The following is a 72,089-nucleotide window of genomic DNA, read 5'->3' on the forward strand; positions in this document are numbered from 1 at the left end:
CGCCGGCCTGGAGCTCCCAGGCTCCCGATGTTCGAGTCGGCGCCGCCCGCTCCGCTCCGCAGAGCCGCAGCCCGGAGGTGTCGAACACGGCGGTCTCAGCTCACCGGCGCTCCAGCGCGTCGATCCAGCGCGGCGACACAGGCAAGGCATCGCCCGCTCCGCTCCACAATAGCGCTCCAGTGCTGCGCCACCACCGAAGCCAAGGTGCTGGGCGGTCCCCGCCAGGAAACGGCGCTCCAAGCCCGCTGGTAGGCCGCGAGGACGGGTCGACGGGCAGCCCGGAGAAAAAGCTGCCTCACCGACCAGGTAGGGACCTAGTAGTAAAATTGCCCCCTACCCCCCACATTAAAAAGTCCATTTCTCCAACGGACGAAGCACAGGACTTACTCAAAACTTCAAAAAAAAGTGAATTAAACGGACGGCTGCTGGTTAGCAGCTGCTCCCCAAGATGGCTCCCTCCTCCCTGATGTACACATATATATACACGTAAAATGTCATAAATGGAAAGTAGTGTGTATATATCTATATCTATATATATATATATATAGAATTAAACGTGTATCCTGAATTAAACGTGTATCAGAAGAATTTACTCAATTACGGGCTAATAATGGGGAAAAAAGCTCATACTTAAATTCTGGGAAAAATGCGCCCACACCAACAATAAAAATGTGGACATCAAATATGTTTGAAACATTACATCTGGAAGAGATGAGATTCCTCTTAGCAGGTAAAGCAAACCAATTCCAAAAGACGTGGTCTACGTTTATGGACCTATTACAAGCATGAGGTGCAATAGTAATTTTAAAAATAAAGAAATAAATAAATGGTATCAGGACCTGGCATTGGGAGATAAAACAACAAAAACAGACTTGGTTGGTAGTCTTTCTGCGGAGTTTAATGTTATAATAGAGCGATTGTCCTTACTTTCTTTTTCTTTCTTTTCTAGGGTCTACTTTCTTACTTTACTTCCTTCTCTAACTTCTTTTCTAAGGGGCTTTCTTTTCCCAACACTCTCTTGCACTTCACAACTCTTGCGCACCTTCTTTACTTTCCTTACTTCTATCTTTTTCTTAAAGCTTTAAAAAAAAAAAAATGAAGCGGTACAAAAAATGTATTAAGATATATGTGTTGTGTGTTATTGTAATTTACCGTACTTCTAATAAAAATAATTTAAAAAAATAAATAAAAAATAAATAAATAAATATATATATATATATATATATGTGTGATTTATAATATATGTATAAATACATATGCACATATGTATTGCATGTGTATACACATACACACACACAATATATTTACTCTGTAAACAACATTAAAAAGTTCAGTATATTAGACTTAACTTTTTTATATGTAGCTGCTACAGGTAAGAATTTAATATTATTCTCTGGGAATATGACAATAAAACACTCTAGACTCTTGATTGCGTGGGTTTTCTCCAGCACTTTGTGTCCTTAATGGACCTGTCCCACTTAGGCGATTTCTAGGCGACTGCCAGCGACTGTCATGGTCGTAGCAGGACGCCGAAAAACCAGAGACGTTAGGCGATTTTTTAGGCGACTGCCGGCGAATACGACAATGGAATTCGCCGAAGTCAGCACCGGCGACAACCTACGTCACCTGGTGACAACCTGCGACCTACAACCCCGGTTTCATCCCACATTCACGGAGGTGCAGATTTGTAGGTTCATTGGCTTCTGCAAATGTCCCCTGGAGTGGAGGATGCAATAAATGGGCTAGCATAGAACTAGCGTGCGGGAGATCGTTGGTCGGCACGGACCCGATGGGCCGAAGTGCCTGTTTCCGCGGTGTATCTCTGAACTAAACGAACATTTAGACAAATTAACTTGCTATAGGTATAGGCGCAGTTTGATTCGATTGATATCCAAGCCTTTTCATCTAACAATTTCATTGAAGCCCGATATTCAGATTTCTATCATTCTGGAAGTCTGCCCGTGCAATCGTGTTGATGTCCATCTTAAATTTGACTTTCACAACGTTGAACCGAACCCTAACCCCAAGGCTGTGAAAGTTTTATTCCAAGTTATTTTATCCAAATGCTATTAAGCATCATTTTCCTAACAGCAGAATATACATAGAAATTGAAACTTTTGAGTTTTGCTTTCAAAAATCTTAAGGATAAGAATCAATGAGCTTGAGTTGAATAATGTGACAATATTCATTAGGGTGAATACATCCACACTATCGCTACAAAACACTATTCCCACATCATTAATTCATAAGACCATTAACAGACTGAAAAATCACCATCCAAAGACATCAAGAGAACAGATTAAAAACCGGAACAGAGATAAGTTTCAAGAATCAGCTTAATTGAAGATGATGTGACTTGAATAAAGGAACTGCACCAGATTAGGACTTGGGCAGTTGAGGGTGAAGTGGTCATGTCAAGTTGCGTTTATTGTCTAATGGGCCTGTCCCACTTACGTGATTTTTTTGGGCGACCGCAGGCTGTCACAAGATGGTCGCCACTGCTCGCCGTGGTGTCGCCTGTATGGCCGTGAATTGTCTCTTCAGTCGCGCAAGGATGTGGCGACTGTGGGTTTGACGCCAATGAGCGCATCTTGACGTAGGTGCTGCCGTAGATCGTCGCCAGGTTAACGTAGGTTACCGCCAGGATGTCGTAGGTGATGTAGGTTGTCGCCGGTACTGACTTTGCTGAATTCCATTGCCGTATTCGCCAGCAGTCGCCTAAAAAATCGGCTAACGTCTCCAGTTTTTCGGCGACCTGCTACGACTATGACAGTCGCCGGCAGTCGCCTAAATATCGCCTAAGTGGGACAGGCCCATTAAGGACACAAAGTGCTGGAGTTACTCAGCGGGTCAGGCAGTATCCCTGGAGAACATGAATAGGTGGTGTCCCTTGTCGGGATCCTTCCTCAGTTTGAAGAAGGGTCATAATCTTCATAATCATCATAATACTTTATTAGCCAAGTATGTTTTGCAACATACGAGGAACTTGATTTTCCACAAAGTCATACCAATAAAAAGCAACAAGACACACAAAATACATTTTAACTAAACATCCACCACAGTGACTCCTCCATATTCCTCACTGTGATGGAAGGCGGAAAAAAGTTCAGTCTCTTCCCTTCTTTGTCCTCCTGCGGTCGGGGACCTCGGGCCTTCCATTGACGAGACGCTCTTGGCGGTCGGGTGGTCTTCGTCAGGGCGTTAAAGCTCCCGCATCGGGGGGATGTTAGCTCCCCCGAGCCAGGCGATTGAGACTCGGTTCAGGGCTAGTCAAACCTCCTGCGAGTCTTGGCGCTTCCTTGGAGTGCCCCTCCCCCACCCCCCACATGTGACAAACCAGCGAACATTAACACACACTTTTATAAAACACACTCAAAATAACAAAAAAGACAAACAGACAGACAGACCGTTGGCGAGGCTGCTGTCGAGACCAGAAAACGTCACGTTCTCATAGGATGCTGCCTGACCCGCTGAATTACTCCTGCACTTTGTGTCCCAGTGTTTGCTTTAGCCTCTAGTTTTAGAGAGACTGCGCGGAAACAGGCCCACCGGATAGCCACCGACCAGCGATCCACGTACACTAGCACTCTCCTATACACCTGGACCATTCAATCACGGCTGATCTATCTCTCCCTCCAAACCCCATTTCTCCCGCCATCTCCCCAAAACCCCTGATCCGTACTAATCAGACATTTTATGTCCATCTTCAGTGTAAAGCAGCATCTGCAGTTCCTTCCCACACAAATAACAACCTAGCCTGCTCAGCCTCCACCTGTAACTCAAGCCCTTGATTTCATCATGACTCCATAAACCACGCTATCCCTTAACAATCTGTAAATCTGTAATCTTTGAAGAAGGTTAAACAAAGTCCCGCCATTTCCTGGGCCTGTTACAGGCATTTTAAAATATTTTGCGTAGGAGGGAACTGCAGATGCTGGTTTACACCGAAGATAGACACAAAATGCCGGAGTAACTCAGCGGGACAGTCGGCATCTCCGGAGAGAAGGAATGGGTGACGTTTCGGGTCGAGATCCTTCCTAGTGTGGCGGGTTCACTGGATCTGTAGGCCCAGGCCCTTGGATATGGATGTAGTAACTAAACCGGCCATGCTCCAGCAAGCTTTATGTCCCTTTATATCAAAACCAAATGTAATGGGACATCCTCATTTTCTGCACCGCCAGTTAAATTATCTTCATTCGTAAATCAGTACATGGAAAGACCAGAGCAGACGGCATCATTTCTGGCAAATCTTTAGCCTGATTTAAATCGAAACCTGGAGCCACAGCACAAACATCTCAATTCTCCACCAGACGCTAATCGACATAGATCCGAAGCGACATCTTAGTGCAACAAGTGCCTTAGGTAGAAGCAGAAGTCGCAAATGAATGCGGACAACATCCTTTCCCTCTGCCCAAAGTAACCGCTGAATTACAGCAGGATCATAGAAACATAGAAAATAGGTGCAGGAGTAGGCCATTGGGCCCTTCGAGCCTGCACCGCCATTCAATATGATCATGGCTGATCATCCAACTCAGTATCCTCTACCTGCCTTCTCTCCATACCCCCTGATCCCTTTAGCCACAAGGGCCACATCTAACTCCCTCTTAAATATAGCCAATGAACTGGCTTCAACTACCTTCTGTGGCAGAGAATTCCACAGATTCACCACTCACTGTGTGAAAAATGTTTTCCTCATCTCGGTCCTAAAAGATTTCCCCCTTATCCTCAATCTGTGACCCCTTGTTCTGGACTTCCCCAACATCTGGAACAATCTTCCTGCATCTAGCCTGTCCGACCCCTTAAGAATTTTGTAAGTTTCTATAAGATCCCCCCTCAATCTTCTGAGTTCTAGCGAGTACAAACCGAGTCTATCCAGTCTTTCTTCATATGAAAGTCCTGACATCCCAGGAATCAGTCTGGTGAACCTTCTCTGTACTCCCTCTATGGCAAGAATGTCTTTCCTCAGATTAGGAGACTGGCCATTGTGCTGGCTGCCTCCGTAACAATTTCTCATCTGACGGGAGAACGGCCATCAGTATTTTTTCAAAGAGCTGGAGTAGGTCGTTCGGGTCGGTCAATATCTCTGGAGGATAGGAACGGGTGACGTTTCGGGACGAGACCCTTCTTCAGACTGAGAGTCAGGTGAGAGGGATATAGACGGTGATGTGGAGAGATATAGAACAGGCGGATGAAAGATATGCAAAAAAGTAACGATGACAAGGGAGACAGGCCATTGTTCGGTGTATAGGGCTAGGTGAAAACGAGTTACATAGAAACATAGAAACATAGAAGATAGGTGCAGGAGTAGGCCATTCAGCCCTTCGAGCCTGCACTGCCATTCAATATGATCATGGCTGATCATCCAACTCAGTATCCCGTACCTGCCTTCTCTCCATACCCCCTGATCCCTTTAGCCACAAGGGCCACATCTAACTCCCTCTTAAATATAGCCAATGAACTGGCCTCAACCACCTTCTGTGGCAGAGAATTCTACAGATTCACCACTCTCTGTGTGAAAAATGTTTTCCTCATCTCGGTCCTAAAAGATTTCCCCCTTATCCTTAAACTGTGACCCCTTGTTCTGGACTTCCCCAACATCGGGAACATTACAGACAATGAGACTCAACAAGACGGCTTTGAAGTTAGAACAACGAATTGAGTGGGGGAGGGTCGGAAAGAGAGGGGATGCAGGGTTACTTGAAGTTAGAGAAATCAATATTCATACCACTGGGTTGTAAGCTGCCGAAGCGAAATACCGTTTAAGGTGCTGCTCCTCCAATATGTGTTTGTATTTTAATACATGTCAAGAGATGTGTCTCGTTAGATAGCCTGTACAAAGCTCACACCACAGAGCCAGCAACACAGAACAGGCATTTAAGTGAAGCATGTCTAGAACGAGCAAAACCAAAGGGTGGCACGCGGTGGGAAAATGGTAGAGTTGCTGCTTCACAGCGCCAGAGACGCGGGTTCAATCCAGACTACGGGTGTACGGAGTTTTTACGGTCTCCCCCTGACAGCGTGGGATTTCCCCGGGTGCTCCGGTTTCCTCCCACACTCCAAAGACGTGCAGGTTTGCAGGTTAATTGTCTTTGGTAAAGCTTGTAAAATTGTCCCTAGTGTGTGTCGGACAGTGCGAGTGCGCGGGGTGATCGCTGTTTGGTGCGGACTCGGTGGGCCGAGGGGCCTGTTTCCACGCTGTATCTCTAAACTAAATTGAACTAAACAAATGGAGGGGAATGTAATGCTGGGGCCACAGAGAAGACATACAATTACTCAAGGCCTTTCATGATCTCGGCAAGAGTTTCAGAAACAGAATAATGGAAAGAGAGAGGAAAATTGTATTGACAACATTGAAACATACTTTGTTAGCAATGTGATATCTTTGATGTTTGGATCCCGTTCGAATAAGAGTCCTAAGCATCGACTGCATCTGGTGTTCCCAATGTGGGCTCCTGCACATCGGCGGCCTCTAGCATGACCAAGCGTAGACTCGCTGACCGCTTTGCTGAACACGTGCACTCGATCCACCAAGGCCTACTGGATCTCCTGGTTGCCAACCATCGAAACTCCCCAACCGATTCTGATACTGACCTTTCTGTCCGAGGCCCCCTCCACTGCCAGAGTGAGGCCTTGCGCAAACTGGAGGGACACCACCTCATATACCACCTGGGTTACTTACAAACAGAGTAACTCGATGGGACACGCAGCATCTCTGGATAGAAGGAATGGGTGGTGTTTCACCTCCTCGCTAACGATGATGTATTCAACATTTTTCTTGATCTCCGTCCCCTTTGATCCCTCGTTTTCACACCATACCCTTCCATATCCCTGTGTCTCCCTCTCAATAGACAATAGGTGCAGGAGTGGGCCATTCAGCCCTTCGAGCCAGCACCGCCATTCAATGTGATCATGGCTGACCACCCCCAATCAGTACCCCGTTCCCGCCTTCTCCCCATATCCCCTGACTCCGCTGTCTTTAAGAGCCCCATCTAGCTCTCTCTTGAAAGTATCCAGAGAACCGGCCTCCACTGCCCTTGGGGCAGAGAATTCCACAGACTCACTATTCTTTGTGAGAAAAGCTGTTTCCTCGTCTCCGTTCTAAATGTCTTACCCCTTATTGTTAAATTGTGGCCCCTGGTTCTGGACTCCCCCAACATCAGGAACATGTTTCCTGCCTCTAGCATGTCCAAACCCTTAATAATCTTATATGTTTCAATAAGATCACCTCTCATCCTTCTAAACTCCAGAGTATACAAGCCCAGCCGTTCCATTCTCTCAGCATATGATAGTCCCGCCATCCCAGGAATTAACCTCGTGAACTTACGCTGCACTCTCTCAATAGCAAGAATGTCTTTCCGCAAATTAGGGGACCCAAATTGCACACAATACTCTAGGTGTGGTTTCTCCCTTGACTATCAGTCTGAAGAAGGGTCTTGACCCGAAACGTCACCCATTCCTTCTCTCCAGAGTTGCTGCCTGTGCCACAGAGTTGCTCCCGCATTTTGTGCCTAATACATTGAAAGATGCCATTATGATAGGAACACGATTCAGAAATAGAACTTCTGTGATCTGATTGATTCTTATTGCATCATATAAGATTGTTAAGGGTTTGGACACGCTAGAGGCAGGAAACATGTTCCCGATGCTGGGGGAGTCCAGAACCAGGGGCCACACAGTTTAAGAATAAGGAGTAAGCCATTTAGAACGGAGACGAGGAAACACTTTTTCTCACAGAGAGTTGTGAGTCTGTGGAATTCTCTGCCTCAGAGGGCGGTGGAGGCCGGTTCCCTGGATACTTTCAAGAGAGAGCTAGATAGGGTTCTTAAAAATAGCGGAGTCAGGGGATATGGGGAGAAGGCAGGAACGGGGTACTGATTGGGGATGATCAGCCATGATCACATTGAATGGTGGTGCTGGCTCGAAGGGTCCTGCACCTATTGTCTATTGTCTATTTGGGATGTGGGAGGAAAGTGTGGTGACTGGCGTGGAACGGGCATGCTGGTCGGCGTGGACAAGTTGGGCTGAAGGGCTCGTTTCCGCGCTGTATGACACTATGATGCTAAGACACTCTGTGAAACCGGAGCGCCCGGAGGAAGACCACATGGAGGAAGTGCAAACTCCACACAGACAGCGCCCGAGGTCAGGATCGAACCCATGTCTCTGGCGCTCTGTACGGCGGTTTTACCCTCTGCGCCACTAAGCTGTCTCCAAACGCTGGTGATCCAGTGAGATTAATTCAGCATTGTGATCGTGGGGGGGGGGGGGGGGGGGGGCAATGTGAGGGAACTGGCTCACAAATGTAAAAGGCGCGGAATTTAGTGCAGGGCATTCAGAAAGAAAATAGGTGAGGTAATATAAAAACAAAAGGTCAATATTAATCAAAGAATCATAAGCACAGCGGAGAGGTTTGCTGCGGTAGAGGGCTCATGTTTTAAATTAAACAGTACAAATCACAGGATGTTTTGGGGAGGAGGCAGAGCATGGATAAATGGAAATATTCTCGTATCAATTTATTATTGAAGCGAATTTGCAAGCAGATCGCGGAAAGGGGCAAGAGGTCTGGAGTAGTGATAATGGAAAACTTCAATTATTCTAATATTAGATTACGTTTGCATTGTCAGGAGCAAAAAGAGGAAGTCATTTTAGTCGTGTGTAGAAAAGCATCTGTACACAATTACCTGGTTCATTTTTCGCCAGTCGTGAAGGAATTAGCGCGGAACTGTAGATTTTCTTCTCGTGGGTGTATCAGGGGAGATTGACATTAAAACGTAATGAATCGTAAATTGGACGGCACGCTGGCGCAGCGGTAGAGTTGCTGCCTCACAGCGCCAGGGACCCGGGTTCGATCCTGACCACGGGTGCCTGCCTGTACGGAGTTTTGTACGTTCCCCGCCGTGGGTTTTCTCCGCGATCTCCGGTTTCGTCCCACACTCTAAAGACGTGCAGGGTTGCCAGCTAATTGGCTTCTGTAAAAAGGGTAAATTATCCCGCGAATGTGTCGGGTAGTGTTAGTATGTGGGGATGACTGGTCGGCACAGACCCAGTGGGCTGAAGGGTCTGTTTTCCGCACTGTATCTCTAAACTAGACTGAAAAGGAAGAATATTCGGCCCTTCTAGCCTACAATATGATCACGGCCATAATGACATAGTGACTTCTTCAGACTGAAGAAGGATTTCGGCCCGAAACGTTGCCTATTCCCTTCACTACATAGATGCTGCTGCACCCGCTGAGTTTGTCTAGCACTTTTGCGTACCTTTGCCTTTTTTAAAAAATTTTTTTTTTTTTTAAATTTATTTATTTATATAGCACATTTTTAGTCAACTTGCATTGACCCCAAAGTGCTTCACATAATTACATCCACACACACAGGCAAAGGTGGGTGAAGTGTCTTGCCCAAGGACACACACAGGCAAAGGTGGGTGAAGTGTCTTGCCCAAGGACACAACGACAGTATGCACTCCAAGCGGGATTCGAACCAGCTACCTTCCGGTTGCCAGCCGAACACTTAGCCCATTGTGCCATCTGTCGGCCTTGTACTAAACGTTATTCCCTTTATCATGCATCTGTACACTATCTCAACAACTTTCTGAAGACATGCCCACAAATGTATTCCTTTTATTTATTCCTCATGGGGTCAAGGAAAGAGCGTTCACGTCGCGACCCTGTTTCCACCAATCTTTCCACCACCCCGCACAAGAAGCGACAAGACAGACACCGTTGTGTGCAGATGCCGAGATGTGTGTTCAGCTCTGGCTGATCAACTTCTAATCTTATGTGTGGACTCGATAAGAAGAAGATTCCTCAGCAAGATAAAAAAGAACTTCAAAGACTGGGAGAAATCTCTATCTTTATTCCAAACCTGTTATGGGGTCTAATGCCTTCATCAGAGAGTGCCTTCATCTAATGGCCCTGTCCCACTGTACGAGCTAATTCAAGAGCTCTCCCGAGTTAAAATCAAACTCGTGGTAAGCACGTAGAATGTACGTAGCGGGTACGTCTGAGCTCGGGACGTCTCTTAGCGGCTCGTAACGCTAACGGCAGGTACTCAGGAAACGCCGTCAGCTCGTGAAGATTTTTCAACATGTTGAAAAATGTCCACGAGAGCCCCGAGTACCTACGAGCGGCTATTACTGTAAATCTCCGAGTTCGGATCAAGGGAAACTCGGGAGAACTCTTAAATTACCTCGTACGGTGGGACAGGCCCTTAACTCTTTCAGTGAAGCTCTAGCCAGGATCACATGTGTAGGAAGGAACTGCAGGTGCTGGTTTAAACCCAAAGATAGGCACAAAAAGCTGGAGTAACTCAGCGGGTCAGACAGCATCTCTGGAGAAATGGAATAGGTGACATTACGGGCCGAGAGGCTTCTTCAGACTGAGAGTCAGGGGAAAGGGAAACGAGCGATAGAGACGGTGATATTGGGAGACGGGGAACAAAGGCATGAAAGATATGCAAAAAAAAGTTATGACGATACAGGAAAAATCTCCATAGCTGTGAGCTAGGTGAAAACGAGTAGCAGACAATGAGACTGACCAGGACAACAGTGCAACTAGTACAATGACTAGGATGGGGGAGGGACAGAGAGAGAGGGGGTGCTAGGGTTTCCTGAAGTTAGAGAAATCAATATTTATACCAGGACCACATGGTGTGGTGGAACTCAAACCATCATCACTTCTGGTGCAGTGTTTAGTTTAGAGATACAGTGCGGAAACAGGCCCTTCGTCCCACCGTACCAGCGATCCACGTACACTAGCACTCTCCTATACACCAGGGACATTTTTTACCGAAGCCTATTAACCTACAAACCTGTACGTCTTTGGAGTGTGGGAGGAAACCAAAGATCTCGGAGAAAACACACATAGAAACATAGAACATAGGTGCAGGAGTAGGCCATTCGGCCTTTCGAGCCTGCACCGCCATTCAATATGATCATGGCTGATCATTCAACTCAGTATCCTGTACCTGCCTTCTCTGCATGCCCCCTGATCCCTTTGTCACAAGGGCCACATCTAACTCCCTCTTAAATATAGCCAATGAACTGGCCTCAACTACTTTCTGTGGCAGAGAGTTCCAGAGATTCACCACTCTCTGTGTGAAAAATGTTTTTCTCATCTCAGTCCTAAAGGATTTCCCCTTCATCCTTAAACTGTGACCCCTTGTCCTTGACTTCCCCAACATCGGGGACAATCTAGCCTGTCCAACCCCTTAAGAATTTTGTAAGTTTCTATAAGATCCCCCCTCAATCTTCTAAATTCTAGCGAGTACAATCCAGTCTATTCATATGGAAGTCCTGACATCTCAGGAATCAGTCTGGTGAACCTTCTCTGCATTCCCTCTATGGCAAGAATGTCTTTCCTCAGATTTGGAGACCAAAACTGTACGCAATACTCCATGTGTGGTCTTACCAAGACCCTGTACAACTGCAGTAGAACCTCCCTGCTCCTATACTCAAATCCTTTTGCTATGAAAGGTCATGCACACGCAGGTCAAGGGTCTTTGGCGCTGTGAGGCAGCAACTCTACCGCTGCGCCACCGTGCCGCCTGTGATTAATCGTGAGGGCATTATCTAAAGCTGCGTCTTGGTGGCAAAATCCTGACAACAGCCCTAGCGGGGAAGCTGGTAGAGCTACGGTCCCACCGCGTCAGGAACCCAGGTTCAATCCTGACCTTGAGCGCTGTTTGTGTGGAGTTTGCATGTCTTTTGTTAAGTCTCCTCGCTGTATCTCTGAACGACACTAAAAGAAAACATTGGCATGCAAACGATTGGCTTCATCTCTGTTCCGTACTGTGGCAGAGTTGAAAGGAGTTTCACCCCTTTTTGTTCACAAGTTCACAAGTTACAGGAGTAGAAGAATTAGGCCATTCGGTCCATCGAGTCTGCTCCGCCATTCAAGGCTGATCTCTGGAGGTAAGGCAGCAACTCTACCGCTGCACCACTGTGCCGCCCCACTATCCTGAGACTATTCCCTTTAGACTGTTCAGCATGAGGAGAAGCAGCTTTGTTGGCCGTTAGTTTGGGTGCTGCGGCACTAATTTAAGTTAGTTTAGAGGTACAGCATGGAAGCAGGCCCTTCGGCCCATTGAGTCCGTGCTGACCAGCGAAACTCTTAAACTAGCACTATCCTACACACACTCAGGACAATTTGCAATTTTTACCAAAACCAAGTAGATTCAGATTCAGATTCAGATTCAAACTTTATTGTCATTGTGCAGTGTACTGTACAGAGACAACAAAATGCAGTTAGCATCTCCCTAGAAGAGCGAACATAGAATATGAGCAATAAATATATATACGTACATACAGTGGTAGTAGTGCAATTTTTCTGGGGGAAGGTGTGTCCGGGGTGGGGGATGACTGGCAATCACCGAGGTACAGAGTTAAGTAATGTAACAGCCGCAGGGAAGAAGCTGTTCCCGGACCTGCTGGTCCATCAACGTGTCCCTACAAACGTGTACGTCTTTGGAGTGTGGGAGGAGACCGAAGATCTCGGAGAAATCCCACGCAGGTCACGGGGAGAACGTACAAAAGAAGGGTTTCGGCCAGAAACGTTGCCTATTTCCTTCGCTCCATAGATGCTGCCTCACCCGCTGAGTTTCTCCAGCAATCTTGTCTACTTTCTAAACTCCGTACAGACACGCACCCTTGGTCGGGATCGAACCTGGGGTCCCTGGCACTAGTAAGGCAGCAACTCTACCGCTAGGCCACCGTGCCGCACCAGTGTTGTGCTTGTTATCCGCCGAGCTAACTAGACAGCCTATAGAGTGGCTGGGAGCATCGAGCGTTGATATAACCTGAAGGATAAACCTCGCTCAGCAAATCTGCAAACAACACAAAGTCTCACCATAAAGAGGAAGGATGTTGAAGCACGAGGGAGACAGTGTCAGATTTAAGTGAGCTGTCAGATTTGATCATCGCTCTTTCAAGACTAGTTTTTACCTTGGCCATCCAACACAGTTATGTGTCAAAAATATACACAAGTCTTCTGCAATATTTAAGAACTCCAAGCCACACAGTGTGCATGATCTAATATGGGATACTTCTCCATGAATAAGATGGGTTACCGTAGCAACAAGGAACAAAAGAGTATATGCCGCAGAGGAGCAAGTTAAGTAAATAGTGGGAGCAATATGACTTGTACTGAAAAGCAACAAGATTTACCGTTTCACTCCTGTATATCGGCGAGACCAAGCGCAGGCTCGGCGATCGTTTCGCTGAACACCTCCGCTCAGTCCGCCTTAACCTACCTGATCTCCCGGTTGCTCAGCACTTCAACTCCCCCTCCCATTCCCAACCTGACCTTTCTGTCCTGGGCCTCCTCCATTGTCAGGGTGAGGCCCAGCGCAAATTGGAGGAGCAACACCTCATATTTCGCTTGGCCAGTTTACACCCCTGCGGTATGAACATTGACTTCTCTAACTTCAAGTAGCCCTTGCTTTCCCTCTCCCCCCCTTCCGCTTCCCAGTTCTCTCACCAGTCTTACTGTCTCCGCCTACATTCTATCTTTGTCCCACCCCCTCCCCTGACATCAGTCTGAGGAAGGGTCTCGACCCGAAACGTCACCCATTCCTTCTCTCCATAGATGCTGCCTCACCCGCTGAGTTACTCCAGCATTTTGTGTCTAACTGCAGTTCAAGATTCGTTCAGGTTTGAAAGAATCCGGTTCTTTGGTTCACCAAAATCCTTTTGTACTCAATTGTTGACTGGTGGCTTTGAATTACAATGCACAAGTTGATAGGTTGATTTATGAATGAGCCTAACCCACGTTGGAATCAATTGTCAACTCAGCTTGGTCGGCATGAACAAATTGATCCTGTGTAGGAAGGAACTGCAGATGCTGGTTTAAACCCAAGATGCTGGAATAACTCAGCGGGCCAGGCAGCATCCCTGGAGAGAAGGAACGGGTGATGTTTCGGGCCGAGACCCGCCTGAAGAAGGGTCTCTCCAGAGATGCTGCCAGTCCCGCCGAGTTGCCCCAGCATATTGTGCCTATCAACAAGTTGATCATGTTTCTATGCTCAATATAGCTCTTTGATTCTCCTACCCAATGTGAAGAGGAAAAGGAAATTTTGTCTCAACAGGAACCCCATTTAATAAATGTATTGTCTTTAAAAAAAAAGCTACTACCAACCCCTGTAATACCCACAATTCAAAAAGGCAGCCAGCATCATCAGAGACCTGCACCAACCTGGCCACGCTCTCATCTCACCCCAGCCACTGGGAAGAAGGTACAGGAGCCTGAAAACTGTAACGTCCAGGTTCAGGAACAGCTTCTTCCCTACAGCCAGCGGGGTATTAAACACTATAAACTCCAAATAAAACTCAGAACCCCTTGGCATTATTAGTTTTAGTTATTTAATATCTATAAACACACACATGCACACACGCACACACACACACGAACATGCACACACACGCACACGCACACGCACACACGCACGCACACGCGCACGCACACACACACGCACACACACACACGCACACACACACACACACACGCACACACGCACACACGCACACACACGCACACGCACACACACACACACACACACACAGGCACACGCACGCACGCACACACTTCGAGTCAGTATCACCATTCAATATGATCGTGGCTGACCGTCCAAAATCAGTATGAATGAACATAATGGGTCTCTGTTGGGTTGCAGATCAGACAAGCTCCACCACAAACAAGGAAAGTTAAAGATAGCATTGATCTCAAAGATGTGGGTGGCACGGTGCCTGCTGCCTTGCAACTCCAGAGACCCGGGTTCGATCCTGACCTCGGGCGCTGTCTGCGCGGAGTTTGCATGTTCGCTTGTGGCCGCGTGGGCTTAGAAACATAGAAACATAGAAAAATAGGTGCAGGGGTAGGTCATTCGGCCCTTCGAGCCAGCACCACCATTCAATATGATCACGACTGATCATCTAAAATCAGTACCCCGTTCCTGCTTTCTCCCCCATATCCCTTGATTCCCTCAGCCCGAAGAGCTCTATCTAACTCTCTCTTGAAAACATCCAGTGAATTGGCCTCCGCTGCCTTCTGTGCCAGAGAATTCCACAGATTCACAACTCTCTGGGTGAAAAAGTTTTTTTTCCATCTCAGTCCTAACTGGCCTAGCCCCTTATTCTTAAACTGCGACCCCCTGGTTATGGACTCCCCCAACATCGGGAACATTTTTCCTGCATCTAGCCTGTCCAATCCCTTAAGAATGTTGTGTGTTTTATATGTTTCTATAAGATCCAACAGTTCCAAAGACTGAAACATGCTTCCTGCTGTGACTTGCCCTGAAATGAATGGAATGCTTTCAAATGAGTAATACATTGAGCTATGCAGAACTGCAATAAAAAAAAATCCCCACCATTGTATTCGCTTTGTGGCAACAACTGACATTCCACTTTGAATGACTTGATTGGGTTTTGTGCCGAGCATTTATTTATTTTTATTGTGTGCATTGTTCATATTTCAACGCTCCTCCAAAGATTCAACGTTATCATCGTGATACAGTGTTTACATTTCAGATGATGTGATCAAATGGGCCATAGAATTATTATCCACCCGGACCCTGTGGAATTCTCTGCCTCAGAGGGCGGTGGAGGCCGGTTCTCTGGATGCTTTCAAGAGAGAGCTAGATTGGGTTAACGTAGAAACATAGAAACATAGAAATTAGGTGCAGGAGTAGGCCATTCGGCCCTTCGAGCCTGCACCGCCATTCAATATGATCATGGCTGATCATCCAACTCAGTATCCCGTACCTGCCTTCTCTCCATACCCTCCGATCCCCTTAGCCACAAGGGCCACATCTAACTCCCTCTAAATATAGCCAATGAACTGGCCTCGACTACCCTCTGTGGCAGAGAGTTCCAGAGATTCACCACTCTCTGTGTGAAAAAATTTCTTCTCATCTCGGTTTTAAAGGATTTCCCCCTTATCCTTAAGCTGTGACCCCTTGTCCTGGATCTTAAAGATAGCGGAGTCAGGGGATATGGGGAGAAGGCAGGAACGGGGTACTGATTGGGGATGATCAGCCATGATCACATTGAATGGCGGTGCTGGCTCGAAGGGCCGAATGGCCTACTCCTGCACCTATTGTCTATTGTCTATTGTCTATCTTCCACTCAGGTAACGATTTCAATTTGCATAAAAATAACTCGGACTGTGCTATAGGGTGGAGATTTAAACAGGCTAGGGCTTTATTCCTTGGAGCGCAGGAGGATGAGGGGTGATTTTATGGAGGAGCACAAAATAATGAGAGGGATTGATCAGGTAGACGCACAGTCTCTTGCCCAGAGTAGGTACATCGGGAGTGGTGGCAGGTAGTGTTAAAGGGGAAGTGAGGTATCCAGAGGTGGCAGATAAAGTTAGCCATAAACAAATTGCATGTATAACTTTGCCATCCTCAAACTGGCTTACAGAGCAGCACAGTGGCCCAGCACCAGTGACCTGGTTCGATCCCGGCCATGGGTACTGTCTGTACAGAGTTTGTACGTTCTCCCCGTGACCGCGTGGGTTTTCTCCGGGTGCTCCGGTTTCCTCCCACAGGATAGAGCGAGTGTACGGGGTGACCGCTGTTCGTCGCCGACTCGGTGGTCCGAAGGGCCTGTTTCCGCGCTGTATCTCGAAAGATATTAGTCGTAAGTGGACAGCATTTGAAGATTACAACCATGAGGTAGGCTTACTGTTGTATAGAAATAGAACAGTGGGATTGAATCGGGGTCGGAAGGAACTGTAGATGCTGGTTTACACCGAAGATGGACACAAAGTACTGGAGTAACCCAGTGGGACAGGGTGGCATCTTTGGAGAGAAGGAATGGCTGACGTTTCGGGTCGAGACCCTTGCTTGATTCGACACAAGCCAACCTCCCTTCTATTGACTCCATTTGCGCCTCACGCTGCCTCGGCAAGGCCAGCAGCATAATCAAGGACGAGTTGCACCCCCGCCCACTCCCTCTTCTCCCCCTCTCCCATCAGGCAAAAGACACAGAACTGTGAAAAAGCGCACACCTCCAGATTCAGGGACAGTTTCTTCCCAGCTGTTATCAGGCAACTGAACCATCCTACCACAACCAGAGAGCAGCGCTGAAACATAGAAACATAGAAAATAGGTGCAGGAGTAGGCCATTCGGCCCTTCGAGCCTGCCCCGCCATTCAATATGATCATGGCTGAATGTGTGTGGATGTAATTATGTGAAGCACTTTGGGGTCAATGCAAGTTGACTAAAAATGTGCTATATAAATAAAGACATTATTATGGCTGATCATCCAACTCAGTATCCTGTACCTGCCTTCTCTCCATACCCCCTGATCCCTTTAGCCACAAGGGCCACATCTAAGTCCCTCTTAAATATAGCCAATGACCTGGCCTCAACTACCTTCTGTGGCAGAGAGTTCCAGAGATTCACCACTCTCTGTGTGAAAAATGTTTTTCTCATCTCGGTCCTAAACGATTTCCCCTCTATCCTCAAACTGTGATCCCTTCTTCTGGACTTCCCCAACATCGGGAACAATCATCCTGCATCTAGCCTGTCCAACCCCTTAAGGATCCCCCCTCTATCCTGAACTACTATCAGTATCTTTGATCGGACTTTACTGGCTTTACCTTGCACCAAACGTTATTCCCTTATCTGTACACTGTGAATGGGCCGAATGTAATCACGTATTGTCTCTCTGCTGGCTGGTTAGTGTAGATTGATGCTGTTCAGCCACTAACCACATGTTGCTAGCTTTACTAACTCCACCCCATCACCAGAGCTATAACAACACTCCCCTCCTCCTGCAGTCAGCCAGATGCTGCACGAGGTCCCGGCGGCTGACAGCTTCCGATGCTGTGCTTGTACAACAGTGATTAAAGTTATGTTTGATCTAATGATCTCTTGTCATCAGTCTCACATCATATACAGTTAGCGCGCAACAAAAGCTTTTTACTGTGCCTCGGTACACGTGACGATTAACTAAACTGAACAACAGCCAACGTGGACTCATTTAACTCAGGTTAGATCAGCAATCACACCTGGATAAAATGTTGCCACTGCAAAAATTGGACTGGACATTTCTGTGTTCCATTCATTTTAGATTGCCTCCTGCTACCCCAGTGTTAAGGATGCACTGTGTACGATACAATATGATAGAACTTGATCATAAAAACACAGAATACATGAAACATGAAATTAAAGTGGCGGGTGGAAAGGATTGGGGATGTTCAAAGATTGGGGAGGGGGTTGAGGGGGTTGAGGGGGGGGGGGGGTAGCCAGTCTACCCCATGACAGAAGAGGGATGAGTTGTACAGTTTAATAGCCACAGGGATGAAAGATCTCCTGTTAGTAACGTTACCATTTGTGCCACAACTAAAATAAATTGCAGCTCAAAGATGTAAATTATGGCCTTCACGGAACAGTCATAGAAACATAGAAACATAGAAATTAGGTGCAGGAGTAGGCCATTCGGCCCTTCGAGCCTGTACCGCCATTCAATATGATCATGGCTGATCATCCAACTCAGTATCCCGTACCTGCCTTCTCTCCATACCCTCTGATCCCCTTAGCCACAAGGGCCACATCTAACTCCCTCTTAAATATAGCCAATGAACTGGCCTCGACTACCCTCTGTGGCAGAGAGTTCCAGAGATTCACCACTCTCTGTGTGAAAAAAGTTCTTCTCATCTCGGTTTTAAAGGATTTCCCCCTTATCCTTAAGCTGTGACCCCTTGTCCTGGACTTCCCCAACATCGGGAGCAATCTTCCTGCATCTAGCCTGTCCAACCCCTTAAGAATTTTATAAGTTTCTATAAGGTCCCCTCTCAATCTCCTAAATTCTAGAGAGTATAAACCAAGTCTATCCAGTCTTTCTTCATAAGACAGTCCTGACATCCCAGGAATCAGTCTGGTGAACCTTCTCTGTACTCCCTCTATGGCAATAATGTCCTTCCTCAGATTTGGAGACCAAAACTGTACGCAATACTCCAGGTGTGGTCTCACCAAGACCCTGTACAACTGCAGTAGAACCTCCCTGCTCCTATACTCAAATCCTTTTGCTATGAAAGCTAACATACCATTCGCTTTCTTCACTGCCTGCTGCACCTGCATGCCTACTTTCAATGACTGGTGTACCATGACACCCAGGTCTCGCTGCATCTCCCCTTTTCCTAGTCGGTCAAGAAAGGACAGACACAAGAAGCGGGAGCAAAGGGCCTGTCCCACTTCTACGATCTAATTCACAACCTTTTTTACTCGTGGACATTTTTCATCAGGCTAGAAAAACGCCCCGACCTACTTGATGCCACGAGTACCTGCGACTAGCATCACGACCTACCTACGACCTACCTACAACCTCCTACGGCCTCGTGACGACCATGCTGCGAGTATGTCAAGGGCAAACTGGGCAATCGGTCGTGAATTAGGTCGTGAAAGTGGCACAGGCCCTTAACATAGAAACATAGAAAATAGGTGCCATTCGGCCCTTCGAGCCTGCACCGCCATTCAATATGATCATGGCTGATCATCCAACTCAGTATCCCGTACCTGCCTTCTCTCCATATCCCTGATCCCTTTAGCCACAAGGGCCACATCTAACTCCCTCTTAAATATAGCCAATGAACTGTGGCCTAAACTACATTCTGTGGCAGAGAATTCCACAGATTCAACACTCTCTGTGTGAAAAATGTTTTTCTCAAGCGGGACAAATGTTTAACTCAGCGGGACAAGCAGCAGCTTTGGAGAGAAGGAATGGGTGATGTTTCGGGTCGAGACCCTTGGCTGATTCTGCACAGCAGCCAGTGTGGACTCATTGGGCCAAACGATCTCTATCTCTGCTACAGTGCCACTGCTGTGTAGCCGCAAGATTTGGACGACAGCGGATGGCAGATGGCTAACTGGGGAAAGCTGTTCGGAAACAAAAGGTAGCGTGTTTGAAAATAGAGCTCGCATTTTGCATTTAATTAGGCCAATGGTCAGAAGTATTTTAAGAGCCATTGGGGTTTAAGTCATCCAGGAAATGATATTCTGCTGGAAATGATATACTGTCCTGTTTATGATGAGAGGCTTTCCAGCTTATATCAGTTTACTGTTCTTATAATGTTAACGACAAACAACAATTTGCATGTGGAACTTTGCCATCTACAATCTGGCTTCGACACATTCGTCATAAACTCACAACATCCAAGATTGCCAACAGCTTCTGAAGTTAGATTATGTTTATTAGCCTTTTGAGGTTGCGCAGCGGGAGAGCAGCTGCCTGACGACGCCAGAGACCCAGGTTCCATCCTGATCACGGGCGCTGTCTCAATGGAGTTTGCACGTTTTCCCCGTAACCACGTTGGTTTTCTCCGGGTGCTCCGGTTTCCTCCCACACTCCAAATACTTGCAGGTTTGTCGGTTAATTGGCTTTGATAAGTTGTGATAAAAAAAATTGTCCCGGGTTTGTAGGGGAGTGCTAGTGTATGGGGCGATCGCTGGTCGGCATGGGTTCGGTGGGCCGAAGGGCCTGTTTTCTATCTGTATCTGTCTGTACTTGTATCTGTCAAGTAAAGTCTTTTACTGTGTCTAAGGCTTTATTCTTCTCATTTTTCATTGCTTCGTACCTTTCAATACATTCTCCTCATTCTTATACTCTCACTTACCCACTTTGTATCTCATTTAACCTCACGTTCCTCAGTCTATTTGTCTTTTGATCATCTTATCCTCCCTCCCCCCTCCCCCCACCCCCCTCCATTTCTCCTTCGTGGACTTATCCCTCATGAGAATTATCCCACCATTTTCTTGAAAATGGCATCACAGGCAGATAGGATGATCATAAAGGCTTTCGGTACATCGGCCTCCATCATGTCTGAATATTGAGTACAGAGGTTGGGAGGTGGGGTTGCCAGCCTCCCCATATTAGCCGGGACATCCCGTATATTGGGCTAAATTGGTTTGTCCCGTATGGGACCGCCCTTGTCCCGTATTTGACCGCTACCACTCGGGTCGAGGGGACAGTCGCGTGTGAGCGCCTCGTCCGGCCCTGCCTCACTTGTCCCGACGTAGTGCAGCCCATGGAGTGCAGCAGCAGCAGCAGCAGCAGCGCCTCGCCCGTGGCCCCGTCGGTCGGCAACCCGGCCAGCTGTCCGACCTTCGGACCTTCGCTTACCGCCGACACCACCACCACCCCTCCTTCTCACGGCCGATCAGCGGTTCACGAGTTGGACGGGGCGCCGGACCTCGAATGCAACGTCGTGCAGGGCAAAATTCCTCAGCTGGCCCGCCCGCTGGGCTTTGTGTGCAGTCCAGCACCCGGGGCCAACCCATCATTCACCCAGCCACAGTCAAATCGGTCAATGAATTGTGGTCAGGAATTTGTCCCATATTTTGACCTTTTGTCCCTTATTTGGGAGTGAGAAAGTTGGCAACCCTAATGGGTGGTCATGTTGCAGTTAGGGACGACAGATGGCACAATGGGCTAAGTGTTCGGCTGGCGACCGGAAGGTAGCCGGTTCGAATCCCGCTTGGAGTGCATACTGTCGTTGTGTCCTTGGGCAAGACACTTCACCCACCTTTGCCTGTGTGTGAATGTGTGTGAATGTGTGTGAGTGATTGGTGGTGGTCGGAGGGGCCGTAGGCGCAGATTGGCAGCCACGCTTCCGTCAGTCTGCCCCAGGGCAGCTGTGGCTACAGAAGTAGCTTACCACCACCGAGTGTGACTGAGGAGTGAATGAATAATGCGATGTAAAGCGCCTTGAGTATTAGAAAGGCGCTATATAAATCCCATCCATTATTATTATTATTAGTTATAGAAGACATTGGTGAGGCCACGTTTAGAGTATGGTGTTCATTTCCGGGCACTATGTTATTGGAGAGATGTTGTCAAGCTGGAAAGGGTGCAGAGAAGATTTACAAGCATGTTGCCAGGACTTGAGGGCCTGAGCTATAGGGAGAGGTTGAGCAGGCTGGGAATCTATTCTTTGGAGCGCAGGAGGATGAGGGGTGATCTTATAGAGGAGTACAAGATCATGAGAGAAATAGATCAGGTAGATGCACAGTCTCTTGTCCAGAGTAGGACAATTGAGAACCAGAGGACATAGGTTTAAGGTGAGGGGGGGGGGAAGATTTAATAGGAGCTCGAAGGGTAACATTTTTTTTACACAAAGGGTGGTGGGTGTAAGGAATGAATTGCCGGAGGAGGAAGTTGAGGCAGGTACTAATAGTGCAGGTGGGACATGTTTCCACGCTGTCTGACTCCATGAGGAAAGATTATAATGGGATGGATTTTGGGATGCAGAGCAAATCCAACATACACTTGGACCCTATTGAAGGACGGCTGGATGTGCATTGTAAATTGGCATCATGGATAGCACAGACATTGCGGGCCGATGGGCCTGAACTGATCTCATCTGCTTGCAAATGATCCATTCCCCTCCACTCCCTGCGCCTATCCCAAAGCCCCTATAAACGCCACTATCATATCTGCTTCCACCACTGGCAATGTGTTCCAGGCACCCACCACTCACTGTGATTAAAAAAATAACTAGCCCCATATACATCGCAATTATTCCTTCCCCCTCTCACCTTATAGCTACGTTGTCCAGTGTTGGATATTTCCACCCTGGGGGATAATGGGTCTGACCATCTATCTTATCTATACCGCTCTTTCAGGCCTTCCCTCATGGAGTCAGACAGTCATAGAATAATACAGTGTGGAAACAGGCCCTTCGGCCCAACTCGCCCACACCGGCCAACAATGTCCCAACTACCCCAGTCCCACTTGCCTGCGCTTGGTCCATAACCCTCCAAACCTGTCCTATCCATGTGCCTGTCCAATTGTTTCTTAAACATAGACACATAGAAACATAGAAAATAGGTGCAGGAGGAGGCCATTCGGCCCTTCGAGCCAGCATCGCCATTCATTGTGATCATGGCTGATCGTCCCCAATCAATAACCCGTGCCTGCCTTCTCCCCATATCCCTTGACTCCACTAGCCCCTAGAGCTCTACCTATCTCTCTCTTAAATCCATCCAGTGATTTGGCCTCCACTGCCCTCTGTGGCAGGGAATTCCATAAATTCACAACTCTCTGGGTGAAAAGATTTTTTCTCACCTCAGTCTTAAATGACCTCCCCTTTATTCTAAGACTGTGGCCCCTGGTTCTGGACCCGCCCAACATTGGGAACATTTTTCCGGTATCTGGCTTGTCCAGTCCTTTTATAATGTTATATGTTTCTATAAGATCCCTCCTCATCCTTCTAAACTCCAGTGAATACAAGCCGAGTCTTTTCAATCTTTCCTCATAAGACAGTCCCGCCATCCCAGGGATCAAAAACGATGGGATAGTCCCAGCCTCAACTACCTCCTCTGGCAGCTTGTTCCATACACCCACTGTACGAAAAAATTACCTCTCGGATTCCTATGAAATCTTTCCCCCTTCACCTTGAACCCATGGCCTCCGGTCCTAGATTCCCCAACTCCGGGTAAAAGACTGTGTGCATCTACCCGATCTATTCCTCTCACGATCAGAGGAATCTTCCGTGTAATTAACCACTCTCTCGGTACTGTACGATACAGTACTAGACAACGATAAATCCCATGAATTAATGGACTATGAGTTAAAAGGCAAGCAAGCAGCACAGTCACAGGCAATAGGCCTAATGAACCAAATAACCGTCTCCTGTAAGATTCAATGCATCTCTCTTTAAACACATTACTCAGAAGAGCTGCGTCTCCATTGATATTTTTCGCTATGCTTTGGAGCAAGCTCTATTGCGGAGGTAGTGCGGTGTGGGGGAGGTGTTCCTGCTGCACTGCTTACAACTTTGTGCTTCAAAGGGAAATCACTCTTCATTTTGTTACATTTTAATAAATCACACAAATAAACAAACGTAATTGTTTGGAGCTAAATTGGAATGCAGGACTGGAAGCGTATAATTGCTTATTGACAGAGTGTAAAATTAAAACACCTTGTTTGAAACATTATATATTCTCTTTTAAGGGACCTCTTTTGAATACTAATCTGCTTCCAAGACAGTCCCGGGATGGTGGGACTGTCACATGCTGAGAGAATGGAGCGGCTGGGCTTGTACACTCTGGAGTTTAGAGTTTAGTCTGAAGAAGGGTTTCGGCCCGAAACGTTGCCTATTTCCTTTGCTCCATAGATGCTGCTGCACCCGCTGAGTTTCTCCAGCACTTTTGTCTATCCTGGAGTTTAGAAGGATGAGAGGGCATCTTATTGAAACATTTAAGATTATTAAAAGTTTGGGCACTCTAGAGGCAGGAAACATGTTCCTGATGTTGGGGGAGTCCAGAACCAGGGGGCCACAATTTAAGAATAAGGGGTAAGCCATTTGGAACGGAGATGAGGAAACACTTTTTCACACAGAGAGTTGTGTCTGTGGAATTCTCTGCCTCAGAGGGCGGTGGAGGCAGGTTCTCTGGATACTTTCAAGAGAGAGCTAGATAGGGCTCTTGAAGATAGCGGAGTCAGGGGATATGGGGGGAAGGCAGGAACGGGGTACTGATTGGGGATGATCAGCCATGATCGCATTGAATGGCGGTGCTGGCTCGAAGGGCCGAATGGCCTACTCCTGCATCTATTGTCTATTGTCCAAGACCCTTTGGGAATGGGGATTCATTATCTGGGAGATGGAAATATTCTAGTGGATATGTAGGAAGGAACTGCAGGTGCTGGAGTTTAAACCAAAGATAGACACAAAATGCTGGAGTAACTCCACGGGTCAGACAGCATCTCTGGAGAGAAGGAATGGGTAGCGTTTCAGGTCGAGACCCTTCTTCATACTGAGAGTCAGGAGAAAGGAAAACTAGTGATGTAGACGGTGATATGGAGAGATATAGAACAAATGAATGAAAGATATGCAAAAACGTAACCATGATAAAGGAACCAGGCCATTGTTAGCTGTGGGCTCGGTGAAAACCAGTTACAGACAATGAAACTCAACAGGTCAACTTTGAAGCTAGGGTGGGGGAGGGACGGAGAGAAAGGGAATGCCGGGGTTATTTGACGTTAGAGAAATCAATATTCATACCGCTGGGTTGTAAGCTGCCCAAGCAAATTATGAGTTGGTGTTTCTCCAATTTGCGTTTGGCCCCACTCTTCCATAACTTCTTCCAGATTAGCCAATCTCAATCTGGGTGCAACAATTGCCCACGATTCCCCATTCAGAGAACCTTGCCTGAACAGTTGATTAAAAACAGTCCGCACCTGTAAACAGCACCTAGGGAGACCATTCTGCCCATCACTGCTTAGTTTAGTTTAGAGATGCAGCGTGGAAACAGGCCCTTCGGCCCACCGAGTCTGCGCCGACCAGCGATCCCCGCACATTAACACTATCCCACACACACGCAGGGAACAATTTACCACTTACAGAGGCCGGTTAACCTACAAATCTGTCCGTCTTTGGAGTGTGGGAGGAAACCGGAGAACGTACAAACTCCCTACAGTCAGGATCGATCCCGGGTCTCTGACGTTGCAAGGCAGCAACTCTACCGCTGCGCCTTGTGGTGATATTTTGGTGACATTTTGAGAAAACATCAGCGGAATAAATCCATCCACAAATTCCCATCTTCGCCCAGACTGCCAGACTGTCACTTATGTTTCCCTTCTAAAACTAACCCCAAGTGAATGGTTATCTATAAGGAGGTTGAGGGGAGACTTGATTGAAATATATAAAATTATGAGAGGAATAGATAGTCAAAAACGTTATCCACAGGGTGGAAATGTCCAACATTAGAACACTAGAGGGCACATCTATCCTTTCATTCATGGAGGATCGTACAGTTTCAGTTTAGTGTATCAGTTTATTGTCACATGTCCCTGAATCTGGAGGTGTGCGTTTTCACACTTCTATACCTGACGGGAGAGGGGAGAAGAGGGAGTGGCCAGGGTGTGACTCGTCCTTGATTGTGCTGCGGGCCTTGCCGAGGCAGCGTGAGGTATAAATGGAGTCAGTGGAAGGGAGGTTGGTTTGTGTGATGGTCCAGGCCGCATCCACAATTGGCCGCGATTTCTTGCGGTCTTGGATGGAGCTGTCCCCAATCTACGCTATGATGCATCTCGATAAAATGCATTCAAGTTCAAGTTCACGTTCATCTGTAGAAGTTGGCGAGAGTTGTTGGCGACATTCCAAACTGTTTGCAGAAGTTAGGATACAAGTCAGTCAGCATCTCTGGAGAAAAGGAATAGGAGACCCTTCTTCAGGCTCGACCCAAAACGTCACCTATTGCTTTTCTCCAGAGATGCTGTCTGACCCATTGAGTTACTCCAGCTTTTTGTGTCTATCTTCTATATTGTTCTATGTTCTATGTAAGAGATATTGGGAAATGTTATGGCTGCGAATTTGCAAGCACCAAGCTTTTACAGATTCGTGGCTGTTGCCAAAGCTAAGCCATTTAGAACGGAGACGAGGAAACACCTTTTCTCACAGAGAGTTGTGAGTCTGTGGAATTCTCTGCCTCAGAGGGCGGTGGAGGCAGGTTCTCTGGATGCTTTCAAGAGAGAGGTAGATAGGGCTCTTTAAAATAGCGGAGTCAGGGGATTTGTGGAGAAGGCAGGAACGGGGTACTGATTGGGGATGGAATGGTTAGTGAATGCAGAGGTACTGAGTGGTTGCGGTTTAGAGTTATTATTGCCACCTGTAGAGTGAAAAGCTTTGTGTCGTATGCTGTCCTATCAGATCAGAAAATACTACACATAAATGCAGTCAAGTCAAACTCAAACCCAAATTGGCGCAGTGTTAGAGTTGCTGCCTTACAGCGCCAGAGACCCGTGTTCGATCATGACTATGGGTGCTGTCTGGACAGAGTTTGTACGTTCTCCCGCTTTTCACCCACACTCCAAAGACGTACAGTTTTGTAGTTGAATTGGCTTGGTATAATTGTAAGTTGTGCCCTAGTGTGCGTAGGATAGTGTTAGTGTGCGGGGATCGCTGGTCGGCACGGACTCAGTGGGTCGAAGGGCCTGTTTCCGCGCTGTATCTCTAAACTAAACTAAACAGAGGAGGAGAGACAGAGTGCAGTTCTCATCGGCCAGAGTGCAGGTCCTGACCTGCCATCTAACCCATTAGAGACCTTTGAACGATCTTTAATCAGACTTTATCTTGCACTAGACAGCACAATCACGAAGAACTAATTCACCCCGGTGAGGAGACACGGGTTGGTGGGGACAAGTGGGGGGAACGATATCCCAGCCTTGGAGCAGCGGTGGGAGCATTGGTGGTGGTGAAGCTTCACGGGTCGACCCGCGGGCGGCGTTCGATGAGAGGGCGGGGGAACCGCTGTGAGGGGGGGGGGGGGCGGGAGTGAGGGGGACAAAGGAGTAGATGGCGGGGGTACACACAGTGTACACACACATGATACAGAGAATAACGTTAAGTGCAAGGTAAAGTCCGATCAAAGTCCGAGTGTCTCCAAATGAGGTGGATAGTAGTTTAGCACTGCTCTCTGGTTGTGGTAGGATGGTTCAGTTAATAATAATAATAATAATAACTTTATTTATAGAGCACTTTAAAAACAACCACTGTTGCAACAAAGTGCTGTACATGACTAATCATGGACAAAAAATTATTACACGACAACAAAAACATTAAAAGAGAGAGTAAAAACAATTAAAAAAAACATTAAAAACACTAAAACAGGAGCAAAGTCTCAAGCAGGGTCAAAAGCCAAGGAATAGAAATGGGTTTTAAGACTAGTTTTGAAGATGGACAGTGAGGGGGCCTGTCTGATGTGCAACGGTAGAGTGTTCCATAATGTCGGAGCAGCAACAGAGAAGGCTCTATCCCCTCTGAGCTTCCGCTTAGACCTCTGTACCTCCAGGAGCAGCTGATCAGCTGACCTGAGGCACCGGGCAGGAGCGTAGGGATGAAGCAGCTCAGAGAGGTAAGGCGGGGCGAGGCCATTTAAAGATTTAAAAACGAATAAAAGAATCTTAAAATGAACTCGAAAGTACACCGGGAGCCAGTGTAGGGAGGCCAGAATAGGCGTTATGTGCTGCCTCTTACGTGTTCCAGTTAAAAGGCGAGCGGCAGCATTTTGAACCAACTGGAGACGAGCCAGGGAAGATCGAGCAACTCCAAAATAGAGTGCGTTACAGTAATCCAGCCTAGACGTAATAAAGGCATGGATTACTGTTTCAAAATGCTGCCGCTCAAGAATGGGCTTCACCTTTGCCAGCTGCCTTAAATGAAAGAAGCTGGACTTAACCACCGCGCCTATTTGATGATCTAATTTAAAATCACTGTCCATCTTAAAACCCAGGTTTAAAACTGTTGGCTTCACATACCGTGCCAGGGGACCCAAGTCAACAGGGGGAGGTTCACGGCAGCCATTGGGGCCAAACAATATCACCTCTGTCTTCTTTTCATTAAATCCTAGAAAGTTTAGGGCCATCCAGGACTTAATGTCATCAAGACATGACAGAAGTGATTTGACAGAGAAAGCATCTTCCTTCCTCAGCGGCATATATAGTTGGCTATCATCATCATAACAGTGAAAAGAGATGCCATGCTTTCTAAGAATGGAACCCAGAGGAAGTAAGTACAGTGAGAAAAGCAGGGGCCCTAAAATTGAGCCCTGTGGAACCCCATATGACAGAGGAGCGGAGGAGGATTCAAAACCAGCAAGGCTTACACACATAGTTCTGTCTGCCAGATAAGACCTGAACCATCCCAGGGCACTGCCACAAATGCCCACTAGGTGCTGTAAACGAGATACTAAGATACCATGGTCCACTGTATCAAAGGCGGCAGATAGGTCCAGCAGGACAAGAACCACAGTTCCCTGATAACAGCTGGGAAGAAACTGTCCCTGAATCTGGAGGTGTGTGTTTTCACACTCCTAAACCTTCTAGGCAGGGCATGTTGGTTGGTATGGGGAATTTGGGCCGAAACGGCCTGTTTCCACACTGTATGACTCCATGACGTCCATTCAAGAGGGCAGAGCACACTAGGACAATGCAGCACTCCCACAACACTACACTAAGGTCACCCACCAGGATAATACGGATGAAGTCATAGAGTCACGGAGTGGTACAATGTGGAAACGGGCCCTACGGCCCAACTTGCCCACACAGCCCAACGTGTCCCAGCTACACTGGTCCCACCTGCCAGCATTTGGTCCATATCGCTCCAAACCTGTCCTATCCATGTACCTGTCTAACTGCTTCTTAAATATTTGGATATTCCCAACCTCAACTACCTCCTCCGGCAGCTTGTTCCACTCCTCCACCATTCTTTGTGTGAAAAAGGTTACCCCTCAGATTCCTATTAAATCTTTTCCCCTTAAACCTCTGTCCTCTGGTCTTCGATTCACCTACTCTGGGCAAGAGACTCTGTGCATCTAGTCCTGGCCACATCCTTGTAACTCTCTCTGTACCCTTTCCAGCTTGACAACATCTTTCCTATCACATGGTGCCCAGAACTGAACACAATACTCTAAATTTGGCCTCATCAATGCCTTAAATATCTGCGTAAGAAGGGACTGCAGGTGCTGGTTTAAACCGAAAATGGACACAAAAAGCTGGAGTACCTCAGCGGGACAGGCAGCATATCTCGACCCGAAACGTCACCCATTCCTTCTCTCTGTAGATGCTGCGGGTCCCACTGAGTTACTCTGGCTTTTTGCGCCTGTCTTATATAACCGCAACATGACCTCCCAGTCTGAAGAAGGGTTTCAGCCCGAAACGTTGTCTATTTCCTTCGCTCCATAGATGCTGCTGCACCCACTGAGTTTCTCCAGCATTTTTGTGTACCCTCTATATAGGTATGTTGCAAAGCCTACCTGAAGCGTCGCGGAAAATCTGCCGCTGCGGGTGTGCGCGATTTTGGCGCCGTTTAGAGGGGGGCGGGTTTAAAACGCGATTTTCTCTAGGCTGTTCAAATCGAAGATGTTCAGCCTAGTTAATTATTAACGAAAAATCGCTGGAAGACCCCGTCGCAAAAGCTATTATTAGTTTTAAAGGCCTCGTAAAATAGTTATTGTAGTTTAAAAATCAATCTCTAAACCCGCGACCGCCAGCAACCGCAGGGTCTCATAAAGCAAATAACTGAAGGTATGCTGTATATTTTTACATTAAAAAGGGCTTCTAAAGATCCCTTTATACAAAGTTTAATATTGCGAGTAGCTCATTTTGGGCCCATTATATCCCGCAGTATTTTTCTGGGCATTTGAGGGCACAAATCTACCGCAATGTGAACGTTCTAAACCAGCGCGTTCACAGGATCCCACTGGAAAGCTGATTTAAATGGGCATTTATTTACAGCAATTAAACACTAAATTCCTTCCATTTGGTCTATAAATTAATGTAAATGAGATTTTAAAATCATGTTTTATTGTGAATTATTTGTGAATATTATTTGGACATTTAGGCTATTTAAAAATGTTAATCATTTATTAAGAAATGGATAGATGTTTAGATCTAGTAATTGAAGTCTGAAATTAGCTACAATTAGGTAACTAACTAATTATATGCTTTAATTTCAGGTCATCCAAGTAAGATTATTTTATATTTGTTTCAGAATGCTTCAATCTATGATAACTGAAAATTTCATTCAGTTCTCTTAATTTTTAAGAAAGTTATGGGCTTTTGACTGTTCACGATCACAGCTTTTTTGTTATGTCCATAGAAAATCAATAGGGAACAAGATGCTCATTTCCCAGTATGAAAATGGCCATAACTTTTTAAATACTTGAGATATGAAAGTGAATTAGGTGTCAAATTAAACTTATTTTTATGCTTTATCTGATGGGATAGATTACAGACTTGATTTTTAAAATCTCAAAATTTTGTAACATTGCTACTCTATAAGCAATGCACTGGCTGATGAAGGCCAATGTGCCAAAAGCCTTTTTGAGCCTTTTGGGTGTGTCAGGGATTGTTGACTTGACTGCAGTAGAATCGAAGAGGATTTACACAGACAAGCGTTCTTGTCCAAGCTCTCCTGGCAATCGGGGCCAGTGTTAATTGCCTTATTGACAGAAGCTGGCCGCACAGAGCCCACTGGTTCTTCCTTAATCAATACCTCCTTACATTACCAAGTCCTTCCAGGTCCATAAAGTTGATGAAGTGTCAATGGCACGGCCACAGTCTCCCGTTCCCCTCAATGTAAATACCATTCCGTTAGCCATTTGTCTTGACTGCTGACAGTTATGTGGCTGCAGAGCCTGTTAAAGATGAGGGATGAATGTCTCCCCGCTTCTGTATCACCAGCCTAGCGATAGCAACTCCCAATGCAATGCATAGCCGCAGTGACTGCACCTCGACACACACACACACACACAAGCCCGACAGAACCGAGTCAAAGATAGACACAAACAGCTGGAGTAACTCAGCGGGTCAGACAGCATCTCTGAAGGGAAGGAATAGAGGTGACGTTTCGGGTCGAGACCCCTTCTTCTGACTGAGTGTCAGGGGAGAGGTTCAGTTGCAGAGATAAGGAAGTGTGAAAGCCCTGTCCCACGGTACGAGTTCATTCCAAGAGCTCTCCCGAGTTTAAAAAAAATCAAACTCGTGGTAAGCACGGAGAATGAACGTAGCGGGTACGTCGGAGCTCCGGGACGTCTCTTAGCGGCTTGTAACGCTAACGGCAGGTACTCGGGAAGATTCGCTAACGGCAGGTAAGCACGGGAAGACTCGTGAAGATTTTTCAACATGTTGAAAAATGTCCACGAGAGCCCCGAGTACCGACGAGCGGCCATTACCGTAAATCTCCGAGTTCGAATCAGGGCAAACTCGGGAGAGCTCTTGGAATGAACTCGTACCGTGGGACAGGGCTTTAAGAGATCATAAGAGATGCAGATCAAGGAAAATGTATTGTTAGGTCGAGGAAGGTGACAACACAACAAATCGGTGGGGGGGGGGGGGGGGGGAGGGGGGCTGGAGATTGAGGGAAAGCAAGGGTGACTTGAAGTTAGAGAAGTCAAGATTCATACCGCTGGGGCGCAAGCCGAAGACTTGCGCCCCAGGACTATCCCCCGCGCCCATGCGGAATTCACCGACTTCATTAACTTCCCAACTAATTTCCATCCTGCACTCAAATTCACTTGGACCATCTCTGACATGTCCTTACCTATTCCTTTTCTTCAGCGATGCCGCCTGTCCCACTGAGTTACTCCAGGTGTTTGTGTCTATCTGCGGTTTAAACCAACATCTGCTGTTCCTCCCTGCACGTAACCAGGTCAAACACGGTTGACTTCCTTTCATGCGGTCAGGAGTGGCTCAACTGGAAACAGCCCCAGGAGCTGAGTGCGTAACCCAGACCTCAGCTCCCCGAGCTTATAGATGATGTGGGGGTCCCCTCTATCAGCTGGACCACTTAGGTGATCCTCAGTGTCCTGGTCACTAACGTTATCCATGATGGCGCAGCGGTAGAGTTGCTGCCTCACAGAGCCAGAGACCCGGGTTCGATCCCGACTACGCGCGCTGTCTGTACGGAGTTTGTACGTTCTCTCCGTGACCTGCGTGGGTTTTCTCCGGAATCTTCGGTTTCCTCCCACACTCCAAAGACGTACACGCATGGTGCAAGTGTAAACTGTCCCTAATGTGCATAGGATAATGTTAATGAGCGGGGATCGCTGGTCGGCGTGGACTCGGTGGGCCGAAGGGCCTGATTCCGCGCTGTATTATCGCCAAAATAAAAAATAAATAAAAACATTGAGTGGTGGTGCTGGCTCGAAGGGCCGAATGGCCTACTCCTGCACCTGTTTTTCTATGTTTTATGTTTTCGACTCGCTGGAGTTTAGATGAGTGGGGGCCCTCTTTAAACAGTGAATAGTGAAATGCCGGGAGAGAATGAGTGCGGAGATTATTGACAATTGATACCAATCACTAACACGGGTAAACCACTCATCCCTAAACGGTGAAGGATCGGACAACAGAACTGCTCGCGTTCAGGGGAAGTTCGGCACTCAGACACAAGAATGACTTCGGAGTTAAAGCTATGTCCATCTGTGATAATCTCACAGTACAGTTCCTCAATGAGCGCACATTACCTGTTTAAATTGTTTTGTGTAATGCATTTAAAACTGACACCTTCCAAGTAGGTAATCAAACAGTCGGAGAGAGTGGCTGGACACTTACGGCACCAGAGAACAAAATAAATTAACATCTGAAGAGAGGCACAAAAAGCTGGAGTAAAGGCCTGTCCCACCAGCATGCGTTTGCATGCGTCTAGCGCGACCAAACGTGGTGGCTTGAGGCGTACGGCCTCGCGGGGCCGGTCCCACTTCCAACCGCGGAGCCGTCTGGAGTTGTGCGGGGCTGGTCCCAACATTATACTCACCAATCAGCTGGGCAGGAGGCGGGCCGACTGAATTTGGAGGTCGCACGGGGTCGGGCGGTTACGTCATCACGCAACGGCACGGCGGGCGGTGACATCATCGCGCAACGCCACGCGTTAGGTGTACGCCATCAAGATGCTGCGTAGGGCGTCAAGACGCTGCGTACGCCGTCGAGACGCTGCATAAGGCCCGTCGAGGCGGTGCGTACGGCCTCAATGCGGCTGCGGGCCGACAGGCCGTTGTCGCGCGGAACTTTTGGACAGTGTCAGTATTTCGGAGCCCCGCGCGATGTCGGGACCAGCCCCTACACAACTCCATACGGCTCCGGCGATCGAAGTGGGACCGGCCCCGCGAGGCCGTACGGCTCAAGCGACCACGTTAGCTCGCGCTAGCCGCATGCAGTCGCATGCTGGTGGGACAGGCCCTTAACTCAGCGGGTCAGGCAGCATCTCTGGTGAAAAGGAGTAGGTGACGTTTCGAGTCGAGACCCTTCGTCAGACATCTGTACTGTTGATTCTAGTTGATGTGCTGAGATGGTCTCTGGATTTCTGAGTCCTGTCCTTGATGAATGCCTGTCAGAGTAGAACACTAATAGCCTGGGGTTGCTGCCTCACAGCGCCAGAGACCCGGGTTCGATCCTGACTACGGGTGCTGTCTGTACGGAGTTTGTACGTTCTCCCCGTGACCCATGTGGGTTTTCTCCGGGTGCTCCGGTTTCCTCCCACAGACGTGCAGGGTTGCAGGCTCATTGGCTTCTGGTGTGTAGGGCAGACCTAGTGTGCGGGTGATCGCTGGTCAGCATGGACTCGGTGGGCCGAAGGGCCTGTTTCACGCTGTGTTTCCGAACTACCCTTTGTGGCAACGTCTCAAAAGCTCTCCTCTCTCTCTCTGGGAAAGCGAGAAAATAAAAAGCAGCCCACCAATTAGAACCAGTTCAATTTTACAAACTGCTCTAAGTGGTTCCATTAAAGGACATTCATTAGTTTGCCAGGGTGCTATACAAATTAAAATTATTGTTGTGGAGTGGTCCGCTGGAGGCCTTGCAGCAGCCTGGGGCTCAATTAGATCAGACATAGAAACAAAGCAAATAGGTGCAGGAGTAGGCCATTAGGCCTCTCGAGCCAGCACCGTCATTCAACATCATCTTGACTGATCATCCAACATCCGTACCCCGTTCCTGCTTTTTTCCCCATATCCCTTGATCCCGTCAGCCCTAAGAGCAAAATCTAGCTCTCTCTTGAAAACATCCAGTGAATTGGCCTCCACTGCCTCTGTGGCAGAGAATTCCACAGATTCACAACTCTCTGGGTGAAAAGGTTTTTCCTCATCTCAGCCCTAAATGACCTACCCCTTATTTTTAAACCGTGACCCCTGGTTCTGGACTCCCCCAACATCGGGAACATTTTTCCTGCATTTCACCTGTCCAGTCAACCCCTTGATAATTTTATATGTTTCTATAAGATGCCCTCGACTATTTTATGTTTCTATAAGATCCCTTCGATAATTTTAAGTTTCTATAAGATCCCTTTGATAATTTTATATGTTTCTATAAGATCCCCTCGATATTTTAAAGGCCCTGTCCCACTTACGTGTCCTTGGCACGCAAATTACACATCCTCGTCGTCGCGCTGAGGTGCACGGGCATCGTGTGGCCGCACAGGGCCGGTCCCACTGAGAAGCGCGGAGGGGTATGGAGTTGTGCGCGACATCGCGCGGCGCGGAGGGATTTTGTAGCGAACAAAATCTTCGCGCGCCACCGGACTATCGCGTGACTGACGGCCAAAGTGGGACAGGCCCAAGACCCTGGCACGTCGCGACGTCTCACCTCCAACAGCAGCACAAGCAGGCAAACGATCGTCGAACTCGGCCTGGGGCTCACGGCCGTTGCGGATCCGGATCCGCCCCCACTTCTACTCCCAGAGCGGGGCCAAGAAAATTGAAGATGGACACAAAATGTAGGAGTAACTCAGCGGGACCGGCAGACTGGAGATAAGGAATGGATGACGTTTCGGGTCAAGACCCTTCTTTCAGACTGAAGAAGGGTCTCGACCCGAAAAACATCACCCATTGCTTCTCTCCAGAGATGCTGCCGGTCCCGCTGAGTTACTCCTGCATTTTGTGTCCATCTTCAAATGATGTCACGCGCTCCAGATGGCTGTGCGGGCGCATGAAGACGCGCGTGACCTTCGCGGAACCTTCGCGCCTCCACGAGACAACGAGGTCACGTAATTAGCGTGCCAAGGACACGTAAGTGGGACAGGGGCTTAAGATTTTTACTAAACTGTTGAGGCTTGTGATCATAAGTCCTGTTGAACCAGTGGGATCACGAAATAGTGGCCAACCAGCTGGAACAAACACAATCCCCTTGCCTCACTGAACCCCCCCGGCATCCCAACTCCCATTCAATGGAAGCAATCCAACCCTTGCCATCACACAAACTGCCAGGAACTTTGATGAATTTAATTGGTGTGATTCCTTATCCTACTTTCAATGGGTTGCATTTCTTTCAAAGAAACATTTTTTTCAATTCATTTACAAAGCGCCTTTCATGACTTTAGCTCAAAGTGGGTTGCGGCCACTGATGTATCTTTTGAAGTGTGGTCTTTGTGAAGTGTGGGTGGCATGGTGGGGCGCTGGTAGAGGTGCTGCCTTACAGCACCAGAGACCCAGGTTCAATCCTGACTATGGCTGCTGTCTGTACGAAGTTTGTACGTCCTCACTGCGACTGCCGGCGGCTGCTCCGGTTTCCTCCCACACTCCAAAAACATACAGGTTTCCAGATCCGGCACAAAATGTCAGAGTAACTCAGCGGGACAGGCAGCATCGCTGGAGAGATGGAATGGGTGACGTTTCGGGTCGAGACCCTTCTTCAGACTGATAAAAGTCAGATCAGGGACTGATGAAGGAACGTCACCCGAACCTGGAACGTCAGAAGGATGAGGGGGTATCTTATAGACACATATAAAATTATAAAAGGACTGGATTCAGGAAAAATGTTCCCAATGTTGGGCGAGTCCAGAACCAGGGGCCACAGTCCTAGAATAAAGGGGAGGCCATTTAAGACTGATGTGAGAAAAAACGTTTTCACCCAGAGAGTTGTGAATTTATGGAATTCCCTGCCACAGAGGGCAGTGGAGGCTAAGTCACTGGATGGATTTAAGAGAGAGTTAGATAGAGCTCTAGGGGCTGGTGGAGTCAAGGGATATGGGGAGAAGGCAGGCACAGGTTATTGATTGGGGACGATCAGCCATGATCACAATGAATGGTGGTGCTGGCTCGAAGGGCCGAATGGCCTCATCCTGCACCTATTTTTTTCTATTTTCTATGTCACCCAATTCCTTTCCTCCAGAGACGCTGCCTGACGCACTGAGTGACTCCAGCACTGTCGGTGTGAACCAGCAAACGCAGTTCCTTCTCACAAAAGGATTTTGTGGGAATCTGGGATGTTATTCCTGGGATGTCAGGACTTTCATATGAAGAAAGACTGGATAGACTCGGTTTGTACTCGCTAGAATTTAGAAGATTGAGGGGGGATCTTATAGAAACTTACAAAATTCTTAAGGGGTTGGACAGGCTAGATGCAGGAAGATTGTTCCCGATGTTGGAGAAGTCCAGAACAAGGGGTCACAGTTTAAGGATAAGGGGGAAATCTTTTAGGACCGAGATGAGGAAAACATTTTTTACACAGAGAGTGGTGAATCTGTGGAATTCTCTGCCACAGAAGGTAGTTGAGGCCAGTTCATTGGCTATATTTAAGAGGGAGTTAGATGTGGCCCTTGTGGCTAAAGGGATCAGGGGGTATAGAGAGAAGACAGGTTACTGAGTTGGATGATCAGCCATGATCATATTGAATGGCGGTGCAGGCTTGAAGTGCCGAATGGTCTACTCCTGCACCTATTTTCTATGTTTCTATGTTTCTATGATTGAAGGTTAATTGGCTTCAGTAAAAAAAATTGCACTCTGTCCCTAGTGTGGAGAATAGTGCGAGTGTTCGGGGAGATCGCTGGTCGGTGGGGACTCGGTGGGTCGAAGAGCCTGTTTCCGCGCTGGATCTCTAAAGTTCAAAGTCTATTGTGATTTTAAAGATGTGGACAGCACCCGGCAAGTTTCAATGAAACGCAATGTAATGTTTTGATTGATGATATTGATTGAGGAATAACTCCTGTCCCCAGGGTGACCTGCTCTTCTCCAGAGTATGCGACTGGATCTTTGACAAGTAACCTCGAATAAACGTACCTTTTTATCCTCTGCCAAATCCAAACCCGGTCATCAGACTGGATCCAAACTGGAATTAAAGTAGGAATCCACTGCATCTGGTGTTCCAGATGTGACCTCCTGGAGATCGGCAAGACCAAGCGCAGGCTCGGCGATCGTTTAGCCGAAGCATTTACGCTTGGTTCACCAACCGTCCACACGCCTGCAGTACTGTGTGCAGTTTTAGTCTCCAAATTTGAGAAAGGACATCCTTGCTATACATTGAGTGCAGCGTAGGTTCACCAGGTTAATTTCCGGGATGGCGGGACTGACATATGTTGATTGGATGGATCGGCTGGGCTTGTACACTCTGGAATTTAGAAGGATGAGAGAGGATCTTATTGAAACATATAAGATTATTAAGGGTTTGGGCACGCTAGAGGCAAGAAACATGTTCCTGATGTTGGGGGAGTCCAGAATCAGGGGGCCACAGTTTAAGAATAAAGGGGTAGGCCATTTAAAACGGAGATGAGGAAAATCTTTTTCACTCAGAGGGTTGTGAATCTGTGGAATTCTCTGCCTCAGAAGGCAGTGCAGGCCCATTCTCCGTATGCTTTCAAGAGAGAGTTGGATAAAGCTCTTAAAGATAGCGGGGTCAGGGGATATGGGGAAAAGGCAGGAACGGAGTACTGATTGGGGATGATCAGCCATGATCACAATGAATGGCGGTGCTGGCTCGTAGGGCCGAATGGCCTACTCCTGCACCTATTGTCGACTGTCTATTTCAGTTCTGTTTAGTTTATTGTCACGTGTACCGAGATACAGTGAAAAGCTTTTCTTGCATGCTAACCCGCCAGCAGAAAAACAATACATGATTACAATCGAGCCAGTATTTCGATACATACATGATAAGGAAATAATGTTTAGAGCAAAGCTAAGCAGCAAAGTCCGATCCCCTTCCCCTTCCCATATGGATCTCTCTATCCTGGGACCCTCCCATTGCCAGTGTGAGGCCACACGCAAGCTGGAGGAACAACTCCTCATATTTCACTTGAGCAGCTTCCAGCCAGGTACAGGGGCGCAGTGGTAGAGTTGCCTCCTTCCAGCCCCAGAGACCCGGGTTCGATCCAGACTGCGGGTGCTGTCTTTACGGAGTTTGCACGTTCTCCCCCGTGACCCGCGTGGGTTTTCTCCGGGTGCCCCGGTTTCCTCCCACACTACAAAGACATGCAGGTTGATCGGTCAATTGGCTTCGGTAAAGTTGTAAATTGTCCCCAGTGTGTGCAGGACAGGGCCAGCGTACGGGGATCGCTGGTCGCCACGGACGCGGTGGGCTGAAGGGTGTGTTTCCGCGCTGTATCTCTAAACTAAGCCAAACTGGTGCTGCTACACCCAAGCTAACCGCCAGCAAAGCATTATAACCCAGAATGATAAATACTCATCCTCCATACTGTTTTAATTTGAGGGCTTGGTTATTAAGTGAGAAGTACCTAGGTACGAAATGTTGTAATACTCCTTCATCTCACTAGGGGGGGACTGTGGGTCAATGACTCACTATTGCCCTCTTTTGTCTAGTGAACGGTACTGCAGAATTTGGAGGTAGGGGGAGTGGAATCTTCTACTGAATGTTCAATGGCACGTTATTTGTCACATGTACCAAGGTACAGTGAAATCCATTTTCAGTAGGTGCATGGATACGGAGGGAATACGGATCACGGGCAGGCAGGGGTGATAGATGTAACTTAGCACCATGTATGGCACGGGCATTGTGGGCCGAAGGGCCTGATTCTGTACTGTACTGTTGTATGCTGTATCAGACGGCACGGTGGCGCAGCGGTAGAGTTGCTGCCTTACAGCGCCGGAGACCCGGGTTCGATCCCGACTACGGGCGCTGTCTGTACGGAGTTTGTACGTCCTCCCCGTGACATGGGTGGGTTTTCTCCGCGATCATCGGTTTCCTCCCACGCTCCTGAGTAAAGGGCGGCACGGTGGCGCAGCGGTAGAGTTGCTGCCTTACAGCGATGTAGACCTGGGTTCGATCCTGACTACGGGTGCTGTCTGTATGTTCTCCCCGTGACCTGCGTGGGTTTTCTCTAAGATCTTCGGTTTCCTCCCGCACTCCAAAGACGTACAGATATGTAGGCTTGGAGTATGCGTAAATTTTCCCTAGTAGTAGGATAGGTTTATAGTGCGGGGATCGCTGGCCGATACAGACTCGGCGGTCCGATGGGCCTATTTCCGCTCTGTGTCAATAAAAACTAAAAAAATTTTAAAATAAATCCGAAGATGTAAAGGTTTGCAGATTAATTGCCTTGGTATAGATGTAAATTGTCCCTAGTGTGTGTGTGTGTGTGTGTGTGTGTGTGGGATAGTGTTAATGTGCGGGGAACGCTGGTCGGCGCGGAATCGGTGGGCCGAAGGGCCTGTTTCCACGCTGTGTCTCTAAACTAAACTGATCTGCTTGGAGACAGATGTAAAAAACAAACCTGACTCTCCCTGGCCCTACATCAACAATCATCAGCTAACCTGCAGTATTCTGTGGAACCTCATTTGAAGAAAGGAAAATAGATTATTATGACAGCAGCACATGGTACACTCTCTGCAGGTTCGCCGAAATTACCGTGTTATAAAAACGATATTAATTATGAACAACAAAGAAGAGGTTGAGAGCTTAAAGTAGTAATTCAATAATTTATGACACAAGCACCGCAGTTTTGATTGAATTACTGGGTTGTAGCTCAGCGCTTACCCACTTCTCAATCAAACCTCGTCTCCAAGAAACAAGAGAAGGTTTTGTGCAGAGAAGGTTTCTGCCTAACAGGCCCACAGCACTCGGATACCAGGCGGACAATGTATTTTTAAACAGGTGCATTTTCCGAGGAGTTTTGCTCTCGAGGAAGTCCCTCCTTAATTGCCCTCGCCAAGGCAGTGGTGAGGCCAAGCTAGAACCCAGGGGCGGCACAGTGGGGCAGCGGGTAGAGTTGCCACCTTACAGAGCCAGAAACCCGGGTTCAATAGACAATAGACAATAGGTGCAGGAGTAGGCCATTCGGCCCTTCGAGCCAGCACTGCCATCCAATGTGATCATGGCTGATCATCCCCAATCAGTACCCCGTTCCTCCGAATGGCCTCCTCCTGCACCTATTGTCTATTGTCTATTGTCTATGGAATATTGGAGGAAACCGGAGCACCCAGAGAAAGGAGAACGTACAAACTCTGTACAGACAGCACCCACAGTCGAGATCGCAACCGGGATTCTGGCGCTGTAAGGCAGCAACTCTACCGCTGCGCCACCGTGCCACACGTCCGATAAACCTTGTCTGCACCCTCTCCGCAATGACCAGAACTGCAATATTCCAAATACGGCCTCACCAAAGGCCACGTTAAACATTGGTTTAAAAAATGTGTCGAATGTTCAATCTGCAACGTTTAGAAATGTCGACTTTCTAAAGGGGCTGTCCCACTTGGGAGACCTAATCCGCGAGTTTAGAAGAGTGTCTTCGACCTTCAAACTCGCAGCATGGTCGACACGTGGTCCTAGGAGGTCCTATGAGGTCGCTGGAACTCTCCTTCATGCTCGAGGGAAGTTCCCGAATACTCGTGGCCTCAGCTAGGTCGCGGAAATTTTTTCAGCATGTTGAAATATTTTCTGCTAGTAAAATTTGGTCGGCATGGTTCTTTTTGACTCGTAGTGCAGTGGAGTGGGGTCGCTATTTAGTTACAGGCAGTCGAGGGCAGCCATAGGCAGTCTCCTTCGCTGACCGGGCATTTTGATTGGCTCATTGGAGTTTTCAGGACCAACCAAAACCGACTGGTAGGTAAAACGTCCGCTAAACTTTATTAAACCTCTTAAAAGTATCCCCACTCATCCCACCCCCCCTTCTCCCCCCTTCTCTCTCCTTCTTCCCCATCACCCTCCCCTTTTTCCCTCCTCTCTCCACCTCTCCCCTTCTCTCTCCTTCTCTCCTACTCTCTTCCCTTCTCTCCGCCCCCCTCCGCACTCTCTAAAGGACTTACCGTACACTGTGGCAGCCGTTTACCTTCCTGTTCATCGTGCAGACAGCGCTCCCCCGCTTTCCCTGGCCCACGCCTTCGCGATGTGTGTGTGCGTGCGGCTGGATAATTTGGGTTCAGACTGGCCAAGTCAAGTGAAAATGTTTCAGCGTGTATCATTCATCCTTGGAGCACCGTTCTGTAAGCGACGTGGTCCTTGTACAAGCCAAGTTACAGCCATCATGTTGAATGGACCATTTAATTGGCCATGCTTTCAGTTGCTTTTGAAAGCATAGTTTGCCTTTGGTGAATAAGATGGAGAATCAAATCGCAACTCAGAAATTAGATTTTACTTTCTCTTCGGTACTTGAAAAAAAAAACCGCAAGCTAGTTCCGAAGGTAGACAAAATTCCTGGAGAAACTCAGCGGGTGAGGCAGCGTCCACGGAGCGAAGGGAATAGACAACGTTTCGGGCCGAAACCCTTCTTCAGACAGTTCCAAATCAAGTTCTCCCAAAAAGAAATTAATAAAGAAATTAATAAAAGAAAGTCCTTGATTATGCTGCTGGCAGAATAAGGTATGAATGGAGTCAATGGAAGGGAGGTTGGTGTAGAATCAACCAAGGGTCCCAACTCGAAACATCACCTATGGCTGGTGATCAGGAAACAACTTAGCACTCAATACCAAGAAATCAAAATAACCATATAACAATTACAGCACGGAAACAGGCCAACTCGGCCCTACAAGTCCGTGCCGAACAACTTTTTTCCCTTAGTCCCACCTGCCTGCACTCATACCATAACCCTCCATTCCCTTCTCATCCATATGCCTATCCAATTTATTTTTAAATGATACCAACGAACCTGCCGCCACCACTTCCACTGGAAGCTCATTCCACACCGCTACCACTCTCTGAGTAAAGAAGTTCCCCCTCATGTTACCCCTAAACTTATGTCCCTTAATTCTGAAGTCATGTCCTCTTGTTTGAAATCTTCCCTATTCTCAAAGGGAAAAGCTTGATCACATCAACTCTGTCTATCCCTCTCATCATTTTAAAGACCTCTATCAAGTCCCCCCTTAACCTTCTGCGCTCCAGAGAATAAAGACCTAACTTATTCAACCTATCTCTGTAACTTAGTTGTTGAAACCCAGGCAACATTCTAGTAAATCTCCTCTGTACTCTCTCTATTTTGTTGACATCCTTCCTATAATTGGGCGACCAAAATTGTACACCATACTCCAGATTTGGTCTCACCAATGCCTTGTACAATTTTAACATTACATCCCAGCTTCTAAATGCTCTGATTTATAAAGGCTAGCATACCAAAAGCTTTCTTTACCACCCTATCTATATGAGATTCCACCTTCAAGGAACTATGCACGGTTATTCCCAGATCCCTCTGTTCAACTGTATTCTTCAATTCCCTACCATTTATCATGTACGTCCTATTTTGATTTGTCCTGCCAAGGTGTAACACCTCACATTTATCAGCATTAAACTCCATCTGCCATCTTTCAGCCCATTTTTCCAAATGGCCTAAATCACTCTGTAGACTTTGGAAATCCTCTTCATTATCCACAACACCCCCTATCTTTGTATCATCTGCATACTTACTAATCCAAATTTACCACCCCTTCATCCAGATCATTGATGTACATAACAAACAACAAAGGACCCAACACCGATCCCTGAGGCACCCCACAAGTCACCTAGCTCATCATCGACTTCAGGAAGAAGTAGGGTGACCATCCCCCACTGCACATAAATGGAGAAAGAGTGGACAGAGTCTCCAGTTTCGTGTGCCTGGGCACCCACATCTCAGCAGATCTCAGGTGGTCAACTAACATGCCCTCCCTGGTAAAGAAGGCACAACAACGGCTTCACTTCCTAAGATCACTCAGGAAAGTCAACTTGCCACAACGGCTGTTAGTGTCATTCTACCGTTGCTCCATAGAGGGTGTCCTGACACATGGCATCCTGGTGTGGTATGGCAACAGTTCTGCGGCTGACAACAAGGCTCTGCAGATAGTCACCAACACAGCCCAGAAGATCACCAGCACACACCTGCAAGAGATGCCCTGGAAGAGATCTATACCCTCGTTGCCTGCGAAAGGCAGCACGCATACTAGAGGACTCGTCTCAACCCGCATATCACTTGTTTGCCCTTCTGCCCTCAGGAAAGCGTTACAGGTCCATCAAATCACACAGCACAAGATGAACAAACAGTTTCTACCCCAAGGTCATCACCAATCTGAACTGAATACACCTCCCCCCCCACCCCCCATAGCCAATATTTTGTACTGCTATAACACTACACTGTGAAATATTGTACATTCTGACTTGACGACGTTTTTCTTGCCGTCTTTGCTGTTATCATTGTCGGTATTTATTTATCTGCTACGTTAGAGCTCCGCTCGGGCAGTGCGCCTGAAATTTCCTTGTATGTATTTATAGTGACAATAAATAGTGTTATGCTCTGTAAAAAGCATATCTATTTTACAGAGATGCTCTCTGCCCCGCCGATTTACTCCAGTATTTTGTGTCCATCTTCAGTTTAAACCAGCATTTGCCGCTCCTTCCCACACACTCCTGGTTTTCTTGAAGGATCCTCAGGTTCTGAAATCTTTCTTTTCCCGCAGAGGCTACCTGACCTTGTTAGTGTTTCCTCCATGTCGGTTTTTATCTCGGGTTTCCAGCAGCTGCATTTTAAAAAATATATAATATATATTTAATTGCCCGATTCTCTGTAAACGGGTATGATTTTTATATGCTATTCTTACCATGGATGGAATGGAAGGGAAATATTGTCTATCAGAACTCTGACGGAATTTCCTTGGGCACACAGAGGGAATATGCCCAAGTTAGAGAGGAGAGCTGGCCTGAAGTACTATCTACTCCATTGGAGACCCTCGGACTGTCTTTGATCGGACTTTACTGGCTTTATCTTACAGTAAACGTTATGTATAGAAACATAGAAACATAGAAAATAGGTGCAGGAGTAGGCCATTCGGCCCTTCGAGCCTGCGCCGCCACAAGGGCCACATCTAACTCCCTCTTAAATATAGCCAATGAACTGGCCTCAACTACCTTCTGTGGCAGAGGATTCCAACAGATTCACCACTCTCTGTGTAAAAAATGATTTTCTCATCTCGGTTCTAAAAGACTTCCCTCTTATCCTTAAACTGTGACCCCTAGTTCTGGACTTCCCCAACATCGGGAATAATCTTCCTGCATCTAGCCTGTCTAGCCTAGAATTTTGTAAGTTTCTATAAGATCCCCCCTCAATCTTCTAAATTCTAGCATGTACAAGCCGAGTCTATCCAGTCTTTCTTCATATGAAAGTCCTGACATCCCAGGAATCAGTCTGGTGAACCTTCTCTGTACTCCCTCTATGGCAAGAATGTCTTTCCTCAGATTAGGAGACCAAAACTGTACGCAATACTCCAGGTGTGGTCTCACCAAGACCCTGCACAACTGCAGTAGAACCTCCCTGCTCCTATACTCAAATCCGTTTGCTATGAATGCTAACATACCATTTGCTTTCTTCACTGCCTGCTGCACCTGCATTCCTACTTTCAATATTGTATATGTATTGTAACCATGGCTCGATTGTAATTATTCCTACGCGTCAAACTATAACTGCATTAGTTTGGTTTAGACATCAAAAGGAATGCACTAATTTGTACGGTGGAAACAAAGAACGGCAGATGCTGGTTTACATCAAAGATGGAGACAAAGTGCTGGAGCATCTCTGCGGGTCAGGCAGCATCTCTGGAGACAATATGACGGGTGACGTTTTAAGGTCAGGACACCTTCTTCAGACTGAAGAAGTGTCCCGACCCAAAAGGTCACCCATCGTTTTCCTCCAGAGATGCTGCCTGACCCTCTCCTATCCCTTACGGGGATCGCTAGTCGGCACGGACTCGGTGGGCCGAAGGGCCTGTTTCCGCGGTGTATCCCAAAGCTAAACTAAACTTCTCTTATCCAAAACTAGTCTGCAAAAGGGTCTCGACCCCAAAACGTCACCCATTCCTTCTCGCCAGAGATGCTGCCCGTCCCGCTGAGTTACTCCAGCATTTTGTGTCTATCTGCGGTTTAAACCAGCATCTGCAGTTCCTTCCTGCACCGTCGAGTTACTTTGTGACCACGCACGGAATGATGTCCCGTTTGGCACCAAATATCACTGCATCATTGCAATGTGATTTCCGCCTCAATGGTTTTATTTGAGAGATCAGACCTTAAACATAAAACCAATACGTCAAGCAGACACAGGTCATTGGGGCTGAGGAGTTAAATACAGGGCTAAGCCTCACCACTTCATCACTGCTTGCATCCTCTATTATTAATAATAAAATGAGGGGAAAAAAAAATCGCTTGTTGATTACTTGTTAGGGCAGCACGGTGGTGCAGCGGTAGAGTTGCTGCCTTACAGCACCAGAAACCCGGGTTCGATCCTGACTACAGGTGTGTTGTCTGTACGTTCCCCTCGTGGCCTGCGTGGGTTTTCTCCAGGTGCTGTCGCCTTCCTCCCACACTCTAAAGACGTGCAGGTTTGAAGGTTAATTGGCTCCGGTAAAAAATTGTAAATTGTCCCTTAGTGTGTGGGATACTGCTAGTAGATAATAGACAATAGGTGCAGGAGTAGGTCATTCGGCCCTTCGAGCCAGCACCGCCATTCAATGTGATCGTGGCTGATCATCCACAATCAGTACCCCAATCCTGCCTTCTCCCCATATCCCCCGACTCCGCTATCTTTAAGAGCCCTTTCTTGCTCTCTCTTGAAAGTATCCAGAGAACGGGCCTCTGAGGCAGAGAATTCCACAGACACACAACTCTCTGTGTGTAAAAGTGTTTCCTCATCTCCGTTCTAAATGGCCAACCCCTTATTCTTAAACTGTGGCCCCTGGTTCTGGAATCCCCCAACATTGTGAACATGTTTCCTGCCTCTAGCGTGTCCGAACCCTTAATAATCTTATTTGTTTCCATAAGACTCCCTCTCATCCTTCTAAACTCCAGAGTGTACAAGCTCAGCTGCTCCATTCTCTCAGCATATGACAGTCCCGCCGTGCCGGGAATTAACTTTGGATTGTATGGAGATAGCTGGTCGGCCTGTACTTGGTTGGGCCGAAGGGCCTGTTTCCGTGCTGTATCACTAACCTAAACTAAAGCTGACATGATCGGCAGTGCAATTTAATCAGGGCAACATTGATTTGGGATCCTGTAAGTGCTGAAAAGAATAGTAAAATGCAATCCAATTTTGAGTCTTACTTATTATTAGATTTTTGAATTGGTGCCAAGCTGATCTTGATGGATTCCCACCCAATGCAGTAGCCATTACCTAGGTTAATAGTTTTGCAGGTTTATGCATCGTAGTAAGTTAATTGGAGGAACAGCGCCTCATATCTCGCTCAGCCAGCTTACACCCCAGCGATATGAACATTGATTTCTCTAACTTCAAGTAACCCTTGCTTTCCCTCTCTCTCCGTCCCTTCCCAGTTCTCCGGCTAGTCCTGTCGCCCTCCCCGATGTCACATGGTCACCTTCCCCTCAGCCAGCGACGAACCATTCTACATTATTTTTATTCTACACCCTACACTTCTATATTCCCGGAGGTTGCAGGTGGTTGCCGGAGGTTGCAGGTAGTGGAAGCAGGTGGGGAGACTGACAAAAACATCCGGGAACCGCACGGAGACCTTGGGCGGGGCGCAAAGTCTCCAGAGGTTTCCGTTCCGGTTTCCTAAGTGGGACAGGGGCATAAATAAGGGTGAACGGGTGATCGATGGTCGGCGTGGACTCAGTGGGCCGAAGGGCCTGTTTCCATGCTGCACTTTCATAAGTGATAGGAGCAGAATTAGGCCTATCGGCCCATCAAGTCTGCTCCACCTTTCAATCATGGCTGATCTATCTCCCCCTCCTAACCCCATTCTCCTGCCTTCTCCCCGTAACTCCCTGATACCCGTATCTTTAAAACTAAGCCAAACTCTCGATTCCATTCACATGCACAGAATCTGTCAGCAGTGCCGAGTACTTTCAGCATTCCCCCGTTATTTTTCAGAGTTAGGGGGAGATGCCCTCGTTGTTGGCCCCTCTGCGTGTTCTCAGTCGGGCATGGGGAGAGAATGGTTTTACAGACAGTGGTGGCTAATGCATCTGAAGCACTTTGGGAAAATGCTAAAAGGGAGAAAAAGTAGCAAAGTGCTTTGCAAATCGTGCCAGCGCTTCACCTTTATGATGAGAACATCCATTTAAGCACATCTGCCGAGTCGCCTGAAGGCAGCCAAGAATTCTTTTTTTTTTTTTTTTTTTTTTTTTTTTTAAAAAGCAAAATGAAATATTGTTCAGAATCTGTGCCCATGAAAGTGGACCAGGAACTCGATGACATCACGGACACCCCGACACAAGCGGTTCCTTTGTCCACAAAGGCCAACTTGTTTTCACGCCAAGTTGCCTTCACTGAGGCTCAGTCTTGAATGGAGCAAATTCAGAGCCATTTTTTTAAAGCGTATCTAGCAGCAACCAGGAATTGGCTTCCACTGCTGACAAAGGGGCATTATTAATGAACATAGTGGCTCTCTGTCGGGTTGCAGGTCAGACAAACTCCACCGCTAACGGGGAAAGTTAAAGATAGCGTTGGTTTCAATGATGTGGGCGGCACGGTGGCGCAGCTGGCAGAGCTGTTGCCTCGCAGCTCCAGAGACACGGGTTCGATCCTGACCTCATAGAAACATAGACAATAGGTGCAGGAGTAGGCTATTCGGCCCTTCGAGCCTGCACCGCCATTCAATATGATCATGGCTGATCATCCACAATCAGTACCCCAATCCTGCCTCTCCCCATATCCCCCGACTCCGCTATCTTTAAGAGCCCTTTCTTGCTCTCTCTTGAAAGTATCCAGAGAACGGGCCTCTGAGGCAGAGAATTCCACAGACACACAACTCTCTGTGTGTAAAAGTGTTTCCTCATCTCTGTTCTAAATGGCCAACCCCTTATTCTTAAACTGTGGCCCCTGGTTCTGGAATCCCCCAACATTGGGAACATGTTTCCTGCCTCTAGCGTGTCCGAACCCTTAATAATCTTATTTGTTTCCATAAGACCCCATCTCATCCTTCTAAACTCCAGAGTGTACAAGCTCAGCTGCTCCATTCTCTCAGCATATGACAGTCCCGCCGTGCCGGGAATTAACTTTGGATTGTATGGAGATAGCTGGTCGGCCTGTACTTGGTTGGGCCGAAGGGCCTGTTTCCGCGCTGTATCACTAACCTAAACTAAAGCTGACATGATCGGCAGTGCAATTTAATCAGGGCAACATTGATTTGGGATCCTGTAAGTGCTGAAAAGAATAGTAAAATGCAAACCAATTTGGAGTCTTACTTATTATTAGGTTTTTGAATTGGTGCCAAGCTGATCACTTTAGCCACAAGGGCCACATCTAACTCCCTCTTAAATATAGCCAATTAACTGGCCTCAACTACCTTCTGTGGCAGAGAATTCCACAGATTCACCACTCTCTGTGTAAACATTTTTTTTCTCATCTCGGTCCTACACGACTTCCCCCTTATCCTTAAACTGTGACCCCTTGTTCTGGACTTCCCCAACATCGGGAACAATCTTCCTGCATCTAGTCTGTCCAACCCCTTAAGAATTTTGTAAGTTTATATAAGATCCCCCCTCAATCTTCTAAATTCTAGCGTGTAGAAGCCGAGTCTATCCAGTCTTTCTTCATATGAAAGCCCTGACATCCCAGGAATCAGTCTGGTGAACCTTCTCTTTACTCCCTCTATGGCAAGAATGTCAGATTAGGAGACCAAAACTGTACGCAATACTCCAGGTGTGGTCTCACCAAGACCCTGTACAACTGCAGTAGAACCTCCCTGCTCTTATACTCAAATTCTTTTTGAGTATTGGGCGCTGTCTGCGCGGAGCTTGCACGTTCTCCCTGTGGCTGCGTGGGCTGAAAAACGTAGAAACATAGAAAAAAGGTGCAGGAGTAGGCCATTCGGCCCTTCGAGCCAGCTCTACCATTCAATGTGATCGTGGCTGATCATCCCCAATCAGTACCACGTTCCTGCTTTCACCCATATTTCGTGATTCCCTCAGCCCGAAGAGCTCTATAACCATATAATCCATATAACAATTACAGCACGGAAACAGGCCATCTCGGCCCTTCTACTCCTTGCCGAACACTTATTCACCCCTAGTTCCAACTACCTGCACTCAGACCATAACCCTCCATTCCTTTCCCGTCCATATACCTATCCAATTTATTTTTAAATGATAAAATCGATAAATCTATCTAAAGGGGCCGTCCCACTTGGGCGACTTAATTGACGAGTTTAGAAGAGTTTAGGAGAGTTTGAAAAAATGACATGTTGGAGACCTCCTTCGACTATGTTGAAGACCAGCTTCGAGTAGCTACAACTAACTACAACTAACTTCGGGAAAATTGGACACCGAATAGTGGAGAGTGAAGACGACCTCTTTCGTTCTCTTTTGACCTCCCTTCGACTATGATGAAGACTATCTATGACTACCTTCGACTACCCTCGATTACCTACGACTAACATGCCGACCTACTACGACCTACTACGACTAAACCTACGAGTAAAAAAAGTACAGATTTTTCTATGGCGACCTTTTTTTACGTTAAAAAAAACGCTGCGACCTAGCTGAGGCCTCGAGTACACGGAGATCACTATCGAGCATGAAGGAGAGTTACAAAGACCTCCTACGACCTCACATGAGTTGAGGGCAAACTCGCCAGAACGCGCGGATTAGTTCGCCCAAGTGGGACAGGCCCTAAACTCTCTCTTGAAAACATCCATTGAATTGGCCTCCACTGCCTTCTGTGGCAGAGAATTCCACAGATTCACAACTCTCTGGGTGAAAAAGTTTGTCCTCATCTCACTCCTAAATTGCCTGCCCCTTATTCTTAAACAGTGACATCTGGTTCTGGACTCCCCCAACATCGGGAAAATTTTTCCTGCATCTAGCCTGTCAAATCCTTTAAGAATTTTATATGTTTCTATGAGATCTCCTCTCATCCTTCTAAATTCAAGAGAGTACAAGCCCAGTCGACACATACTTTCCTCCCACATTCCGAAGACCTGCGGGGGCTCTCACTTCAGAGACTTTGCCAGCCTCGACTGGAACAGGTCTACTGCCCAACCTCAGGACTAAACTTGCAAGGAGCTTGTTCATCCTTTACCTTGCTCATAGCAACACATTCAATTAAAGGAAGACATCAGTGCGCATCGAGACACAAGGTGACTGCATTAATATTAATAATTCAGTGGCCTTTGAAAGCGAGCGAGAGGTGCATTTGCCAAGATTTATCACATCAATTCTTCAACCGGAAAGTCGAAAAACTTTTAGTTGGAACTGTTGAGTTATGGTAGAACGCATCAACAATGCATGTAAAGGAAGGACTACTTGAATGGAAGTCCTTTTAATCTGTCAGAAAGACCAGTTGTCATACACTCATATATATACATATACATCAAGTATACATATACATACATATACATATACACACACACACACACACACACACACATGTATATATATACATAAAGTAGAAACATAGAAAATAGGTGTAGGAGTAGGCCATCCGGCCCTTCGAGCCTGCACCGCCATTCAATATGATCATGGCTGATCATCCAACTCAGTATCCTGTACCTGCCTTCTCTCCATACCCCCTGATCCCTTTAGCCACAAGGGCTACATCTAACTCCCTCTTAAATATAGCCAATTAACTGGCCTCAACTACCTTCTGTGGCAGAGAATTCCAGAGATTCATCACTCACTGTGTGAATTTTTTTTTTCTCATCTCGGTCCTAAACGACTTCCCCCTTATCCTTAAACTGTGACCCCTTGTTCTGGACTTCCCCAACATCGGGAATAATCTTCCTGCATCTAGTCTGTCCAACCCCTTAAGAATTTTGTAAGTTTCTATAAGATCCCCCCTCAGTCTTCTAAATTCTAACGAGTACAAGCCGATACATATGCACACACACACACACACACATATATATATATACAGTATACATCATCATCATCGGCGGTCACTTGAAACGAGTATGACTGTCCTCTCCTCTCCATAGGGTCGTCTACTTGTGGGTCTGTAGATGTCTGTAGAGGCCGATCTGCGATCCACACACACTTTTTTTTTCTTTTTTTTTTTTTTCGTTATTCAAAAAATGTATTCAATTATTAAATATAATATTACACTACAATAAAACAAGCCAGAACCCACCACCATAATACAATACAAACACGTATCCATAATAAACTACTATACAAGACAGAACGGGACGACAGATGGCACAATGAGCTAAGTGTTCGGCTGGCAACCGGAAGCTTTCCCCCTCTCTCTCTGTCCCTCTCCCACCCGAGTTATCCGACTAGTTTCACTGTCCATCCAACTCATTGTATTGATTGAATGACTCGTTGTCACCTTCCCCTCAGCCAACTATGAACCGTTCTACATTTCCTTGATCTTCGTCTGCTCTGATTTTTCGTTTTCACACCTTACATTCTCTTTGTGCCCTTCTCTATCTCCAGTTTTCCTTCTCCCCTGACTCTCAGTCTGAAGAAGGACAGCACGGTGGCGCAGCGGTAGAGTTGCTGCCTCACAGCGGAGACCCGGGTTCGACCCCGACTACGGGTGCTGTCTTTGCGGAGTTTGTACGTTCTCCCCGTGACCTGCGTGGGTTTTCTCCAAGATCTTCGGTTTCCTCCCACACGTGCAGGTTTTATACTCGGCATAAGTGTAAATTGTCCGTAGTGTGTGGAGGATAGTGTTAATGTGCGGGGTTCGCTGGTCAGCGTGGATTCGGAGGGCCTGTTTCCACCCCGTTTCTCCAAACCAAACTAAGGATCTCAACCCAAAATGGCTCCCATTCCTCTTCAGCGGGACTGCCATATGCTGAGAGAATGGAGCAGCTGGGCTTGTACACTCAAGAGTTTAGAAGGAGAGGGGATCTTATTGAAACATATAAGATTGTTAAGGGTTTGGACACGCTAGAGGCAGGAAACATGTTCCCGATGTTGGGAGAGTCCAGAACCAGGGGCCCCAGTTTAAGAATAAGGAGTAAGCCATTTAGAACGGAGACAAGGAAACATTTTTTCTCACAGAGAGTGGTGAGTCTGTGGAATCCTCTGCCTCAGTGGGCGGTGGAGGCAGGTTCTCTGGATGCTTTCAAGAGGGAGCTAGATAGGGCTCTTAAAAATAGTCAGGGGATATGGGGATAAGGCAGGAACAGGGTACTGATTGGAGATGATCAGCCATGATCACATTGAATGGTGGTGCTGGATCGAAGGGCCGAATGGCCTACTCCTGCACCTATTATCTATTGTCTATTGTCAATATGGGATTAGTGCATATGATAGTCAAAGCGTGACACAATGGGTCAAAGGGCTTGTCTCCAGGTTTGAAATCTATGACTGGGGTAACACGTCTGCCCAATACAAATGCAAGAAATTTCAAAGAGACATAGAAACATAGATAATAAGAGTAGGTGTAGGTCATTCGGCCCTTAGAGTCAACACCGCCATTCAATAAGATCATGGCTGATCATCCAGGAATCAGTACCCTGTTCCTGCTTTTTCCCCATATCTCGTGATTCCGTTAGCCCTAAGAGCTATATCCAACTCACAGGCCAGATCGGACAACAATGGCAAATATCTTTCCTTGGAAGCAAGAAGATGATCTTTGACCAATGTTGCTGGACCGGTGTATTCGCAGTCTGCAAACATTCGCAGTCGAGTTTGTTTACTGTCGTGATTCACTCAGCCTTTCATCTGCCTTCGTCTGAGCAATATTCTGGTTCACTGTAATCTTTGGCAGTGATGCTTGGTTGAATATATTCATGATTCACTGTGCCGATGGTCAGAGCAACAACATAACATCTCACAACTCTGGCGGAGTAGATGCTTAGTTTAGTTTAGTTCAGCTTCGAGACACAGAAACAGGCCCTTCGGCCCACCGAGTCCGCGCCGACCAGCGATCCCCCACACCAACACTATCTGATGCATACCAGGGGCTATTTAAACATGCCAATTAACCTACAAACCTAAAGGTATCTGGACTACACATCTTCCCACCCTGCTTCCTGTAAGGACTCCATCCCCTATTCCCAATTCCTCCGCCTATGCCGCATCTGCTCCCAGGATGAGGCGTTCCACACCAGGGCATCTGAAATGTCCTCATTCTTCAGGGAACGGGGTTTCCCCTCCTCCACCATAGATGAGGCTCGCACCAGGGTCTCTTCCATACCCCGCAACACTGCTCTCTCTCCCCATCCCCGCACTCGCAACAAGGGCAGAGTCCCCCTAGTCCTCACCTTTCACCCCACCAGCCGGCACATACAACAAGTAATCCTCCGTCAGTTTCGCCACCTCCAACGTGACCCCACCACTCGCCACATCTTCCCATCTCCCCCCATATCTGCCTTCCGCAAAGACCGCTCCCTCCGTAACTCCCTTGTCAATTATTCCCTTCCCTCCCCTCCCCGGGCACTTTCCGTTGCAACCGCAAGAGACGCAACACCTGTCCCTTTACCTCCCCCCTCGACTCCATTCAAGGACCCAAGCAGTCGTTCCAGGTGCCACAGAGGTTCACCTGCATCTCCTCCAACCTCATCTACTGCATCCGCTGCTCTAGATGTCAGCTGATCTACATCGGTGAGACCAAGCGGAGCCTGGGCGATCGTTTCGTCGAACACCTCCGCTCGGTCCGCATTAACCAACCTGACCTCCCGGTGGCTCAGCACTTCAACTTCCCCTCCCATTCCCAATCCGACCTCTCTGTCCTGGGTCTCCTCCATGGCCAGAGTGAGCAACAGCGGAAATTGGAGGAGCAGCACCTCACCCTGCAGCCTGCGGGCGTGAACATTGAATTCTCCCAATTTTGTTAGCCCTCGGGCTGTCTCCTCCCATCCCTCAGCCCTCGGGCTCCTCCTCCTCCTTTTTCCTTCCTTCTCCCCGCCACTCCCTATCAGTCTGAAGAAGGGTTTCGGCCCGAAACGTTGCCTATTTCCTTCGCTCCATAGATGCTGCTGCACCCGCTGAGTTTCTCCAGCAAAAAAAAAATTTTTTGTGTACCTTCGATTTTCCAGCATCTGCAGATCCTTCTTAAACAACCTACAAACCTGTACGTCTTTGGAAGGTGGGAGGGAACTGGAGCGCCCGGAGAAAACCCACGCAGGTCACAAGGATAAAGCACAAACTGTGTCCAGACAGCACCCGTATTCGGAATGGCCTGTTGCCCCGCTGGATCTCTGAAGTCTAAAAGTTTAATGTCAAAGGCCGGCCACGGTGGCACAGCGGTAGTGTTGCTGCCTTTCAGCGAATGCAGTGCCGGAGACCCGGGTTCGATCCCGACTACGGGTGCTGTCTGTACGGAGTTTGTACGTTCTCCCCCGTGACCTGCGTGGGCTTTCTCTGAGATCTTCGGTATCTTGCCACACTCCAAAGACGTACAGGCTTGTAGGTGAATTGGCTTGGTGTATGTGTAAATTGTCCCTAGTGCGTGTAGGATAGTGTTAGTGTGCGGGGATCGCTGGTCAGTGCCGACCCGGTGGGCCGAAGGGCCTGTTTCCACGCTGTATCCATAAACTAAAAAACGAAACTAAATGGGACTAGAACAATAGAAGATGAAGGAATCTCCCTGACACACGGAAGGCAATCTGCCATGTTGTGAGAGAGGGGGGGGGGGGGGGGGGGGGGGCTGGTGTGAGGGAGCCAGGCGCGTCGGAAAGAACACGACGCGATGAAAGAGGGTGCGATTATCATTGCAGCTGTCATTCCAAGCACCACCCTTGGATGTGCATTGTTTTAACAACGTATCGAATGTTTCAAGTAACACAAAGATAAAAGAGCATTTAGAAGGAAAGTGGAGACTGAAGAGTAAAGGGCCTGTCCCACCTGGCGATTTTTTCGACGACTGCCAGCGTCAGTCATATCAGTGTCGCCAAAAGATTTTGAACATTTTCGAAATCCAGCACTTGAAAAATCACCGTACGCCATGCGCCATCACGCCGTGAGTTTTTCGGTGACCTGATGCCGGCACTCGCCGAAAAGTGGGACAGGCCCTTAAGAGATTGTGTCTGATTGTAGCTGTAATCCTGGGGCAGGTAAGAAGCCTGGTTGGGGCGGCACGGTGGGGGCAGCGGTAGAGTTGCTGCCCTGCCTTGCAGCGCCAGAGACCCAGGTTCGATCCTGACTACGGGTGCTGCCCGTACAGAGTTTGCACGTACTCCCCTGCGACTGCGGGGGGTTTCTCCGGGTGCTCCGGTTTCCTTCCACACACCAAAGAGGTGCGGATTTGTAGGTTCACTGGCTTCCGTATATTATCCCTAGAGTGTGTGTAGGATGTGAAACTGGGGTAAGATAGAACTAGTGCAGGTGAACGCTGGTTGGCGCGGGCTCTGTGCGCCAAAGGTCTCTAGTTCTCGGAGCAGAATTAGGCCATTCGGCCCTTCAAGTCCTCGCCGCCATTCAATCGCGGCTGATCTATTATTCCCCTCAACCCCATTCTTTTTGCCTTTTCCCCGTAACCCCTGACACCCGTACCAATCACAAATCTGTCAACCTGCGTCATAAAAATATCCACCGACTTGGCCTCCACAGCTGTATGTGGCAATGAAGTCCACCGATTCACCACCCTCGGACTAAATAAATTCCTCCTCATCTCTGAAGGGCCTGTTTCCACACTGCGTCTCCAAACTAAAAAGCGTCCTGAGTGCAATTGAAAGAAAACGGATTTGTTTCCTCCTGGTACTTTTCAATGTTCCAATGTACAATAATGTTTTACTTGTCACATGCACAACTGCACAATGAAATTCTTCTTGCATGTTTACACAAGCAGGCGCCACCATGTTCCAATTCCAAAGCCCAATGTCCAGCCCGGTCCGGTCCACCCGCTCGTTCGGTCTACTGGAGCAGCTCGCGCTCCAGGCGAGCCCCAGGCTCCTTCAGGGCCTTCCTTCCGTCGCCTTCAACTGACTTGGCCCGCGAACCAACGTCCCTCTCCTCTCCTCATCCGGCCACCTATGTCCGACCTTATCGCCTATAGCCGACCTTGAAGGCGTTGATGGTGTTATCCCGGTTCACCTTCCCTGCGGCCCTTGCTCCGGGCATCCGACGTCTCCAGCTCCCTCCTGGTTACGGCATCCGACCAGCCTGCAGGATGGGTTCCGCTGCGATGTAGATCTTTTTCCGGTGAAGAGACCGGCTCCCAAGCCTTAGTTTAGTTTGGTTTAGTTGAGAGATACAGCGCGGAAACAGGCCCTTCGGCCCCACCGAGACAGCACCAGCCAGCGATCCCCGCACATTAACACAAGCCGACGCGCATTAGGGACAATTTACACTTATACCAAGGATACAAACCCAAGCCCATTGACCTACAAACCTGTGCGTCTTTGGAGTGCGGGAGGGAAGCGTAGATGAAGAAAAGCCACGCAGGTCATGGGGAGAACGTACAAACTCCGTACAGGCAGTCGGGATCGAACCCGGGTCTCGTAAGGGCAGCAACCCTGTGCCATCGAGTCTATTCCCGAGAATTGCAAAGGAATTGCCTTCTTCCCAGAGGTAAAGGGACATCCATGCAAGGCCACAAGGTCAGCAATCCCAGCAAACTTTTGAATGCACCATCCTCCAACAACGAGTTGATCAGCACCACTATGATGGGTTAAATACATTTATGCCGCACATATAAGACACTGGGTTCAATACCGACTGCCATTCTGGCACCTTATTCAAAGTACAACCCAGGAACTCAGCTGCACAGGCAGCATCTCTGTAGAGAAGGAATAGGTGACGTTTCTCCCCATTCCTCCCCCATCCTAGTTCTCCGACTCCTCATTATATTTTACCGATTGTGTACTTCGTTGTCACCTTCCCCTCAGCGAACAATGATCCATTCTACATTTTTCCTTGCTCGTCGCCCCCTTTGATCTCTCATTTTCACACCTTACCCTTCCAAATCTCTAGGGTCCCCCTCTCCCCCTCACTCTCAGTCTGAAGAAGGGTCTCGACCCGAAACGTCGCCCATTCCTTCTTCCCCAGAGATGCTGGCTGTCCCACTGAGTTACTCAGGCATTTTGTGTCTATCTTCCGCAAAATATCACAGCGAGCCTCGTTACCCTTTGCATTATGATTGCAATTAGAGCTCAGCTTATTCAAGTCCATCGCTTACAGATGCTATGCTAGCCAGGTAAATAGGCAGGTACTCAATCTAGTGAGCACAGCGTGGCTCAAGTTAACAAGAAGTATTGGAACTGGAAAATGCCAGCTCAGTTTAGTTTAGAGATACAACGTGGAACCAGGCCCTTCGGCCCACAGAGTCCACACCGACCAGCGATTCCCGCACATGAACATGATCCGACACACACTAGGGACAATTTACAATTTTACCAAAACCAATTAACCTACAAACCTAAGGTACACAAAATTTCTGGGGAAACTCAGCGGGTGCAGCAGCATCTATGGAGCGAAGGAAATAGGCGACGTTTCGGGCCGAAACCCTTCTTCAGACTGATGGGGGGTGGGGGGGAGAAAGAAGGAAAAGGGGAGGAGGAGGAGGAGCCCGAGGGCGGGCGGATGGGAGGGTGGGAGGAGACAGCTAGAGGGTTAAGGAAGGGGAGGAGACAGCAAGGGCTAGCAAAATTGGGAGAATTCAATGTTAATGCCATCCGGACGCAAGGTCCCCAGACGGAATATGAGGTGCTGCTCCTCCAATTTCCGCTGTTGCTCACTCTGGCAATGGAGGAGACCCAGGACAGAGAGGTCGGATTGGGAATGGGAGGGGGAGTTGAAGTGCTGAGCCACCGGGAGTTCAGGTAGGTTATTGCGGACTGAGCGGAGGTGTTCGGCGAAACGATCGCCCAACCTACGCTTGGTCTCCCCGATGTAAACCAGCTGACATCTAGAGCAGCGGATGCAGCACCTCATATTCCGTCTGGGGACCTTGCGTCCGTATGGCATTAACATTGAATTCTCCCAATTTTGCTAGCCCTTGCTGTCTCCTCCCCTTCCTTAACCCTCTAGCTGTCTCCTCCCACCCCACCCCCCATCAGTCTGAAGAAGGGTTTCGGCCAGAAACGTCGCCTATTTCCTTCGCTCCATAGATGCTGCTGCACCCGCTGAGTTTCCCCAGCAATTTTGTGTACCTTCGATATTCCAGCATCTGCAGTTCCCTTTTGAACAACCTACAAACCTATGCATCTTTGGAGTGCGGGAGGAAACCGAAGATCTTGGAGAAACCCCACGCAGGTCACGGGGAGAACGAACAATCTCCTTAGCCTTACATTCCTGTTGTTATACTCTAGTCCTCTTGAAATACACGCTAATGTCGTATTTGCCTTCTTCACTTCCGATTCAGCTTGCAAATTAACCTTGTATTGAACAGCGAGCAGCATCTCATTTCACAGTGTTTATCAGTTGTTGGTTTCTTGGCTGGTTGAGTGGTTTTGACAACTGACACATTTGTTGATACTTTCCCTGGAAAGTATTTGGTTTTTATCACTTTTTCTTTTCATTTGAGGGATTTATCCTTGAATGCAGTGGTGTCACTTTCCTGTTTAGCAGCTCCATTTCCAAGGCGGTTTGGTTCTGTTTGAGTCCCATTACCATTCGAGTAAATCACACATGTATCCACTTGAGGGGAGGTCAACAATGTCAACACAATGGTGAATTACAATGCACTTGTGATTGCAATGACGACTTTGCACCTGCCATTCTAACAGCTACTTTCAACTCCAATTTTCATCGATTGTAAAGGAAAACTCTGCGGCGTTGTGTAGTTTAGTTTAGTTTAGAGCTACAGGGCAGAAACAGGCCCCCTTCGGACCACCGGGTCCGCACCGACCAGCGACCCCCGCACATTAACACAAGCCTACAAACACCAGGGACAATTTACACTTATACCAAGCATACAAACCCAAGCCAACAAGCCAATTAACCTACAAACCTGTACTTTTTTGGGGTGTGGGAGGAAACTGAAGAACTCGGTGAAAACCCACGCAGGTCATGGGGAGAACGTACAAACTCCGTACAGACAGCACCTGCTGTCAGGATCGAACCTGGGTCTCCGGCGCAGCAAGCGCTGTAATAATAATAATAATAATGGATGGGATTTATATAGCGCCTTTCTAATACTCCCTAATGCCCCTGTCCCACTTAGGAAACCTGAACGGAAACCTCTGGAGACTTTGCGCCCCACCCAAGGTTTCCGTGCGGTTCCCGGAGGTTTTTGTCAGTCTCCCTAATGGTCGAAAGTGGTTTCCGCTTCTTCTATGCTCCGGCGATTATTTCAAAAAATTCAAAACCGGCCGCGACTAAAAATAGGTTGCCGTTTTCGAAATCGGTAATTTTTTAGTCGAAGCCGGTTGCGATGCTAGTTGAAGGTGGTTGCCGGAGGTTGCAGGTAGTGGAAGGTCTTCTGCAACCTCCGGCAACCACCTCCAACTAGCACGGAAACCTTGGGTGGGGCGCAAAGTCTCCAGAGGTTTCCGTTCAGGTTTCCTAAGTGAGACGGGGGCAGCAACTCTACCGCTGAGCCACCGTGCCGCCATGGGGTTTTTTCTTACCCCATCAGGTCTATTTTCACTATGCTGGCTTGCTTCAAGACATAACTTCCCATCATCTCAGGTAAAACATGCCTTCCCATTTCTAAACACGCCTCGGTGGCGCAACGATAGAGTTGCGCCGCTTCACAGACCCGGTTCGATCCTGACTACGGCCGCTTGACTGTGCAGAGTTTGCACGTTCTCCTTGCGAGCTTGGGTGCTCCAGTTTCCTCCCACATGGTTTGTCGGTTGTTTGTAGGTTAATTGGCTTGGTAAAATTGTCATTTGTTGCTGGTGTGTAGAATAGTGTTAACGTGCGGAGATCGCTGGTCGTCATGGAATCGGTGGGCCGATGAGCCTGTTTCCATGCTGATTTTTAAACTAATCTAAACTTGGTGCCTGGAATGCACTGAAAGGGAGCGTTTAGCTCTATAGACAATAGACAATAGGTGCAGGAGTAGGCCATTTGGCCCTTCGAGCCAGCACCGCCATTTAATGTGATCATGGCTGATCATCCCCAATCAGTACCCCGTTCCAGCCTTCTCCCCATACCCCCTGACTCCGATTTTTAAGAGCCCTATCTAGCTCTCTCTTGAAAGCATCCAGAGAACCTGCCTCCACCGCCCTCTGAGGCAGAGAATTCCACAGACTCACCACTCTCTGTGAGAAAAAGTGTTTCCTCGTCTCCGTTCTAAATGGCTTACTCCTTATTCTTAAACTGTGGCCCCTGGTTCTGGACTCCCCCAACATCGGGAACATGTTTCCTGCCTCTAGCGTGTCCAAGCCCTTGACAATCTTATATGTTTCAATGAGATTTCCTCTCATCCTTCTAAACTCCAGAGTGTACAAGCCCAGCTGCTCCATTCTCTCAGCATATGACAGTCCCACCATCCCGGGAATTAACCTTGTAAACCTACGCTGCACTCCCTCAATAGCAAGAATGTCCTTCCTCAAATTAGGGGACCAAAACTGCACACAATACTCCAGGTGTGGTCTCACTAGGGCTCTGTACTACTGCAGAAGGACCTGTATTCGATTCCTCTTGTTATAAAGGCCAACATGCCATTCGCTTTCTTCACTGCCTGCTGTACCTGATGTACTATGTGTCTAAAATGGCAGCCAGCACCAACGGCAGTCATCAGTGACCCACACCATCCTGGCCATGCTCTCATTTCACTCCTGTCACCGGGAAGAAGATACAGGAGCCTGAAAACTGTAACGCCCAAGTTCAGGAGCATCTTCTCTCCCAATAACTATCAGGCTATTGAATGTTACAGGGTGGCACAGTAGTGTTGCAGTAGAGTTGCTGCCTTCCCTTCATAAACTATTAATGCAGGAAGGAACTACAGATGCTGGTTTCCACTGAAGATAGACACAAAGTGCTGGAGTAACTCAGCGGGGACAGGCAGCATCTCTGGATAGAAGGAATGGGTGGCATTTTGGGTCGAGACCCTTCTTCAGACTGAGAGTCAGGGGAGAGGGAGACTGAGAGAGATATGGGAGGGCGAGGTGTGAAAATGAGAGATTAAAGGAGTTAATAATCAGGGAAAACGTAGAATGGATCATTATTAGCGGAGGGGAAGGTGACAACGAGGCACACAATCAATAAAAGTTAATCAGGAGGACAGTGAAACTAATCAGAGAACTAGGATGGGGGAGGGACGGAGAGAGAGGGAAAGCAGTTTGATAAATCAATATTCATAGGGTTAGTACTCGTCATACTAGCTATTAGTTTAGTTTAGAGATGCAGCGTGGAAACAGGCCCTCCAACCCACCGAGTCCGCACCGACCAGCGATCCCCGCACATTAACACTACCCTATTTGGGACAATTTTACATTTTATACCAAGCCAATTAATCGACAAACTGTGCGAAGAAACTGGAGATCCCGGAGAAAGCCCACACAGGTCACGGGGAGAATGTACAAACTCCGTACAGACAAGCACCAGTGGTCGGGATCGAACCCAGGTCTCTGGCGCTGTGAGGCAGCAACTCTACCGTGCCGCCCAGTTCTCTGCTCCCCTTACAGTCACATATTAATATTCCTCGACCACGATTTGGTTGCCAGATTCAATGGCAATCAATGAAACGTGAGAGAGATATTAGTGCTCGATACACCCATAAAACTGTATGAAGTATTGTATATTGAATATTGCCAGATTGCAAGATCTACTTCCGATTCTCTTGCACAATTGCTCTTGGATGGATTACAGATCGAGTTTACAGGAGGTCACCATCTTCACATTGTATCCATCAATATCGCTTCTGATATACTTCCCATTTTTTTCTCACCACAAGATTCGGGCAGCACAATGGCGCAGCGGTAGAGTCGCTGCCTTACAGCGCCAGAGATCCGGGTTCGATCCCGACTATGGGTGCTGTCTGCACGGAGTTCGTACGTTCTTCCCTTAACCTGTGTGGGTTTTCTGCGGGATCTCCGGTTTCCTCCCACACTCCATAGACGTTCAGCCTTTTGCAGGTTAATTGGCTTTGGTAAAGATTGTAAATTGTCCATGGTGCGTAGGATAGTGCTAGCCTACGGGATGATCGCTGGTCGGCGCTTGCTCGGTGGGCTGAAGGGCCTGTTTCTGCACTGTGTCTCTAAACTAAACTAAACTAAACCTAGCACCTCATATCATGTGTTTTGCAAGCATTTAGTATTTCCCACCCAGCTGAGGAACTCGATGGGTAACAAGGCAGAAGGAGAGATAATGGATCAGAAGTGAAGAGGGCTCGAAGGGCCGAATGGCCTATTCTTGCATCTATTGTCTATTTACTGTCAATTGCACTAGAACGGGACAAGGTCATTCTTACTTGCTGCAACTAATGATGTTTTGAATGGGTTCATTTAAGCCAGGAAGGTGTACACATGGGGCATAGAAACATAGAAAACAGGTGCAGGAGTAGGCCATTCAGCCCTTCGAGCCAGCACCACCATTCAATATGATCATGGCTGATCATCCAAAATTAGTACCCCGTTCCTGCTTTCTCCCCATATCCCTTAATTCTGTTGGCCCCAAGAGCGAAATCGAACTCTCGGCGCAGCGGTAGAGTTGCTGCCTTACAACGCTTGCAGCGCCGGAGACCCGGGTTCGATCCCGACTATGGTTGTTGTCTGTACAGAGTTTGTACGTTCTCCATGTGACCAGCGAGGGTTTTCTCCGAGATCTTCGGTCTCCTCCCGCGCTCCGAAGGCGTGCAGGTTTGTACGTTAATTGGCTCGGTACAAGTGTAAATTGTCCCTCGTGTGTGCAGGATAGTGTTAAGGGCCTGTCCCACGTGGGCGTTATTTGCACGTCATTTACGCGACATCATTTATGTCACACGACGCACGAATGGCGTGGATTACGCGCGCATGACACGTGGTGGCGTAGGCAGCGATGCGCGGTCGCGCAACCCCTGCGGGCCACCTGCGTGATGCGCAAATGACGCCCAAGTGGGACGGGCCCTTTGGTGTGCGGGGATCGCTGGTCGGTGCAGACTCCTTGGGCCGAAGGGCCTGTTTCTGCGCTGCATCTCTAAACTGAAGAACTACAGCCAAAACCATGTGTACAGAGTGGAGGAAAAGAAACATAATGAGGTCATTGGATGCTCCACCACGCTCTTACTGCTGATGATGAATTGGCTCCTTAACAGCCGGTCAAACACAAAGTACACAACCAAGCAACAGTCTACTCATTTAACTGAGAAAGTGGTTGTAAAGAACCTATGAACTGGCTGCAAGTTTCACTTGCATAGCTAATCAATACAACTCGCTTAGCCATGCCATGGCCAACTCCACTCGCAACAATAAGGCTTCAAAACTCGGATAAGGGTGGCACGGTGGCGCAGCGGTAGAGTTGCTGCCTTACAGCGCCAGAGACCCGGGCTCGATCCCGACTACGGGTGCTTGTCCGAATGGAGTTTGTACGTTCTCCCAGTGACCTGCGTGTGTTTTCTCCAGGAGCTCTGGCTTTTTCCCACACTCCAAAGACGTATAGGTTTATAGAAACATAGAAAATAGGTGCAGGAGTAGGCCATTCGGCCCTTCGAGCCTGCACCGCCATTCAATATGATCATGGCTGATCATCCAACTCAGTATCCTGTACCTGCCTTCTCTCCATACCCCCTGATCCCTTTAGCCACAAGGGCCACACCTAACTCCCTCTTAAATATAGCCAATGAACTGGCCTCAACTACCTTCTGCGGGAGAGAATTCCAGAGATTCACCACTCTCTGTGTGAAAAAAGTTTTCCTCATCTCGGTCCTAAAAGATTTCCCCCTTATCCTTAAACTGTGACCCCTTGTTCTGGACTTCCCCAACATTGGGAACAATCTTCCTGCATCTAGCCTGTCCAACCCCTTAAGAATTTTGTAAGTTTCTATAAGATCCCCCCTCAATCTTCTAAATTCTAGCGAGTACAAGCCGAGTCTATCCAGTCTTTCTTCATATGAAAGTCCTGACATCCCAGGAATCAGTCTGGTGAACCTTCTTTGTACTCCCTGTTTGTAGGCTAATTGGCTTGGTAAAATTGTAAAGTCAAAGTAAAAGTCAAAGTATCCTTTATTGTCATTCAGACCTTTCGGTCTGAACAAAATTTCGTGCCTTGCAGTCATACATACATAACACAAATTTAACATCCACCACAGTGAGTTCACCAGGCACCTCCTCACTGTGATGGAAGGCAAAAGTCTTAAGTCTTTGCCTCTTCCCTCCTTGTTCTCCCTCTGTGCTGAGGCGATCCAGGCTTCCGATGTTGTGACCCCACCGGGCAATGGTAAGTAAGTCAGTCCCGCGGCTGAATCCGAGCTCCGCGAACGGGCCGGTTCAAATTCCGCGGCCCGGGGTGTTCGAAGCTGCCGAAGCTGTTGCCTTCCAGTCCAGCGGACGAAGCTGTTGCCGCGGGAGCTCCGGAGAACAGGTCACCAACCTGTAAATTGTCCCTGGTGGGTGTAGGATAGTGTTGTTGTGCGGGGGATCGCTGGTCGGTGCGGACTCGGTGGGCCGAAGGGCCTGTTTCCACTCTGTATCTTGAATCTAAACTAAGATAAGGAAGTCTCAAGTCTCAAGTCAGAATCCTGTAACGTCCATGAGCCAAATGCAGATAAGGGGCTGGTTACAGTTGCAGTTTAGTTAATTGCCACGTGTACCAAGGTATGGTGAAAAGCTATAGTTGCGTGCTGTCCAGTCAGCGGAAAGACAATACATGATTACAATTGAGGCTTCTATGGTGTATGGTCACTTTATAAGGGAATAATGTTTAGTGCAAGGTAATGCTCGCAAAGTCCGATCAAGGATAGTCCGAGAGTCACCAAGGAGGTAGATAGTAGTTCAGCAATGCTCTCTGGTTGTGGTAGGATGATTCAGTTGCCTGATAACAGCTGGGAAGAAAGTCATCTCAGCTCACCCAACCAGGACTCAAATACCTCTGCTCTGCACTGAATTAACCAACCAAGAAGTCCACTGCAAATATTATTACAGCAATTCATTTACCAATTGATAAAAAATATGCTCGACATTTTTAATATTCAAATAAGTCATCCTATTTGGACCCTGTTGTTATACGCGCTTGCAGATATGCTGCAATTAAAATTCAGATACAGGGACGTGTAGGCAAGATTAATAAGTGAAATCTGCAGGCACAAGAGACTGCCAATCTTGAGGTTTGGAGCATCATAGAAAGCCAATGGCTGGAGGAACTCAGTAGGCGAGGCACGTCTCTGGAGGCAAAGAGAAGGTTGACGTTTCGGGACGAGACCTTGCATCAGGACCGAGGGTGCAAGGAGGCCGTGTAGAGAAAGAAGGAGGGTCTGAGGAAGGCTCCCGACCCAAAATGTCATCAGAGCCATGGAGACATGGAACCATGAAACAGGCCCTTCAACCCAACTTGCCCAAACCGACCAACAAGCCCCATCTACACTTGTCCCACCTGCCTGAGTTGGGCCCATATCCCTCTAAACCGATCCTACCCAGGTACCTGCCCAAATGTTTTTGAAAAGTTGGGAGAAAGTGCGGCCTAGTGTGTTAGATAAGAGCAGATGAGCCAGAGGAACTAGGAGGATTAGGAGGGGAGAGAAAGGGAGAGTGTTCCTACAATAGGAGAATTCAACATCAATGCCATTGCAGACTACCCAGGTGAGGTTCACAAAAATGCTGGAGAAACTCAGCGGGTGCAGCAGCATCTATGGAGCGAAGGAAATAGGCAACGTTTCGGGCCGAAACCCTTCTTCAGACTCAAATACCTTTGCTCTGCACTGAATTAACCAACCTAGAAGTCCACTGCAAATATTATTACAGCAATTCATTTACCAATCAATTAAAAATATGCTCGACATTTTTAATATTCAAACAAGTCTGAAGAAGGGTTTTCCTTCGCTCCATAGATGCTGCTGCACCCGCTGAGTTTCTCCAGCATTTTTGTGTACCTTCGATTTTCCAGCATCTGCAGTTCCTTCTTAAACACCCAGGTGAGGTTGTTTAGTTTATTGTCATGTGTGCTGAGGTACAGGAAATATCTCCTTACTCCTTAGTTCATCGTGGTATCATGTTCTGCACAGTTAATGTGGGCCGAGCGCCTGTTCCTGTCCTGTTCCATGTTCCATGTTCCATGTTCCATGTTCCATGTTCTAAACCAGAGGTGGCATCTCCAGCATCCGAATGCATGGTCAGTTTAGTTTAAGAGTTGCAGCGTGGGGACAGGCCCTTCAGCCCACTAAGTCTGTGTTGACCAGCAATCAGTTGTTCCACACCAGTTCTATCCTACAGGGACAATTTTACAGAGGCCAATTAACCGACAAACCTGCACGTCTTTGGGATGTCGGAGGAAACCGGGACACCCGGAGAAAACCGACGCAGGTCGCGGGGAGAACGTACAAACTTTGTGCAGGCAGCACCCGTAGTCAAGATCGAACCCGGGTCTCTGGCGCTGTGAGGCAGCAACTGTCGTGCCGCCCACCAGGATCTTAGATTACGACACAAATCTAGGACTCGGTCTTGAACCCACAACCTGTCACCCGTTGAGCCACGATGATAGACAAACTGGTGAAGGAAGTCTTTGATAAATCATAAGAAACTTTATTTCTTAGTCCCCTACCTGGTCGGAGAGGCAGCATTCCTCCAAGCTGCTTCTTCACCCCGTCCTCGCGGCCTACCATCGAGAATGGAGCGGCGTTTCCTGTCGGGACCGGCCGGGACTCCAGCTTCGGCGGCGGTGGTGCAGCGCTGGGATACCAGCACGGAGCGGGCGATGCCTTGCCGGGTCGCCGTGAGCTGTGGCCGTCGATCCCAACGTCGCGGAGCTGGGGCTGCGGGCGCCCGGCCGCGGGCGGCGCTGGATTTGGAGCGCCGCAGAGCCAGGTTTCGAGTTCGCCGGGGTCGGAGCTACAACCGGCGCGGCCTGAGGACTACGAGTGCCCCGGTCTCCAGGGAGGAGGCAGCCGCTCCAGACTTTTCCAAGCCGCTGAGGAATGTTTCACCCGACGCCGAAGTTCCATCTTCACGGCAAGAGGGCCCTGAAAACCATCGGACTGGCTGCACGGCCACAAATGGGCCCCGACCTCGGGTGTTTCACAGAGGAAGAGGACTTAACTTTCTGGTGCCTTTCCCCACAGTGGAAAGTTTTGATTCTGCTGTGGGGGGACGTTTGTGTTGAACTCTAAAATGTGTTGTGTCCATTTTATTCATTTTTTTAACCTTTTTCTATGGTTTGTAATGGAACTTATTATTTAATTTATGTAAAGCACTTTGCTGTTATGTTGTCTGTTTATGATGTCTTGTTTATTCTTCTGTACAGCACTTTGGTCAACGTTGGTTGTTTTAAAGTGCTGAACAAATAAAGTTGGATTGGATTGGATGAAATAAAGTCATCTTAAATCATACGCTGCCGGAAGGACAAGGAAATGCCGTTTGTTTGCAAAGTGGGAATCCATCAACCCATGACAAATCAACCCGTGGTATCAGATCTGCAGATTCCTCCCAGACTTGGACTATTATTCAACGGCTTGGAAGCAACACCATTTGTCTTTCGCTATCTTCGTTCACAAGTGAGGACTCCTGGACTTCGACACGTAAAAGCCTCTGTTTTTTCCGCTCAAGGTCAAAGAATTTAACAGGTACCTTCAGAGTCACGGAGCACAGAGAATGTGTTGAAAGGAACTGCAGATGCAAGGTTTATACCAAAGATAGACGAGAAATACCTACGTCGGCAAGAAATTACAGCGAATTGTGGACGCAGCTCAGATCATCACACAAACCAACCTCCCTTCTATTGACTCCATTTATACCTCACGCTGCCTCGGCAAGGCCAGCAGCATCATCAAGGACGAGTCGCACCCCTGGCCACTCCCTCTTCTCCCCCTCTCCCATCGGGCAAAAGCTACAGAAGAGTGAATACGCACACCTCCAGATTCAGGGACAGTTTCTTCCCAGCTGTTATCAGGCAACTGAACCATCCTACCAACATCCAGAGAGTGGTCCTGACCTACTGTCTACCTCATTGGAGACCCTCGGAATATCCTTGATCAGACTTCACTGGCTATATCTTGCACTAAACATGTTTTTTTTTTAAAGGCCTTGGAAGGGCTTTACACATTCTAACCTACCCACGTAAATGTCCAAATGTCTTATAAATGTTATTACCTGCGATCAGCTCCTGCCTCCAAGCCTACAGATTCCTAAACTCTAGACACCGGCGAGCACAGGCCCAGTATCGTAAAACGTTCATCAGATGTTATCCCAATTATTCCTGGGATTGTTCTCGTAAATGTAATTTCTCTCCAAGGAGCATGATGTCATAGACTTCAGGAAGTCCAGGGGCGGCACGCACACCCCCATCCACATTAACGGGACGGAGGTGGAACGTGTTTCTAGCTACAGGTTCCTGGGAGTCAACATCTCCGATGACCTCTCTTGGACCCACAATACCTCAACTCTGGTCAAGAAGGCTCACCAGCGTCTCTTCTTCCTGAGGAGACTGAAGAAGGTCCATCTGTCTCCTCAGATCCTGGTGCACTTCTACCGCTGCACCATCGAGAGCATCCTTACCAACTGCATCACAGTATGGTACGGCAACTGCTCTGTCTCCGACCGGAAGGCATTGCAGAGGGTGGTGAAAATTGCCCAACGCATCACCGGTTCCTCGCTCCCCTCCATTGAGTCTGTCCAAAGCAAGCGTTGTCTGCGGAGGGCGCTCAGCATCGCCAAGGACTGCTCTCACCCCAACCACGGACTGTTTACCCTCCTACCATCCGGGAGGCGCTACGTTCTCTCCGTTGCCGGACCAGCAGGTCCAGGAACAGCTTCTTCCCGGCGGCTGTCACTCTACTCAACAACGTACCTCGGTGACTGCCAATCACCCCCCACCCCGGACACTTATTATTATTTATTCAAATCATTTGCTATGTCGCTCTTCCAGGGAGATGCTAACTGCATTTCGTTGTCTCTGTACTGTACACTGACAATGACAATTAAAATTGAATCTGAATCTGAAGGAGATGCAGAATGATGGCAGCACGGTGGTGCAGCGGTAGAGTTGCTGCTTTACAGTGCTTACAGAGTTAAAGACTCGGGTTCGATCCCGACTATGGGTGCTGTCCGTATGGAGTTTGTACGTTCTCCCCGTGACCCGCGTGGGTTTTCTCCAAGATCTTCGGTTTCCTCCCACACTCCAAAGACGTACAGGTTTGTCGGTTAATTGGCTTGGTGGCAGAAGCGCCCACGTCACGGGGCTGGAAGTGGAAGGTATCCCGAGCTAATTCTGCTACCACCATCATCAATTGCAACAAGTGATGAGTTCCACTGATTTTTGTCAGAAGCTTGAGTCCTTTTCAGGATGAACGATGACAGCGAGGCCAACATTTGTAACAAGATGGACACGAAAAGAAGAAGATTAGCTCGATATAAATGTAAAAATTGTCCCTCGTGTGTGTAGGATAGTGTTAACATGCGGGGATCGCTGGTCGGCGCGGACTCGGTGGGCCGAAGGGCCTGTTTCTGCACAGAATCTCTAAACTAAATGAAACGAAACTCACAAAGGTTGAATGTGAACTGCAAATCCCCCAGTTGACTATCTAAAGGGATGAGAAATGGTTTGTATTTCTGTTTGACTTCAGGCAAAATCAATTTTCTATAGCACAGTGCTGAAAATCAAGAAGGCAACTAAAAACTTCTTTCCATTTAATGATTTTTATTCAATAGTTCTTTATCGTCACTGCAGAATGAAATTCTTTTTTTGCAAAGCCCTCACATGCACAGTCACCATATTTCAACGCCAGTTACAAATAGATTACACTTACCAAATGGTGAAAGGCCTGGATAGAGTGCATGTGGAGAGGACATTTCCATTAGTCTTTGGAGTGTGGGAGGGATCAGCGCATCTTCGGAATGTGGGAGTGCTCACTAAAGGGCCTGTCTCACGAGCATGCGACTCCATGCGGCAAGCGCGACCTAACGTGGTCGCTTAAGCCGTACGGCCTCGCGGGACCGGTCTCACTTCGATCGCCGGAGCCGTATGGAGTTGTGCGGAGCTGGTCCCGACATCGCGCAGGGCTCCGAAAAACTGACCGTGTTCAAAAATTCCGCGCGGCAACGGCCTGCCGGCGTGCGCAGCATCTTGACGCCATACGCAGCGTCTTGATGCTGTACGTCACGCGCGTACTTCGCTCGAACTTCATGTCACTCACTCGACCTCCGCGCGGCCCCCGCTTCCGGTTTGGTCGCGCTTGCCGCATGCAGGTCGCATGCTCGTGGGACAGGCCCTTAACACAATCTTACGCACACCAGGGATGAGTTAAAATTACACCAAGCCAATCGGCCTACAAACCAGTACGCCTTTGGAGTGTGGGAGGAAACCGGAGCGCCCGGAGAAAGACGTAAGGTGATCACGGGGGAGAACGTACAAACAAAACACACAGACAAGCACCCGTAGTCGGGATCGAACCCGGGCCTCTGGCGCTGTAAGACAGCAACTCTACCGCTGCGCCACCGTGCCGGCCTGCTGTCGGAAGGCCTGCCCTTTACTTGACACCAACACGGCATCTGTAGCCGGATGGGAAGACAAATAACCGCTGACCTTAACTGAAGTACAGGTGCACCTGCTGCTGTGTTCGGCACGGACACTGATCACAGACTAACAGCAGCATCAGAGATTCCCACTGGAATAAATTCATTAGATGCAAAACACTCACACACAATGTGAATACGTCAAAGCCAAATACCTCTGCCCCAATTGGCACATCCCCAGGGTGATTCTGCGAATCGTAACAGGAAGCACCAAGAAGAAACACACCAGGCCAATGTCTTTGCCACTGCCAGCAGCTTCCTTTATGTCGAGCCAGTCTTTCACAGGGGCCCGTAGGCATCCAGAACAAAAAACACAACACCCAGAGCCATCTGTAGAATCTAAGCAGGAAATTGGCCCATGTTCTTCTCGATGTTGATGGCAGATCTGTAAACAGCATCCAATAGCACGGTGGCACAGCGGTAGAGTTGCTGCCTCGCAGCGCCGGAGACCCCAGGTTCGGTTCCAGCTTTGGGTGCTGCCTGCGCGGAGTTTGCACGTTCTCCCCGTGATCTGCGCGAGTTTTCCCAGGGGGGCCTCCGGTTTCCTCCCACACACCCACACAGACGTGCACTTTTCTAGGTTAATCGGCTTCGGTAAAGATTGGAAACGATCCCTGGCGGGTGTAGGATAGTGTTAGTGTGCGGGGATCGCTGGCCGGCACGGACTCAGTGGGCCAAAGGGCCTGTTTCACTATTTCCACGCTGTGTCTCTAAGCTGAACACAAGGTGTACTCGTGCACCAACCATCTCACGGGCGGGGCTGACAACCAAACGGCAACTCGGTTTCAAAGGCATGGGTGAACTCAAGGCCCCACCACTCTGGCAAGCCCGGGAGCAGAGGTTAGCGGTATTCCAACATCTCTCGGGCTAGCATTCCTGTCAGTCTGGTTTAGTTTAGAGATACAACGCGGAAACAGGCCCTTCGGCCCACCGGGTCTGCACCGACCAGCGATCCCCGCGCATAAAATATTCACCAATTAACCTACAAACCTGTACGTCTTTGGAGTGCGGGAGGAAAGTGAAGATCTCGGAGAAAACCCACGCGGGTCACG

The sequence above is a fragment of the Amblyraja radiata genome, chromosome 14 (assembly GCF_010909765.2).
Source record: "Amblyraja radiata isolate CabotCenter1 chromosome 14, sAmbRad1.1.pri, whole genome shotgun sequence".
Taxonomy (NCBI): domain Eukaryota; kingdom Metazoa; phylum Chordata; class Chondrichthyes; order Rajiformes; family Rajidae; genus Amblyraja; species Amblyraja radiata.